This window comes from Grampus griseus (genome assembly GCF_964374135.1).
Source record: "Grampus griseus genome assembly, chromosome: 10".
Taxonomy (NCBI): domain Eukaryota; kingdom Metazoa; phylum Chordata; class Mammalia; order Artiodactyla; family Delphinidae; genus Grampus; species Grampus griseus.
In genome coordinates, this window is record NC_139004.1 from 32,886,732 (window position 1) to 32,956,321 (window position 69,590).

At 56.3% G+C, this 69,590-nt stretch overlaps 1 protein-coding gene across 1 annotated transcript; it reads right to left on the bottom strand.

The window, feature by feature from the left end:
* Positions 1-5,665: 5,665 nt before the first annotated feature.
* On the bottom strand, positions 5,666-54,486 carry FOXP4 (forkhead box P4). The gene is made up of 17 exons (XM_082664043.1): positions 54,410-54,486; positions 36,026-36,254; positions 24,340-24,435; positions 18,204-18,326; positions 17,620-17,706; positions 15,937-16,054; positions 15,596-15,806; positions 15,216-15,320; positions 14,367-14,454; positions 13,228-13,311; positions 12,918-13,125; positions 12,761-12,837; positions 11,851-11,952; positions 8,303-8,424; positions 6,830-6,896; positions 6,265-6,434; positions 5,666-5,826 (listed from the first exon to the last, which is right to left on the bottom strand). The coding sequence occupies exons 2-17, from the start codon at positions 36,236-36,238 to the stop codon at positions 5,679-5,681; spliced, it is 2,019 nt and encodes a 672-aa protein (XP_082520169.1). The 5' UTR covers positions 36,239-36,254; positions 54,410-54,486; the 3' UTR covers positions 5,666-5,678.
* Positions 54,487-69,590: the final 15,104 nt, after the last annotated feature.

The following is a 69,590-nucleotide window of genomic DNA, read 5'->3' on the forward strand; positions in this document are numbered from 1 at the left end:
AGCCAGTGATGATCGCCCCACACCAGTCTACAGACGAGGAAACTGAAGCCCAGAGAGGTCAAGACGTTTTCCCAAGGCCACAGAGTCAGCAAGTAGCAGAGGCAGGATCTGAACCCCTGTAGGCCCTGAGTTTTCTCCCCTGCCGTCCTCGGCACTTGGCTGACCACCGTCAGTTTCCCAGCCAGAGAACCAGCCCTCTGAGAGCCGAGTCCCGTGCGCCTCTGGTGTCTGCCCACCCGTGTTCCTGCGTTTGGCCTGCTCCTGAGCCCAGGCGGTGCCCTATGGAGACAGTCTGAGTTCCAGGTCTGAGAGCAGGAAGGGCCCTGACCCCTAGCAGGGGTAGAAGCCTTCTACTCAGGGCCAGGAGCTCCAGAATGCCCGCCCCACCCTGCACCCATCTTGCTAATTTGACCCATCTCCCAAAGGTGGCCAGTGCCCCCTCCCCACACCCCCTCCCCGGCCCCTCTTGGGTAGGACAGAGGGCCTTTCAGCCGTGGCTGCCACCGTGACCCCCTTCTTGGGAGGGGCTGTTTTTCTAAACTTTTGAACCTGAGGTGGAGGCAGACCGCAGGCGTGGAGGGGACCTGGGCCTGTGTGATGGGATGTCACTGTGACTACCGTGTGGTATGTGTCCCTGCCCTGGCTGGCCACAGGATAATTGCAGGCTTTCAAGATGGAAGGGACCTCTTGGTGTAAACGTAGCTAGCTAATTAGCAGCGTGTGTGTGTGTGTGTGTGTGTGTGTGCGTGTGTGCGTGTGCGTGTGTGTGTGCGCGCACGCGCGCACCTTGTGACTCTGCACCCACTCCCACCCCTGCCCAGGGGTCTCTTTGCCTTCACTGCTCAGACTCACTCCGTTTTCCAGCAGAAGGCCCCCCAGTACCCCCCTACCAGCCTGATTAGTTTTATAGAGCGTTTCAGCCTTCTTTCTCTGGTTCCCTCTGTCCCTTAGTGACATTCCAAGCCCCAACTTACCTCATTCTGCCTAGAGAAGAACAGCATCTGGGGAGCTCTGAATTCAGGGCCTGATTCCTGGCTCTGAGGCACTCTGTACCTCAGTTTCCCCTTTGGGAGCCTCCAACAAGGGGTGGGAGGCACGCCAAAGTGTACAGCGTCGCTAGAAAGCTGAGACTAAGGCACGGAGCCGCTGTCTTCCCTTCCTCCACTGCAAACCAGATTCCTCACTCATCATGCTTCATCTGTTAGCCTCTGAGTCCCTGAGTCTCAGTTTCCTCATCTGTCAAATGGGGATAATAACAACATCTAACTCAGAGCTGTTGTTAGGATTACACAGAATATAGGGCTTCTAGAATAGTGTGTGGTATGCGATAAGCACATTGTTAGTCATTATTGTTACCATTAAAAATCTTTACTGAGTCCACTGTGGCGCGCAGTGTACTAGGCTCCAGAGGCGTCATCTCTCCAGATCCCGCTCATCTTTCTTCTCCTATTTCTGCTCAGGGTGCTTCATACGTCACAAGTTGGAGGGGGTCTGGAAGCTCCCAAACAGCAGGAGGAACCCTTTTCTGCCCTAGGTTAGAGACTGCTCTCGGGGACATGAGGTGGTAGGGCCGTGGTTGTCACAGGAAGTTGAGCGCCCTCTCCCCACACCCCCACCTCCCATCCTCCCCTGGACGGCAAGTTTGCCCAAAGAGGAGCAGAAGCTCGGCTTTGTCTGAAGCGCCCTCTGCTGGCCATCGGCGAAGGTCTTGGTCAAGGGCAACGAGTTAAATAGAAGGTTGGGAGAGAGCAGAGCCTTCTGAATGCGAAGGGAAGGGGACTTCTGTCCGATGCACAGCCCACAGTGCCACCTTCTCACCCTCAAAATGCCTGGCTTGGAGTTTTTTTTTTTTTTTTAACCAGCCTGAGAACAGTTTCCAAAAACAGCTTCCCTCTCCCCTGGTAAATGCTGAAATAGACCAGGGCAAGCAGCCAGCCAGAGCTAACCACCTGCCCCCCAACAGCTGCACAGAACAGGAGGAAGGAGAGCAGCTAGACAGCATGCAGAACTTCCTGACAGCAAAACATGATCGGGGTCGGGATGTGGGAGGTGGTGCTTATTTAGAAGAAGGTAACGAGGTAATGATGGGGAGGAGTGTCCCGCGTGGGATCTGTCAGATCAGAAAGGAAATAATTATGGAGTCTGTACTCAGAAGACGGAGGCCCACAGCAGCCTCCTGTTTCTCAGATCGTAAGACCTTCTTCTCTGCCAACACCTGGGTTAGATCTTCACCCCATGTCCAAATGTACTGACCAGACATTTGCCGGATCCCTGTGGGACGGAATCAAAACAATGGACTCAAGTTTGAAGCAGGAGTTAGATCACTGGAAGGACTGTCCTGGAAGTGAGGCTGGGTGTATCCTTGTCCCTCTAGAGTCTCCCATGTGGGAAGGATGCTCCCAGGGCCAGCCTAGAAAACAAATCTTCTTCCGTGGGTGGAGTAGGGAGTTTGGCAGCCAACACCTTTGGATTTTCTAGAAGGCTGGTGGGTTCCAAGGGGAAGGGGGGGAGGGGAAGCGGCGGCTGCAGTGAAGCTGAGGGTGACTGCTTTATGGCGTTGTAGAGAATGCCGTCGTCCACACCAATTATAGTTCTACCGTACAGAGCCCTGGCGGCCTCCACGGAGGGCAAGGTGGGGCAGATTATTATCAGTGCCACTTGCTCATAGCGTCTGGTGGGCGAGCTGGTGGGTGGACGGTGGGGATTCTGAGCCCCCAGGCTGAGCTCCCCTGGCCTGACCCAGCCGGGCCCCTCCTGAGATGCCCTCTGAAAGGAGGGACAGGGGATTCACCCTGGGCTCTCCAACAATGTCCAGAGGATTAGAGCAGGGGGAGGAGGCAGGGTGGACAGAAAGTGGGGAGAGTGAGACAGGACACAGATGATGGCTGAAAGGAGTAGGAAAGGCCTGAGACCCATAAGTCAGCGGAGACTCCATCTCCAGCTCCTGCTGGCTCTTTTCTGCTCTACTTCCCTCAAGCTTGGCTTTCGGAAAGTTCCAGCAGTTTGGTGATGTGTGGGGTTACTGATTCCAGTTCTGCTACTTTCTCAACGTCTTCCCCCCTCTCTCCGCACTTCCGCCAAGTACACACACTCCTTCCTGCGCCCTGCTCTGGACGAGGGAGTGTCTGGAAGGTGAACACAGTGCGGGGAGTAGGGGACTGGCCGATAACCCAGTAATGGCACTGGGGTCTGAGGAAGGCGGAGGGGGCTCCCTTGTTGGGGTGGGGCAGCAGATGGGGAGCCAGGACTTAATGTGGGCTGGTGTGGTGATGCCCCCCACCCTACCCCTTTAACAGCCTGCCCCTTTTCCTCCCCCAGCTGTCGGGGTCCAGACTGCATGGGCTAGAATAACCTTTTTCGACCTGAGCCCACCAGTGCTATGACGCTGCACACAAGGGTGGGCGAGCATTTCAATGCCCCACACACACACCTATCCAGGTAGCCCCCAGGAAGACACTGGTGATGGGCCCAGAGGACACCTGGGCATGCGGTCCTGCAGCAGGAACTCTCTCCATCCCCAGAGGAAATCTACTCCCTGATGAAAACATCCAGGCCAGGAACCTGGATTTCAAACCCACGAAGGAACCGGGGCAAGGAGCTGTGACTTTGAGAGAAAACAGGAGAAAGATGGAGAGACCTGGTTTGAAATTTCCGAGAATGCTAAGATGACGGATGGAAAAGGGGGCCAGGCGGAGCAGAGAGGAGCCAGAGCCCTGGCTGGGATGAATGTGGAGGTGTCGGTGCCCGGGGCTCAAGCCCACTCCCGTACTTGCAGGAAGTGCCCTTTCAAGAGCCCCCAGCTGTCCAGAGCCATCCTTGTGCTTTCACGCCCCTGCCCTCCCTCCCCTTGCTGACACACGCAGGGCCCTGTGAATAGAGGACGTTTAATATTTCTGTGCTGGTCAAACAGAACACAGGTGGGGAGTACACAGGGGAGGGGGCGGAGGGCCCCCTGCCTCTTGGGAGGGGTGCCTTGTGAAGGGGTGTATGTGGGGGATTCTTGGGAAATAGTCCAAGGAGTCTTCTCAGCAAAGGGGCCTGGCCTGGGGTGTCATAAGCATCAAATACACCCAGTCCTTGGCCTTAAGTTGGGGTCCCCCATAGGGGGTCTGTGGAGAGTCTCACTTTTCTTCCAGCTCCTTCGCTGGAATCCACACTCCCAGTGTGATGGGGGACTTGGTCCTGGAGAGAGGGGTCTGGAGAGCCCCCAGTAAGCAGCCCAGGGTTGGGAAGAGGGCTCCCGTGCCCACCGCCCAAGGGGCCAAGAACCCCGCGGGGTGCCAAGGGCTGCCCACCTCCTCCCCTCTGCCTGCTTTTCTTCCCCCGGGCCGGGCAAGAGCAGAGGGGAGGTGAGCAGGGCCGCCAACCTCTACTGAGTCCCAGGGTCCTCAGGGTGGGGTGGAGGGAGGCTGGAGAGAGAGGGTCTTGGCCACCAACAGACACTGTAAACTTTGGTTTAAAACAATAACTTAAGTTGGGGAGGGCTTCCAGCCTGGGGCCGGGATGGGAAGCGGGATGAGCAGGGGGTACGGGAGGCGACAAAGGAAAAAGCCAACAAAAAGTTTTGGTTTTTGCTTCCGGCATAAGAAAGGTCTTTGGTCATCTGTGTAACTGGGGGGTGGGGGCGCAGGGAAGGGGTGCTGAGGGCGGGTGAGGGAAGACTGCGACGGGGCACCTGAAGGCTGGGGTGGGAGTCCTGTCGGGTCACAGCAGCCGCCGTGTTCATCCCACCCGCCCCTCAAGCCTGCTTTCAGCCTGGCCTTTCCCCGGACACAGGCAGGTGCTTCCCGCAGTCCTGGCGCCACCTGGGGCCCCAACTCCAGCCTCAAGGGCAGCTCGGCCGCCTTCAGCGGGTCCACCTCTACGAGTGCACCGGGCACAGGCCTCTGTGGAGGAGGTGGGCACCGGGCCACTTTCCTATGCTCCCTGGCCTGGGGGGGCAGCACCCAGCAAACGGGAGTGGAGGCCCAGTTCGGCCTGGGGGGGACCTGGAACCAGGCAGCCCTGCTCCCACGGAGCCCCCAGGGCACTCCACTTGCCCCCCCTCGCCAGCTGTGCCTCTTGATCGGGCACAGCTGAGGGGCAGGTTTTTTCTGGGGTTGCTCTGAGACTTTAGCTGCCCCCAACCCAGGCCAGGGCAGGGGTAGGAGCGGGGGGTGAGCTACTTCTTCACAGTAAGGACAAGAAGGTGGAAGGGAGCACAAATTAGGGAAACGGGGGCCTCTGGCCAGAGAGTACTGCCAGAGCAAGATGGGGGGGCCCTGGGTGTGAGAGGGTGGCTCAGCCCCGCCTGCGGGTCTCCACGGCACTGAGGGGCCCTGCGGGGGCGAGCTGGTGGGGGAGGAGGGCCCTGCTGCTGCTGCTGGTGGTTGGGGGGCGGCGGAGGCGGGATTCGGATGTGGGCGGGGGAGTCTGAGGAGGGGTCTGGGCCCTCCGTGTCCTCTGCCAGTCCCAGACCAGGGGTTCTGTGTCCCCTCGGGGGCGGCCGGTCCCTGCCCCCCCCACTCCGAGCGAGCGTCGTCGTAGGTCAGGTCACCTTGGGAGTTGCTGGCCCAGCCCCCCCATCTGAGTCCTGGAAGTGCCTTGAGGTTGGGCGGGGCGAGGAGTCGGGGTAGGTGGGGCCTGGCTTCCGGGGGAGGGAGGGGTCTCACCCCTGCCCTGCCTGCCCCTAGAGGCCCTTAGGACAGTTCCTCTCCCGGCAGCTCCTCCTCCAGGTCCCTGTCTTCTGGAGGCCCCGAGGTGCTGGGGTTAGGGGGCCCCAGGGGGGGTCCCGGCCGCCTGTCTTCCTCCGCCTCAGCTGGCTCCTCTTTCACCTGCACCTGGTGGCTGTGACAGAAGGGATAATGTGGACACCCTGGAGGTCCTCTCCTGCCGGCCCAGCCCAAAATGCATCCAGGATCTGGGGGCGCAGGGATGTGTCCAGAGTTTGCCTCCCCAGGACCCCCTCATCTCTGAGCCGCTGAGGCCTGACGTTTCAGGTCTGGTCTCCCTTCAAAGGAAAGGAGGTCTTGGGATGAACAGAGATTGCCTTTGGTTGGGAAGGAGAGAGGAAGGGAGATGACAGAGGATGGAGAAGGGAGGGAAATAAAGAGTGTAGGGCGGGGAGGGGAGCAATGAGAAGGAAGAGAGGGGCCACCTGCCCTGGGAAGAGAGCTGTGCTGAAGGCGACAAGATGGGGATCCCAGCTGCAGGGGGAGAAGATTCTGCCTTCCTGATGCTTGCGGGGGGCACGGCTGTGGGCTGGGGTCCATGCCATGGGCTCACCTGTACTGGGGTGGGGAGAGGCGAGGGGGGCTGCTGCTGCCGTTGCTGGGCAGCGGCTCCATGGGGGCGCCCATGTCGTCATGGCTGAGAGGCAGGAGGCTGCTGGCGGAGCCAGGGTTCAGCATGCCAGGGCTGTTGAGGAGGGGGAAGCTGCTCTCGGCCAGGGCAGCCTGGAGGGCACAGAGTTGGGGCCTGTCAGCGGGCTCCACCCAGTCAAGTACTGTCCCTTCCCCAGCCCTAGAGAGCCTCCCGTGTGTCCACGGGCTGGCAGATCTCTGGCACCCCCTCCCAAGGCCAGCGCTCCGAAGCTGAGCTGCCTCCCAGCTTTCCTGAGAACCTGGGCCTGACTTCTTCCCTTCCTGGGAGACAGAGGACCCCCACCCCCTGCCCCCGCTGCCACCCCAGATCTGTAAGCCAGGGAAGGGATCACCACTGGCTATGCCAACCTACCCGCTCTGTGCCCCGTCTCTGCCAGGGAGGGTGGGGGAATGTCTCTTCTGAAGACCAGTGTGCTGGAGGGAACGTGAGGGGGTGGGAGGACACTGGGCGGGGACCAGTCCACTACCTGGTAGCTGGCGTTAAGTGCTCCATAACTGAGGCCCGAAATCATGTTCTTCACCAGCGTGGGGCTCCTGGAGGAGAAAGAAGGCAGCGTCTGCTTCATTCATTCGCTTGTTCCTCACTCAGGTCTGGACCCTAACTGAGGGCGTGCTCTATGCCAGGGACTGTCCCATTCATGAATCCTGGGAGGCCAGAGTCGGCTGTGCCCCATCTTATTCAATCCTCCCACTGACCTGGCACATCTGGGACTGAAAGCCCCCTTCACAGGTGAGCTGCCGGGGCTCCTAGGGGCCCTGGAATGTGCCCAGGGTCTCAGGGCTGAGAAGTAGGACCCAGACCCCTCCCAGTGTCTGTCTCCACGTCAGGTGGCCCAGTATTTTCGCTCCAGTCTAGATTTCCCGATGTCTGGCAAGGTCCGAGTGATAAACTCCATAGTCCCCTACTATAAAACCCACTTTCTTGCCATCCTGAATTTTGGGACATCCAATAAGCTGTGTGCTCAGCCTGTCCCCACATGCTCCACACCAAAGGCTTTTCTGCACAAAAAAGTGATTAGGAGTTGGGTCAGGAAAAGCAATGGCTTAAGGCCGTCCTTCCACAGTGACTATCCCCAGTTTAGAGGGTGTCTCAGAGAGGTTAAGGAACTGGCCCGAGGTCACACAGCTGGTGAGAAGCAGAGGTGTAATTCGAACCCAGGTCTTCTGATTCCAAGCTGATAAGGGGACAGGAAGATTCCAACCATTGTGCCTGGCACGTGGGGACACTCAGAAGGGAATGGCTTTCCTTTTCGGGTCCCAGCCCTGCCCCAGCACCCACAGCTATCTGAGGGTAGAGAGGCTCTTGTCTGGGGTGAAGGAATCTTTGAGGGGCACAGGCGCCCACAGAGAGCCATCTAACTTGCTTCAGAGGCCCAAGATGCGCAGGCAAGCCCATGTGGGGTGCTCGGTGCGGGGAGGTGGTGGTGCTGGAAGGGAGGCTCAAAGAGGAAACCTCCCCCAGGTTCCTCAGTTTCCACTGGAAGTGCTACATGGTAGAGGTCAGAGACCCAGCTCTGCCAGGAATCTGCTGTGTGACCACCCTCCAGCCCCTTGTCCTCTCTGGGCCTTCTCTCCCTGTAAAATGAAGAGGGGGGGGGCCTGGAGATCTCACAGACTGGCTCATCCTGCAATAAGATGGGGGAGAGTGGCCCTGGGGATGGCAGCCCCCTCCCCAACGGCCACACTGGCTGCCACCTGCCCACGCCTCGGCTCCGGCCGGGGCTACTTTGGGCTTCTGTCTCTCTCTGGTGCCAGGTTCCCCTCAGCTCCTTCCCTCAGTCAGAAGCAAAAAACAGAAATGCCCTCTTCCTAATCATCTGAGATCCCAGGCTCTCCTGGGCTCCTTCACCCCTTTCCTCCCCCGACCCCCGACCCCACAGTGGGAAGGATCCGGGGCAGAGAGGTACCCTGGAGAGGTCTGGGGGGGTGGGCCCACGTACCCCGTCATCTTTGGTGGTCTCCGCTTCTGGTACTCCCGCTCGTCCACAGTCCACACGGCGCCCTTGACGTTCTCCACGCGCACGAAGCACTTGTGCAGGCTGAGGTTGTGTCGCACTGCATTCTGGGGGCGCAGTGACAAGAAGCAGACGCTCAGAGGTGGCCCCTCCTCCACTCGGGGGAGCACAGACAGGAGGGTCCTCAAGTCCCACCTTCCCCAGCAACAAGCCAGGGGAGGGCTGGGCAGGAGAAGATGCCGCTGGAGCCGAGGGAAGACCCCTCTGGGCCCTTAGAGCCAGGGGCTCCGGCATCCTCACCACCGCCAGCCCGTTGTATTGTCTGCTCCCTTCTCCCTGCCACGTGTTGGAAAACTCTTGTCTACCAAGTGAATGATACCTCGTTAGCGATAATCTGTTTTCTCAACATCGTTAGTCCGATGCACGTAGCTGTTAGGGCTTCTGAGCGGCACGAGACCACACTCAGGTCCTGGCACCTCAGTGAGCCTGGGACACCTTACCTCAGGTGCACACAGAGTTCCCATTAAGCCTTTGAAAGTTTTGGGAATAACTCAGGAAGCCTCACTGCAACCTTCCTTGACCTTGGAGCGTGGGAGCCTTGACTTTGGGCCGTGGCTCAGAACAGACGGCTTACTGAGAGCATGAGGTATACAGCAGAGGCCTAATACATACTTGTTAACATAAGGAAGCTGAGAGGAAGGAGAGCCTGGGTTTAGTGACTGTACAGCAAGAAGAGGAGGGACAAGTCACCTTGTCGGTCCCGCCTCCTCCCAGCAGGATAACTTCAGGAATTGAGGTCATCCGGTTTGTAGGACACTTGGGTGGGGGCAGGGGTGCTTGGCCCAATTCCCCCCGCACCCCGGGAACCTGGGCTAGGGCCCTAATCCACCCCACCACCGCCCACCATGTGCCTCGCTCTGTCCCCACGCTCTCCTCTCTCAACTTCACAGCCCCAGCCGTCCCTGTCCCTGTTACCTGTCCCCCCTCAGCCTCCCGCACCTCATCTCCATCCTTGTCTCCTCTTTACATTTCTAAACGGGGAGGAAAGCAGGCTGGGCAGGCAGCCCATGCCCCTGGAGATCGATCCCCTCTCCCTTTCTCCCTTCCAACTCTTGCCACTTGCAACTGGCCCGATTTCATTACCAATTTTAATTTGCCTCTAATTAAATCCTGTGTATTTTTCCGACTCGCTTGCTAATCCACGAGGGAGGCGGGCGGCTGGAGTGGAATCTCTTGGAGCGATAATTACAAAGGGCCTAATCACGCCGGGGCTCCTGCCTTGGAATAAATTTGCCCGCATTACGGGGCTCCGATCCTCTGCTTTGCAAATGAGAATGACCCCAATTTCCGAGGATGGCCTCACTGGGGCTTTTTTCCCTCATTTCGAAGCCTGATTCGTGATGAGAGACTAATTCGTTACGCTGAAACATTAACGGCAATTTAAGGGGTCTGGCAGGGGCTGCGTAAACAAAAGGACAGGCCCACAACATGGGCCCTGGGAGGGGACAGACACGGGGGGAGGGCTGGCGAGTACCATCAGCTTGGCAGATGGCAGCTCTGTCCCCGGATGAACGGCAGCTGGCCCGGCCCACGCCAGCTCCCAACCCTTCTGCCCTGGTCTGGAGTGGACAGCATCCCAGGGTGGGGGCCCAAGAGAGTAAAGGAGGAGGAAGGAAAGGAAGCTGAAATAGTTGAGGAGAAGAGGAGGGACCTCAAGGGGCAGATAAACGGGTCGGAAGTGGGGGTGGAAAAGAAAATAGAATTGGGAGTACACAGGGTGCATTTCCCAAGTGACGTGAATGGAAGCTTGGCGGCAAAAAATCCTGAAGGTCAGAGTGGACCGCAAGCTGAGGTGGATTCTACTGGGCCACAGGGAGGGCGCAGGCAGTGCCCCCAGTGACAGAAGCAACAGCAGAGCACAGTTAAATGGGAAGGTCACTCAATGAGCTGGCTGCTTGCTGGGACCTAGACTAGGGGAGGGGAGATGGAGGTGAAGACCTGGGAGGGAGACACGCCGCTGAGATGACCAAGGCTGGGCCACCAGTCGAAGGTGGTATGAAGGCCCAAGGGGGCTGGGCTACAGGAGAGGTGGCTTCATGATGGTCATCGAGGGGTTTAAGAAAGTCACCTAAACTAGCTCCTCCCGACCTCAAGAAAGGAGAGAAGTAGAGATTGCAGAGGGTGATGCAGTTAAGAGAGAACTAGAAAGGAGGGTAGGTGGATGAGAGGCACTCTGCCCCCAAGGAGGAGGTTGTCTAGGGCAGTGAGGCTCCACATTGACTCCCCTAAAGGTAGAGGATTAATATACAATATTAAAGTAAACATTACATAACAATTGTAATGATCCCTAAAGTTTGTACAGGACTCTATCATTTACGAAACGTGGTATCCAAACTGGCCTGCAGGTTGGAGACTGAACCAGCTGGCTCCAAGAAGGCCCTGAGGGCTCAGAGAGAGGGCAGGACTGTGGTTGGCAGGAAATGACATCACTCGCAGCCAATCACAGCAGCTGTCCCAGCCTTGCAGCCTCTTTGCCAAGCTTTGGGAATTGGGCACGGGGATACAGAAGGCCACGGAGCAGTCTCTCCTGCTGCACTTAGCACAGAGAAGGCAGAGAAGGCTGGGCCCTGTACAGACCCCGCCTTGTCCTGGTCACTGGTAGGGAGGGGGCCCTAGTGACACTTGTTGAAACCTGGTGGGATCGGGGAGGTAGGCTGTTTAACTGCAGCTTCTGCACTGGCCAGCAGAGGGACTCAAGAGCCAGGGATCCAACTCAGGTCCTGAGATGTGGGGGACTCCTTCCCGGGTGTCCGTCCTTTCCCACAGGGCACCCACACTCCCTTCTCCTTCCCCTCACCCCCTCCCACCCTGCTGCACAGAACCTAATATTCTCACCCATCAGACAGCCAGACTCGTACCCCCCATGCTGGCTCTAGAAAAACAAAATGGCTTAGCGTCCCAGCCCACAACTCTTGTGTCCCATTTTCCTAGGTTCCCTCCCTTGTCTGTTTCTGATCCCCCAGGAAAACTCTTATGGCTGAAGGTGTTAAAATGACTAATTGGATGAAGACAATTATCTTCCTGGTACTGATGGCAGAGCTGGGGAGAGTGTGAGCGTTTGTGTTTGTGCCCCAGTGTATTACAGTCCAGGATCTCGGTCCACCCACGTGTCCAGGCCTGCGAGCCCCCTCCGTCCACCCATCCTGGGCTTCAGAGCATGCGCCTTTAGCCGAGGACTCTGAACCCTGAGGGTCTCCTGTGAATGTAACCCAGGCCTCCCTACCAGGCTCAGGCACTACCGACTCCCGCAGGCCCTACTTCAGGGGGCTGGGGTTTTTGGGCCCATGGGGGGAGCGCTCCAGAGAGGTGGAGGTGGAGGGGCCCAGGGCCCAGGGCCCAGCCTGGGGCCTGGTGGGGCCACGTCTATAGAACTGCCACCCTGAGGGGACTGTTAGGCAGCCTTGGTCTCAAAGGGATCTGGAGATGTCCAAGGCCGCCTGGGGCCCTGGCAAGGAGGAACGGGCATGCCTCACCTTCCAGGTGGCCGTGTTTCTCCGGAAATAGGCGAACATCCTGGTGAACCAGTTATAGATCTCATTCAGGGTCAGCTGCCTGTCGGGGGTTTCCAGGATGGCCTGTGGACAAGGAAGAAGTACAGAGACCCTCAGTCTGGGCCTGCAAGGGCCACAGGCCTGTGTGCTCTGCCCCAGCTCCCCTCAGCCTGGCCCCTAACTCATCTGAGAGCAGAGAAGACCCGCTGCGGAAGCATGTGGACAAGACTGGGGGTGCTTTATGGTCCCGAGAGGGGCAGGCTGGTTACAGCCCAGCCAGAGGCCAAAGGGAACACGAGCCTCGAGGGCCGTGCACTTGTGCGAGGAGCACGTGAACTTCTGCTGCAGGGAAAATGGCTCCAAGGGCCCCTGCCCTAGACTGGGAAGGAAAGCAGTATTCTTGGGAGAAAGAGGTCCGGGGGTGGGGACTGTTTGGAATTTATCCTGGTTTTTGTAAAGGGCACCCTAAACATGAGATGGCATGTGGATGTGTGTGTGTGTGTGTGTGTGTGTGTGTGTGTGTGTGTGCGCGCATCTGAGAGAGACAGACAAAAGGAGACAGACTACAAGTGACCATAAGTCTATCAGAAAATTGTCTCATGGGAGTGTGTGTACGTGGAAATGAGGGTATGGATGACACGGGGGGTGTAAGTGGCATCAACAGTGTGTGTGCTCCCACAGACAGGCCTGCGTGACCAGCAGGATGGCTCAGCTGAAGCCCATGTGAGGGGCCGTCTGGCTGAGAAGGAAAACGCAGGTGTGAGTGGGAGAGGACAAGTGTGAGATGGAAAGTTACGTTCTCTGGTCCCGGGATCCTGAGGGAAGGGTGCAGACTGTGTGCCTCCCACCCCCACCCCCTCCCCCCGGACTCCGTCTACCTTCCCACGCTCACCTGGCGGATGAGAGAGGCGTAGGTGAAGGGGGGCCGGACGTCGGCGTTCTTGTAGAACTCATGATTCTGGGCCAGCTCTGGGGGAGACAGGCAGAGGCTGAGGTAGCCAGAAGTGGGGTCCAGCTTGGGGAAAGACACCCCTCCCCACGGCCCTTACCTGAGGAGATGGGGGAGCAGAACTTGTCGCTGGTCCTCCGCCGGGCGGGTCCCCCACTGTGCAGGGAGGCAGAGCCGAGGCCAGGGGGCCGTAGGGGGGTGACAGGGGCAGCGGCCGAGGTGGGGGGGTGTACGAGACCATCTGGGAACGAGTCCGCTGCGGAGACGGTCACCTTGGAGAATGAGGAGGAGCCGGGGACTGGGTTCAGCTGTGAGCAACGGGGAGGATGCTGAGACCAGTGCCGACAGGATGAGGGGTCCCGTGGTGGGGCGGGTTCTTGGAGGGCCGCAGGGAGGGGAGAGTCACTCACTGGCTGACTGAAGGGCTTGGGCTCCGAGGGCCGCATGTGCAGATGGGCCATCATGGCCTGCAGCCGCTCGCTCTCCTTGGCGAGCTGTGGAGAGGCGGGAGGTGAGCAGGGGTTGTGCCTGGTGGCGGGGAGGGGGCGGGGGGGGGCAGTCGGGCCCTCCTCCTCCACATACCAAGCCCGTCACCACCATGCGCCCCCGCCCTTGGTACCCCAGCTCCCTCCGTCCCTTGCTCCTGGAAGACCTCGGCTTCTCCCTGCCCCTCTGGCCCCTCACACCCGCAAAGCCAGGACTGGGGGCTGCCTGCTCCATGAAGCCCTCCCCGCTTCTCCAGACTGTGTGTCCCCAGCCTAGACCCCCGCACAGCCGCTGCACTCTGGGGGCCCTTCTTCCCAACAGCACACGCCTTGCCTCCCGATCAAGAGCAGAGGCTGTGGCTGAACAACGCCCAAGTTCAGTGGCACCTGTGTGTGAGGGTGCCCTCACGCACTGAATGGAGAGGCAGGAATGGATGAATGATTCATTCACCCCCATTCATAAATTCAAAAGATCTTTTACAACCACCCTCTCACGCAGGGAGCTCTGCGAGGTGCCAGAGGGACAGGGGTAAACATCGATCGGCTGCCTGATGGCCTGTCCTGAGCAGCCTCCTGAGTATCCCGTGCTGCAGAGTGTAGACTCCGGGGCCAGACTGCCCTGGTTCCAATCCCAGCTCTGCCACCCACTGGCTGAGTGATCAGAGGCAAGTTACTTCACCTCTCTATGCCTCTGTGTTCTGTATCTGTAAATTGGGCATAATAATAGCAGCTACCAACCATATAAGGTTGTTCAGAGGATCCCTTGAGTCACATAGGTATTTAGTAGAGCACAAGGTAAGGGCTCAGTATGTTAGCTATGCACACCATTTTTGTTGTTTGTGTTAGTATGAGTCTCTTCAGGACCTCGCATCAGAGAGGCCCCCAGCCCTGGTTTCCCCCTCAGAATCTGGCTGCCCTCACCTTACAACCATGGTAACGAGGACCTAGAAAGCATTCGATGACCCTTCCATGAGACCCCCTAAATCCCTCCTGGAAAGTCAGTGCTGTGGGTGAGGCAGGGGTGGGAGCCCCCCACGCCCCTCTCCCGCAGCCGGAGGCCACACCTGGATCTCCAGCTGCTGCACCACCTGCATCTGCACGCGGCACTGGGCTGTGCTCCGGTCGTCCAGGGCGTGCTCTGTGTTGAGGTGTCTTCCGGGGGAGGAGGGGGTGGAGAAGAGAAAGTTGGCCCTGGTTCTGCTGTCACCACCCACCCCAACCCACCCTCTAATCCCGCCCACAGCCTGGAAAGCAGACAGACCAAGAGATACAAAGAAGGGAAAGGGATGGGGGAAAAAACAAAAACAAAAACAAAAACGGGGCATCGGAGGAAGCCGCCTTCTCGTCAGCCTCCTTTGATGTCTTTGCTAAAACCCCAGCTACAGAGAGATCTAACTGCAAATGAACTAATTAAGTAAACCTCTGACGAAGCGTGAAAACAATTTGTTTGACCCTGATGCTGCGAGGGTCTGGGAGACAGTGGAGTTAATCAGTCAGTGACAGAGCCTGGCACGGCTACGGCAGCTGGCTGCCTGCTGCCAGCCGCCTGTCCGCCAGGCCCGAAGGCCGTCACTAGGCCGTCGCTCTCCGGGGCTGGGGCTGGGGGAAGCCGGGGAGGGCAGTGGGGGAAGTCTTCTCCTTCTCCTCACACCCCCAACCTGCTGGGCTCAGCAGCCTGGGGTTGGGGTGGGGAGGCTGCTGGCCCAGGAAATACAGACCGCAGACGGGGTAGGAGTGACCGGGGAGTTGATGGGGGGCAGAGAAGGAACGAGGCCCCCCCCCGGGGTGAGGATGGCAGGACAGCTGGTGGCTGAAGGCGCAAGAAGTGACAAGCTGGGTGGCAGGCTGGGGGATGAGGGGCCCTGTTAGGGGAGGCAGGCTGGGGGGCAAAGGAGAGTGGGGCTGACACCTACTTGATAAACTGGCCCAGGTCTTCACACAGGGTCTCACAGCCTGGCCACTTGCACTCTCCGTGTCCGTAGAGGGGGTGGGAGCCGGGCGTCTCCTCGTGGGAGGAGCTGGGAGGGCAGGAGGGAGATGGTGGTCAGGGACCCTGAAGACCCTGGTAGCCCTGGGTCCCGCCCAGTCCCAGCTCTCCTACTGATGACGTTTCTGTCCCTAATACAGGTTCCCCAGAGGCCAGGCACAGTTGTGCGTGCCCCGGGAGAGGCAAACCTGCCCATCCCTGAGCTCCACAACCCCACCCCAGCCTCTACCACAGGTGCTAGCCCTCAGGGTCAAGGCCAGTCCCCGGGCAGGTCTGCAGCACCTCCTCCCAGCCGGAGCCCCATACCTGTCTCTCCGAGGTGTGAGCACAGTGGGCTGTCCGTTGGGCAGGGTGTGGTGGGAGAGGGGGGGTGAGACTTTGGGGGGGGCGGCGAACGAGGTAGCGGTGGTGGCCGTGCCGGTGAGGTCCAGCCCCTCCTGCTTAACGCTGTCCTCGGCGGGCTGCCCGGGGGCACCCTCGCCCTTCCACAGCTGGGGCAGGTCCGTCGGGCACACGGCTGCGATGGGAGGGAGAGAGAGGGGAGGCTGGCCGGGCCCCAGGAACGCACGGGGCCCCCACCTCACTCGCGGGGGGAGCGGGGACAGCGAGGGTGTGGGGCTGGGGCTGGCTGAGGGGCGGGCACTCACCTTGGCCGGGCTGCAGGCTGACCAGCCCCTGTCTCTGCAGGTTGAGCAGGTGCTGTTGCTGCAGCTGTTGCATTTGCAGGAGCTGCTGCTGGAAGGCCAGCTGCTTGTTCCCCAGGGCCTGGTGGGGGGCCCGAGGGGGCGGGCAGAGAGGGGTACCATCAGCCTCAGGCGTGCCATCTGGCCCCCACCCTGCGGCCGCCCCCTCCCAGGGCCTGTCGGCCCCCGGAGCTGTCGTTGTGGTGTCCGCAGCTGCAGCCTCCCTGCTCCCGGCCCAGCTTCCATAGGGCTGCATGCCTCCTTGCAGGAAACACGCACGCACACACACACACACACGCACGCACGCACGCACGCGCGCAGACACACACGGCCAGACCCAGACACGCAGCACGACGCCCTCCCCGCTCCCGCCTCCCTCCTTCCGCTGCTTCGGCTCCCGCACCACAGCTGTGCTCGCCTGGGGGTAGCGGGGGGGCTCTCATCACAATGATGGATGAGCCTGTCAGACTCCAGGGGCCACTCCCGCCTGGCGGGCACCCTTCCCACATGCCCGGGGTGCCCCCCTTCCGCTCTGAGGAGGGGGCCTTCTCCCCTCCAGCTCCTCTCCTCTCTTGCTTCTTAGATACAGAGAATCAAAGCGTCTGACGGGACTTTCAAAGATCAGCATCGACAGGTCATCAGGACCCAGGCTAGGGAACAGTCACATCACTGCTGCCCAGGTGCCCGCCGCCTGCCCGCACTTGCTCACTCTGCTCTTAGTGGCTCCCTCTCTCCTGCTCTGGCCCTGCTCCCCCCGCCCCCCCACCCCCAGATTCAGTACTTCACACAAGCACTGGCAGTCAGTCTGTCAGCAAGCCTTTTCTGAGCCCCAGGAGCTGAGCCTGTCCCGGGCTCTGGAGGCAGGGATGGCTCAGCCCACCTGCCCTGGAGGTGGGGTGGTGGGCTGGCTATTCAGCCTAGAGACAATGCAGAGAAGGAAGCAAAGAGGAGACCTTTGAGGGGGAGGCTGAGGGCGGGAGGGAATGACTGGGGGTCAGCAGGGCAGCCTCCTGGGAAGAGGCAACTCGAACTTGGCTGTGGTTTGGCCAGCAGGAGGGAAGTGCGTGTCTGGGACACGGGGTGGGGGGCACTGCAGGGCCTGGTATGGAAGCTCAGAAGGCACTGTGGCCCAGATGGGGCAGGGGGTGCAGGCTGGGGAGTTCTCTGGAGATGCAGGGCAGGATGTTACAAGAAGCAACAGAAGTTGGGGCAGGGCTGAGGGGAGGGACTGAAAGATTTTCAGAACCAGGCTAGAGGGCTGAGGTGCTGGGTCACTAACAGACAAGCAGGCAGGAAGAGGGCATGACCACGAGGCAGCCGGTCATGAGTGCGGACCATCCAACACTCACATACCCGTCTACGCGTATGTGCTCAGGTAACACAGGGCTCAGCCCTTCTGCTCTCCTAATCCAACAACACAGAGCGAGGAGAGGAGGTCTGAATGGGGTTGAGGGGAGGTGGTGGAATGTGGGCCTCCATCCCCCCACCCGGTCCCCCAGCCTTTCCTGGTTTTTCTACTATCCCCACAAGACCATTCTGTCCTGACCACTTTGGGACTCCCAGCCCCTGGCTAGGAGAGGGCTGGCGCTGCAGGCGAGGGGCGGGGGTCCTTTGAGGGGCACATCCAGCCCTGCCCGAGCCCCTTACCTCTTTGGGTTGCTGCTTCCCAGCCTGCTGCTGCGTGAGGAGTTGTAAGTGGAGCTGCTCTTGCTGCTTCTTGTAATATTCCTGCAGCTGGGAGTCGACAGCAGGGTGGGAGTGGGTTAGCACAGGCGGGGGACTGCTGACCCCAAAGCAACGGCCAACCCTCTCGTGACTGGGCTGCTGTGAAACAGATGGTCCAGCAGGGAGATGTCTGCTCCGAGAGAGGCTCTCCCAGAGCAGAGCCTGGACGGAGAGGGAGCGGAGAGGGGAGAGGGGAGCCTCCCCCTCCCTTGGTGGGTGAGGATGAAGTACCAGCATGTTCTCTGTCCTCCCCTGGGGTTTGGAGATACAGGTGGGGCGCTGTGAGGCCGTATGGGGGTGTGTGGGCGAGGCCTGACCTCTGACCCCTCCCCAGCTGTCCTGGAGGAATGCAGGTCAGTCCGGCCGGAGCGGTCTCTCTGGTTTCTGCCACTGCTTTGGCCTTTGGTGATGTTGGTAGTAAACAGGGTGGGAGTGGGGAGGCCAGTGCCTGGAACACCTCACCCTCCTCTCCCTTATCTCCTGGGCGGCCCCGGGGCCAGACTCACCTGCTGCAGCATGAGCGCCTGCTGCTGCTGGAGCAAGGCCTGCAGCTGTGGGGGCGACAGGATCTGCTGCATCTGCTGGGGGGTGAGCATCTGCGGCGACATCATGGCCACCGACACGGGCACCTGTGAGATTCGGCCGCGTCAGCCCCTCACCTCTGCCCCACCCCGGGGAGGGTCCGCGCCCAAGCCCCTGCCCACAGCAGGGCAGAGCAGCTCCGCAGTGAGCTGCCTGGGCTCACATTCTGGCTCTGCCACCTGCTAGCTGTGCGTCTCTGGACAAGTGACTCACCTCCCTTGTTCTTGGTTTTCTCGTCTCTGAAATGGAAGTAGCGATAGTGCCTGCCTCTTAAGGTCATCACGAGGGCTAATGAGTTAGTACTTAGAACAGAGCCTGCAAGCGGTTGGACATTATTGCAGGATGTGCTGTCTTTGGTGCACAAAGATTAGACCCCAGCGACACTGGTTAGTAGAACCCATGCTTTGCAGGGTTTCTCCCCCAGTGATGGGGAGGGGCAGCACCTAGCCACTGCTCACTCCAGCTCAGTCTGTTCTGAGAACACGACCCACAAGGTGGGCCTGGCCAGGAGGGCAGCCTGCAGCCATGGATGGGAAGGTTTCAAACTGTAGCCCACATGGCATGAGGACCTGGACTTTGGCCCCTCTCACATGCGTGTCACGTGCTCCAGCACACCTGTCTAGACGGCACACACAGTGACCGGGAGCTGACGCCCAGGGAGCACCGTGAGGGCCACCCTGTGTGAGTGTGTACGTGTCATCACCTAACTAGGTCCCAGTGGGGTGGAAAGAACGCCATGCAGAGATGCGGGGAGAGGCGGGCTGCTCCTCCTCGCTCTGCAATGAACTTGCCAAGTGACCTCCAGCCATTCACTGGCTGTCTCTGAGGTGTCAGTTTCCTCCACCATAAAACAGAGATGGCTCCTTCCAGCAGGAACTTGCAGGATTCTCATAGTAGGGCAGCTGTCTGCCCCCTGCCCTGGGTGAGGCCTCTGTAGGAGGCCCAGAGAATCTAGCTACAGGCAAAAGGTTCAGGGAAAAGCAGTATCATCATTCTTTTCCCAGTTCCCACCTCCCCTGAAACCCCTAGCCTGTGCAGTCATAGCCTGGGTGGTCCAAGCTGCAGCACTGTCTTGATGCCCTGTTTTAGCAGGACAGGTGTCCTGACAGGGCGATCGGCCACCCCCATCGCGCTTCAAGCTCCGTGTGCACAAGTCTGTAATCTCCCGTCTCACTCCCCAGCCCTAGCAGAGCTGGCACATGGCAGGCACTCACCAAGTGTGTGCTCCCCTGAGTTGAGTTACCTTCTTGGCAGATCAACCCTGGGGCAGGGAGGGAGGGGTGCCGGTGGGCCAGTCCAGGGGGAGTGTCTTGCAGAGACTTGTCCTGGTCAGGACAGCACAGGTTATGTCCCCAGTGGATTCCTGGGCCCTTTCACCTTCCCCCAGCCCCACAGGCGGGGCAGAAGAGGAGGAGTTGGTTCCATTCAGGATCCCTGGCAGGGGCAAGGCTCAGCCTCAAGCCACCACTGAGGGCATCCCCAGGCAGAGGAGCAACGGGGGGAAGTGCAGTGGCTCCAGGGACATCGGTAAGTCTCACTGCCCCCACCTCTTCTTGCCCCCCCTTCACTAGTGGCTGAGCCCCAGCCCTGGGCTCCCCTCCTTTACTGCAGCCATCTCTGTGCAAACATCCCTGGAAGGGGCACCTAGCTTTTTAGCCACGGCCACACCGTGTGAATGAAGGCTCTGAGGGGCCTCTAACGACGAGCCTTAAGCGGCAGCGTTGGGACTCACGTGCAGGTCTGTGTGCTCTGCAGTTCCCTATGTTCCCACATCCCACACCGCCTGTCCCCTCGCCGCTCAGAGCAGGTCTTGAGAAGGGTTAGGAGAGTGTGTGGAAATGGAACCATCCAGGGAGCTCAAGGGTTCGATGAGGCTAGAGATCCCAAGGGCCAACCTCTCTTTACAACTGTCTCCTGGGGAGGCTCGGGAAAGCCAGGCTGCAGGGCTCTTCTGGTTCCCACTCTCGGAGGGGCAGGCTGTGGCACACATCCAGCCCCCCCTTGCAGAGCCAGCCTGTATCCTTTGCTGGGTGCCCCCGAGGCAGCTGCCTGTCCTTTGACACGGGGGCCCCCAACATGGTGGAGCTCAGAGCCCTGGATTTCTGAGTCAGATGACCCAGGTTCTTGTCCCTGACACTGACTATCTTTTGAAATTGCCTCACTTTCTGCATCTGCTAACTGGGCTTTGGCACAGCTGCCCTCCCCGCTCCACAGGACTACTCAAGATGATGTTGGTGGCGGCTGACTACATGCCAGGCGTGCCAGGTGCCTGGCTAAGCCTTTTATGTGTATTATCTCCCCGAATCCTCACCGCAGCCCTGGGAGGAGGGTACCATCATCGTCACCATTTTAGAGGTGAGAAAACCGAGGCCTAGAGGGACAGTGGGGGAAGAAGTAAGTGAAAGTGATTTGTATGGCCATGAAATTCTACACAAATGTAAAGAAAATTACTTTTTAAAACATTCTGGATTTTCCTTTCCCCTTCTTTCCCTCCCCTCCTCCACGAGTGCACCTTAGGCGCGCCAGGGCCCCAACGTTCCGGCCCCAGGGCCGTTACGTGGCAAGGGTCACTTTGGGCAAAAGCTCTGGGCCTCCCATGCTCACGGCTGTGAGAACTGAACTAGAGGAGATGGACAGGGCCCCCAGCCGAGGAGACTGAGCCTAGACACCCAGGAGGTCTTTCCAGGCACCAGGGGTGTGAGTCACCGCGAGTGGCCTGCAGGAAAGGATGTGGTATTTCCTTCCTTGGGGCTTTCCTACTTGGAGGCAGGGGAATGGAAGAGATGACCTTGGAAGGCCTCCCTGGCCCCTGCTGCTCCTGCCAGTTGGCTGAGCTGCAGGCTGGAGAGGCGGCTGCGGTAATCTGGATGGATTACCTTGTGTGTACTTGTCTTGAAGGTGGCCCAGCAGGGTCAAGAAAGGTCAGTGAGGTGGCGGCTGCCTGCTATCTCCCGAGCTGGCTGAGCCCATCCCTTCCCCTCACATCCCTGGGGGTTCTGAGGAGTGAGCTGGAGCTCCCCTGGTGTCCCCACTGACCCCTCACCAGGCTGGGATGTGTCAGGATGGGCACCGTCAGCTAGTCAGCCCAGCGAGGCCCGTGAGTCACCATCTGGAGGGCGGCCAGGGCAGCTAAATGCTTACAAAAGCCCTGGCAGTGTGAGCCCCGGGCAAAATGCCGACAGCTGCCTCCAGCCCCTCCCTCGGGGACCCTGCTCAGGCCTGGAGCCCTCCAACCACCATGTAAATCATCACCGTGGGGCAGACACTAGGTCATTTACAAAATCATCTCGTTTTATCCTCACCATCCTAGGGGATAGATGCTGTTATTAGCCCCATTTTGCAGATGAGGCAACTCAGGCCCAGAAAGGTTAAGAAACTTGTCCAAAGTCACACAGCTGACAAGGGGCAGAGCCAGGATTTTAACCCAAACAACCAGCTCCAGAACTCACACCTTCCTGCATACACTGTGATGCTGCCGCGTGCTTAGCATAGTAGTGAACTGCAGTCCCCAGTACAGAGCCCTGGCCCGATGGTTCTCCGGGCTTGGGGAGATGGGGGTTCTTGGGGCCATGTCTGAACTTCTCCAGGAGCCTGGAGCCCCAACCCTGGATACCTTCCTTGCCTCTCATCCCCACCCTCAGGTTCATAATCTCCAAGGAAGTGGGGCTTCTGACCCCGTATGGGGTCCCAGGCCTAGAAATAGCTTTTCTAAGAACTCAAGGCTGGTGGTGGGAGAGGGGAGAGCATATTTTGTTGATCTGGGGCCTGAATCAAGTGGGTAATGCAGATCGATGGCAGCCTCTTTCCCAGTGGTCCCCAACTCAAGGCAGGATTGCCTGCCCACTCACCTCCCAGCCATGTTCACCACCCCTCTCTTAGAGCCAGCTTCAGAAGAGTTTCTAAAACCATATTAGCTCTCCAGCTCCAGCCTGGAGACTGCCTGGTTTGTCCCTGGCGCCTGGGCCCCGGGCAGGGAGAGCTCAGTCACAGAAGGCAGCACAGGTAGCTGGGAGTTTGGGCAGAAGGTTGGCTAGGGCAGGCCCCTTAGCTGTGCCCAGTCTTCGTCTCATCTTCTCAGCCCCCTTGCCATTTCTAGAAGTTCTTCTTGGTGTCTCACCACGATCTTTCTTGCTGCAGCTCCAGCCAGGACTGAGGACTACCTTCTGGTCATTTGCAAGGGAGTTGAACCTAAACTAAGCTCTGGCCTAGTCTCCCCACACACCCAGGGACCCCAATCCCCATACTTAAGAGGTTGAGTTTGGGTCCTTGATGCTGGCACCAAATTGTATCCATCCCAACCCTCAGCCTCGAAATAAGCTTCCTCCGTGTCAGGTACCATCCCTGCTCCTCCCAGCCCATCATACATGGTAAGCACTCTGCAAACGTTGTCAGTTTAGGAAGTACTGAGTAAGTGTTTGTTGAGCGACCCCTCTCGTTTTTTGGGGGTGGGGGTGATCTCCGAAGGAAGATTCCACAGCCTCCTTTCCTTTCTTAATTATTTCAGATCCTACCCTTCTTACCCTGCTGCAAAGTCCTTCTTGATGTCTGACCTCAGTCCCTCCAACCACCATCCAGCTCCCTCCCTCTTACTTGGGTCTGGAGATCCTCTCTGGGCTGGGGAACATTCCTACTGTTCCCCAGCCTACCCTTCCCTGTTCTTAGAAGCAGGTACTAGGCTGGGCCCAGGGTAGAAAATTCAGAACAGATTCAGAACAGTAGCCCGAGGGCCACTTCAGACCCAGGGAGTATATGGGGGGCTCCCGAATTCAAAGAGACCCAGTCCTGACACTACGGGGGCATGAGAACCTACTACCTCATTCCCGTTAGTGGCTTATCCGAACTGTCCTCCCCTTCCCCGCCCAGGCCACTACCCCTCTTTGCCCAACTCCTCCCCCTGAGGGCTGTCTCATTAGGTTGGAGACTTTTAAAAGAGGGTCACTGCTCAGGCCCCACAACTGTCCTGTCCAGCACCTTCAACTTCTGGAAAGTACCTTCGGAATGTAAGCTTGTTTCACAGAAAACCCAGATGTGCCCGTGGAGCCACAGAGCACTGGAATCTGCCCCAGGACAAACCCAGTCCCGGGTCCTTCTCCGGCCACCCTGTACCCCCTCCCTGCCCTGCTCCTCTCGTCGCCCCGCTCCCTCAGCACCCCACCCTTCAGGTTTCAGCGCTTTGCGGATCGGATCGTGCTCACCCTTCCTCCCTTAGATAAACTTCCTTCCAAAGCCCCGCTTAGTCCCCTCCCCAATTTGGAGTCACCACCCCTCTCCCCCCGCCCCCCCCCCAAGAGGGGTGGGGAGAGCGAGGAAGCCCGGCTGTGGGGGGGGGAGGGGGAGGGGAGCCAGGGAGGGAGGGGAGCTAGGGGGAGGGGAGCGGGCTGCCGGCGGAGCTGTGACCCACCCCGACTCAGACGGCAATTCTCCCAAGTTCTTTGTGACACAAAAGGTAAACAGAAGGCCTGGCTTACCCCCCCGCCCCCAACCCCATCTCCCCTCCCCTCCCCCAGCCAGCCAGATGGGCCGGCACGCTGCGGGGAAGGGAGAGGGGGACAAAAAGGGCAGACTGTGCAAAGGAAAACAAAAGAGACACAGAGACACCAAGAGACAGGAAACGTGGGGAGACAGAGAGAGCTGGTGGGTGAGAGACGAGGAGGTGGGGGGAGGGCGTGGTGGTCTCAGCAAGTGAGACAGCCTGGAGGGGAGCAGAGAGGGACGGGCCCAGTGACCCGGAAGTGCCAGGGAGAGGCCCTGGGCGCAGAGCCAGGGAAGAGGAGGCAGGCAGACAGGTACAGAGACAGAGGGCTCAAGCAGACTCAAACTCTGAGCGACAGACGTGAGGCTTGGTAGAGGAAGGGCTGGGCGGTCAGGTGCAGATGAGAAGGTGGTGTTTCTTCTCCTGCCCCTGCAGTGACTGCAATCCCCTCTGGAGAGCCGCCCCCTCCCTGGCACTGGGGATGGGGCCAGAGCAATTCCCCAGCCGGTCCTTCCCCTCCCTCGGTGCCAAGCCCACCCTCCGACCCGGCCCCAGCCCAGCCCAGTACAGCAGGGCATCCTCCTCACCTGCACGGCAGAGGCCGACTGCTTGCTGTCATTGTTCCCTGGGGAGCTCAGGCCCGAGGCCTGCTGCAGCAGGAACTGCCGGGCCACTTGGAGAGCCTGCAAGACAGGGAGGAATCAGTGCTCCGTGGGAGGGCAAGGGTCAGTGCAGGATCCTGGATTCAGGGAGCGTTTGGAGAGAATAAAGGGGAGGAGGTCAGGGTCATGTAGAAGGTCTTGGGGATGAGTGAGAGGGTCACAGGGTCCACCTGGGCTAGGGGATAAGGATAGAGGTAGGAGTCACTGAGAGAAGCTGCCAGGCTTTGGGGATCAGAACCTGTAGGGACTCACTCTGGGACCTGGTGAGGTTTTGTTGGGACTCAATGGGGTCAGCTAATGGGTCAGTGGTCAAAACAAGGACCCAGGAGAAAGTACAGCGGTGGACTCAGCCTATTAATAGTAGGTCCAGTTTGTCGAGCATCTACATGTGTCAGGCACTTTACAGGCAAGATGTCATTTAATCCTCTCCTGGGAGGGTGTGAGGTAGGGATTATCAGTCCCATTTTGCAGATGAGGAAACGGAAGCTAAGTAAGACGCCCAAGGTCACACAGCTAGGAAGCGCCAGAGCCAGGATTTGAGGCCAAGAAGCCTGGCTCCAAGGCCATCTGCCTTACTAGGTGGTCGGTCTGGGGGCTATGGGAGTAGCGTTCACTTGGAGTCAGAGCACACGGTTGGAGGGATGAGGGTGGAGTCTCAGGGTCTGAGCGCTACGTGGCTTTATGAGTCAGGGCAGGAGGTCTGGGAGCAGGGCCTTGTGGCACTGGGGGAATTGGATCAAGTCCTGAAGGGAGTGTGTGAGCTATCAGTGAGTTACACTGACTGTAGTGGTCGGGGCTTGGAGGCCACGGTGGCTCAGACTGGGCTCTCAGCTGGTGGGATCATGAGAATGGGAGATGCATGGAGTCTGCAGGAGCAGCCTCTCCGGCCAGGCAGTGGGCCCAGGAGGTGGGCGGACGAGCAGTGAGAGGTTGAGCAGGAGAGGTCAGGTAGGAGACAGAGGCCAGGAAGTTCTCTGTAAGGTCAGCCAAGCAAGCCCTCCATCCCCGGCCACTCCAGGTCAGTAAGGGGCTCAGAGGCAGGGGATGTGGGGACCTGTCCTGAATCCACATTTCAGGAGCACAAAATATACCCAGGTTCCTCAAAGATTTCCTTGGGGGCCAGAGCAGTTGTGCCCAAGCTTTTGACAGGGGGGCCTGGCATCAGGCAGACCTGGGTTTGAAGCCCAGTTGTGCCGCCTACCGGTAGTGTGACCTTGGGCAAGTTATCCCCTATCTTTGTGTTCCAGTCTGCTCTGCAAAACTGGGCCACTACCTAACTCTGAAATACGTGCGGGTGGGGGTGGGGTGTTAAAGGACCAATGCTTGGCACTTGGTCGGCATTCGAGGAGCAACGGCTTCCTTCCCTCCCGTATCCTGAATCTCTCACCTCCTCCAGCCTCTCCCCAGCGCACCTATTAAAAGCAACAGGCCACCTGCGGCTTCCTCGCACATCAATCCACACACACTTGTCTGTCCTCACGTGGACTTCCACTCTCCTACCCACCGCGAGCACCACCAAGGCAGACCTATAAGGTGGGACACGGATGCACTCATAGCCCCCCACCCCGCCCCTCAGCAAACACTTAGGGGGCGCCCACTGTACACCAAGCTTATATACACACCCCCTTCGCAGCCCTTTCAGTGAATAGCTGAGCCTCCCTGAGGCCTAAACCTAGTTTACCTTAGGACAGTACCTAAGTACACCCTGGTGTATCTATGGGAGCGTGTCCCGGGCAGACCTGGCGTCCAGATTGGCGTGCCCCTCACCAGCGCCCCAGATCCTAGGCCTCTTCCACACCCCTCCTCCCCGGGACCTCACACTGGGAGGAGTGGCCCGGGGTTGCTTCTCTTCAAGATTCACATCAGAAAGTAGAAATCTGACCTGAGTCAAGGGCTCTGAGAGGCTGTGGGAGGAGGTGCAGGGTGAAGAAGGGGAAGGAGGTGGCCAGCTGCTCATCCGGAAGGGGCCCTGCCTCTATGTGCCTCGTTTTTAGGGACCCCCCCCCACCCAGGTCTAATGACACGGGCTGGACAGATGCTCTCTGTCCTCCAAAGGTAGAGATGGGGTAGAGGGGTCAGAGATCAGGGGGCAAGGTGGGTGAAGAGGATGGCTCAGAGGGGCGGGCAGCTCAGGTGACCCAGAGGGGATGCTGGTCAGGGTGGGGGGAGGAAGCCCCCCCCACCCAATCCCTGGTGGGAAGAGGGGAGCCACAGGGGAGGGTTTTCCAGGGGAAGTTGGAGGGAGTCCCGAGCAGTCTCCTGGTGGGGGGAGTGGCCTGGGGGGCTGGATTCTCTCCCCACTGACTCACTTACTTGGTGGTCCCCTGGAGCATGAAATTACAAGATTTACAGGAAAAAAATGACAGGGCCTTGCAATCTCATTCCTGTGAGACCTCCCTGCGACAGGCCCCACCCCTCCCATCACTCTGAGCCTTTCCTCCCCCGTTAGGCCAGGTGACGGGATCAGGTGCGACTCTAGGCCTGGCCAGGTTGTCACCTCCTCTGACCTCCCACCCTTCCCCCCACACTCCTTCCTTCCGCTTCCTACGTGCCAGGGACGGTGCTAGGTGCTGGGGACACAGAGAAACAGAACTTGGCCCTGCCCCAGGGCTCAGGGCCTGTGCTGTGATGAGATGCCCGTCACAGACTGAGGTGGATGGAGATGGACACCAGCACCAGGGCCCAGACGAGGTGGCAACACTGACTGGAGGCTGGAAGGGCAGGCTCACCAAGTGGACAGAAGGGTGAAGGGTTCAGGGCGTTCCAGGCGCAGCGACCCTCATACCACAGACGACTGAAATAGCCGGTGAGTCTGGGGGCCTGGAAACCACTTGCAGGGACAGAAAATTGAGCTGTGTTGGAGGTCAGTAGCCAGAGAGGCTGGAGGAGCCCAAGGGGTCTGCTCCTCTAGGCACTTCATTCATTCATCCTTCACTCATTCCTTCATTCACTTTCATGGCCACCCACCTCAAACTGGCTTGGAGAAGAAGGGGAGGTGACAGTGGGCAGCACACGCTCATTTCATGGACTTTGCTTACAGCCCAGCCTTGACCCAATTAGGGACTTGGTACCACCTAAAGATCACCCTATAGGTGCCCAGGGGTGAGGGTGATGGGCAGACCCTGGGTTTGGGGCCCAATCTCCCCTCCCCAGATGGCCTGGACATGTCACTGACTGCTCAGTGCCCTGTAATGCTACGCCATCCCCCACCCCCATCTGGACCCCTAGCCAGGGATGGTGCTCTGGGAGGAGGGGCGGGGGAGGCCCTCTGGCCTAGGATGTCCTCCTCCAGGGTGGTCACCCAAGGGATCAGGTAGGTCTAAGACTTTCTAAAGCCCCGAGTCACAGTCGCCGCTCTGGCACACCAGGCATGTGTCTGCACTGCCTGCCGTGGCTGGGGCCTGATACACGGGGTTCAGTTTCTCTTCCTTGTGGGCCAGATACAGCTTTGAGTAGGAAGAGGCATTGAGAATCCCACCGGGGAGAAGGCATGGGGGTGCTCAGGGCAGAATGGGAAATTGGGAGCCATTTGGCCTTTTATACCATATTTTCCTGCTCCCTCCACCCCTCAGACTGAAAACCAAATGCCCAGCTCTGTGGTTTGGGGAATGAAGTCTAGTTTTCCTCTAAAGGAAGCAGTACTGGTCCATTCAGGGCCTGGACCCTGGCCAAAGGGATCTGGGTCCAAATCCTGGCTCCACCAAATACTGAGTGCCCTTGGGTAAGTCACATCACTGCTCTGAGCCCAGCTTCTTCCTGTGTAAAATGGGAGTAACGCTGTAGTCCGCTCACAGGTTTGCTGTGAAGAACACACGTGACGGTGTACACGGAGTACTCAGCACAGTGCTGGCAGTGGGTCCTGGATGGACATTAACTCTTGTGATTGTGATTACTGATCTTTCACCTGCCCAGGCAGCTCCTGATCATTTGTCCAGTGCCACCCAGAAGGACTTGTTAACCAAGCCCTTTTCCATCTACACCCACCCCCATTCCCCCTCAAGCCTAAGAACTCAGTCTCGCTAATGAAGCCGAACTCTCCTCCCCCAACCGCCCATTCAGAAGTCATTAGCAGGAGCTTCACAATTAGGAACAAATGGCTTATAACGGATGGCATCCAGGGAGGGCGGCAGGGTTGGAGGGGAATGAAGCTAGTGCTTTGAGGGCAACAGGGAGCTGCTACGAAAAGAAAAACAAGTCTTGGGGCAGATGCATCTCTCATCTGCAGGATGAGACTACACCCTCATTTCTGTCTTGGAGAATTTGGGGAAGGACCAGCATCCTCTCTGTGGAGGCCAGGTGCAGGGCTGTTTACTGGTTCTTTCTCCAGGCTGGAGGATTCCAGGTCTGTGTCGGGGTCCCAGCCTTACTCTGTGCGTCTGGGAGGGCGGGGACGTGGTGCTCAGGGAGAGACAAGACGAAGGGCTGAACTTTGAAAACAGAGAAGCAGAGTCACGCAGGTCACAGACCTGGTGAGCTGGAGTGTTAGAGGGTATCTAGTCTAGTGTTTTCCCAATTGCTGGTCGTGAGCTAATGGTGGGTCATACAATATCAATTTAGAAGGTCAAAAAAAATAGGAAAAAATACACACACACAAACACACACACACACACGAAAACATCAGAGTTACTAGGTAAGCATAGCATTGTTTCGTGAAACTCTTGTGTGCTGCCACTCCAAATAAAAGGCATTGCTTACGGCAGATCTCCAGCAAAAAGGTCTGTGAAACACTTATCTAGTTCACTTTATCGATAAGGAAACGGAGATCCGAAGAGGGGCAGTAAAGCGCCCCAAAGTCACACAGCCGCAGAAGCAGAACCTGAGTCCCCCTGGGCCTGACACGGGGCTCTGCACAGGGACGAGGAGCCAGGAGCTGGGCAGACAGGATGGAGGAACCCCCGCCCCAGCAAACTCTGGTCTAATCCCGATGGTGGTGAAGAGGAACCAAAATAAACAAAACCCAAACTTCTTTTGTCTGCATCTCGCTAATTTTGGCAAAACTGGGATCTCAACTGTCTTGATAATTTCAACTGGGAGCTGGCTCCATTTAGGGGAAGGGGCCCTAGAAGGGTGTGTGGTGGGCCGGCCCACCCCAAACCTGAAAAGCCCTCCCAGGAAGGCCCATCACCTGCCCCCCACCCCCCCGGAATAGGACTTTTGATTCATTTATCTATAATTCAGCGAGTATTTGTGAAGCCCCACAGGGCACTCACACGGTCCTAGACACTGGGGACATGGCGTATTTGCATTAATGGAGCTCACGTTCTAATGGGATGAGACAGACCCTACAACGAAGCGAAGCGAGCTGTGAGATGGTGGCCAGCGTTACGCAGAGGACGGCTGGCTGGTTACTTAGGTTGTGTGGCCAGGGAAGGCCTCTCCGAGGACGCATTTCGGATGAGGGGGCTACTCTTTCAGGGGAGGGTAGTCACAGTTGGAAGGAGCTGGTGCCAGAGCCCGGAGGTGGGCATATAAGGTTGGAGCATCACAAACCAAAAAGGCCAGTGTGGCCAAGCTGAGCGGCCTGAGAAGAAGTCCCAGGGGTCAGCAGCGGCCACATCACTGGGACGATGGCTTTTTATTGCCTTCTACACTCAAGGAAAAATTGCTGGAGGATTTTAAGCAGGAATGGATACAATCTCTTGAGAGGAGATACCTAACCCACTGCTAGTAAACAGTAGGTACCTAATAAGTATTTGTTGACTTGAATTAAACAGGAAATGTCTCTCCATCTACCCCTTGAAATACAAGTCCTCTGGGACCAGAGTGTGGAGGGAAGGGGTGCAGGGAGAAGGGTCAGGGGTCAGGGGCCCCCACCACTAAGGGTGCTGACCTGGGGAGATCCAGGTTCTCCACCAGCCAGGCTCTATCCTCCAGCAAAGAGACATAAAAATGAAATTACACAGAGAAGGGGGGCCAGGAGGATGGGGGAGAGGAGATCATAAACCCCCCGAAGTGATTCTACACCTTCTTCCCTTGGAAAAAAAAAAAAAGCTTTTTGGAAAAGGCTGTAAATTTTTTTTACACCAACCTCGTAAAAATGACATCGGCGCATTCTCAAATTAGAACCATTAAAATGAAAACCAGCAACGCGCAGATACAGACAGGCCCACGTGGGTGGGAGATGCACAGACCGGTTTTAGGACCCCTTCACCGCCAAGCGAGCGTCTTGAGAATGCCTCCTCTCCACAGAACAGAATTAACAAATGAACCCAACAGTGCCCCAAAGGGCAAGGCCCTCCCCAGAGGCTCCTTCCTTCCCTCCCTTCGGGCCCCCAGTGGGGAGCAGCCCCAGGCCCATCCAGCCCCTCTGGGCCCAAACCGGCTCCACCAGAAAGGTCCAGCAGTGGCATCCGGGAAGGAGCTGAAATAGTGCGGGGCAGTCGTGGGATGGTGGTGCTTCCCCTCAGAGAGACTCCTCCCAGATGCGTCCCAGTAACTGGAGTTCTCCAGAAGGAGTTCTATTCCCAGGCCTGCGTTCAGCGCCACCCTCACGCTAGCTGTTCCGCAGGGGCTGTAAGTGTGGGGTTTAGAGTGGGGACTGTGGGGGCATGCAGTTCCCTCCCCACTGACTCCCACAGGGGCTCCTCAGAATGAAGGGGCTCCAGTAGGAGAAAACCTAGCTCACCTGCGGAAACACTCACCCCCTTTCCCCAATTCTCCCCAGTCCCCAAACTCCTATCAGTAAGTACAAGAACTCTGGTAATAAAAAGGGGGTGAGAGGGGGAAAAAAGAGGGGGTGTCAGAATTCCACAGCATAAGGGAAACCTGGGAGCACAGTGGACTTGCTCTTCCCTAGTCCCAAGGAAACAGGGGCCTGAGCAGCCCTTTCCCAGGCCCCAGGCCCTCTCCTTGACCTTTCTCTCCCCTCTTAGGGAAACTTCCTTTTTTGTTGGACTAGGGGGCAGACACACAAAACAGGGTGGCCTTTGGTTTAGTAACCCAGGAAGGGTAAGAGAAGGGGGGTTACGGTTGAGAGTGGTTGGGGCGCAGTGGTTGAGAGTCCGTCTGCCGATGCAGGGGACGCAGGTTCGTGCCCCGATCTGGGAGGATCCCACATGCCGCGGAGCGGCTGGGCCCGTGGGCCATGGCCGCTGGGCCTGCGCATCCGGAGCCTGTGCTCTGCAGCGGGAGAGGCCACAGCAGTGAGAGTCCCACGTACCACAAAAAAAAAAAAAAGAGAGAGAAGGGGGGTTAGGTCCTCTCCCCTGAGGCATCCTCTCAGGACCCTGCCTGTCACCTTACTACCCGGGCCCACCTCTCACCTGCTCTGTTCCCAAGCAGGAGGGAGAGGTCGGTCGTTTCTAACACTACCCCACAACTGTCCCGGGTCAGGGACCTCACCCACGGGAACTTTCTAAGTCTCGCCTCTGAGGAGTTCGGGTCCCAGCTCTCCCTCCAGGCCCCCAGTACTTCCTGGGAAGGGGCTCATTCTACGGAAAGAAGAGGGGAGTTTGGAGGGTGTAGGACTAGAGATGAAGGAGCAGAATCTGGGGCAGCAGGGTGGGAGTCCCAAAGACTGAAGAAATGGGCCCCAGACCCGAAGACGAAACGCGTGTGTGAGGTGTCTGGGCTAATTCACCTCTGAAGCCTCCCCTTTCCACCCCATCCCCCTAGAGGAGAGCCAGATGGGGGAGGAGAACAAAAATCTCTTCCATTCTTCTTTCCCCAGCTCCCTGACACTCCCCTCGCTCCATCTCTATGGAGGGGGGTGAGTTAAAAGCCCATGAATGTGCAGAGCCCCCAAACCATTTTGAATCTCCTCACAGGATGTGAACAGGGTGGGATTTGGCCCCAGTTGCCAAGGCAACTGCGGTGGGAGTTCCCAGACGCTAGGCAACCCTCCTGTGACCCCCGCTGACCTGTCACCCCCGCAACCAGAAGACAATAGGAGTGCAGGCTCCGGAGGCCCAGGACGCCTTTCAGCTCAGCCGCAGAGCCGGCAGCCCTGCCCGCCCTCACTGTCTGGCCCAGTCCTCCTGGCCCCAAGTCCGGCGAGCATCCAGCCTGGTCCCCAAAACCTCCCCAGGCCCTCACCTCCCCCGAGCTGGCACACACTTCTCCCAGCCCTGGCTGCCCCCCATTACGGATATTTGTGGAGTCTATGGGGAAAGCCCTACACACTGGGAACATTTTCATACAGGTGAAATTAGATTAGGAGAAAATGCAGGGCCGCCCTTCAAAGAAAAAAGCCATCCTAGAGGGGAAATGTGCGGTCGGGGGCCACTGAGGAAGGAGACTTTGTCTTGGTGAAGGAAGGGAGGGGGTTGGCGGGCAGCTGGCACGCCTGTTCGGTTCAAGGCATTCTTTAACAGCAGCTGGGGATCACCAACTCCAGTGGGCCAGCAGGGTGCCAGGTGCAAAATAAGGTTCGATGCGTGTTTGCTGAGTGAATGCACGCTCCAGGGCCCACAGCGCTCTCCTCTCCACGCTTCCTTCTCAGGGGTGAGTCTCCAGGAGACTGGAGACCAGATGAAAGCCCCAAGGACAGAGTGGAGGCGGTGTGGCTCTGTCACTCACCAAAAAGAGGGCTGGGAGGAGGGAGCGGGAAGCTGGGGCCTTGACTGCTGAAATGGGGCAGCCAGAGGGGGACCCTCTCTCCAGTCAGACAGAGCCTGGCAGCTGAGCCCTGTCTCCCCTACCCCGCCTCTGTTTAAACAAGCTCCCGGCCTGCTGTTGCATGGAAACAGGCGCCTGCTCTTGTTCCAAAGTGACGTGGCTGCCCTCTTCAGCACTGTTTGTTTCAGCCTAAAGTCCTGTCACCAGCCTGACTTCTGACTCGCCCTGTTTATCTCTCTCTCTCCTTTGTCAACTCATTACTCCCAAAGGCCAAGACTGCATTTCCAGGGCTTGTTTATCCAGAGCAGAGGGGCAGGGACTAACAGACCAACCGACAGACGGACAAAGAGGAGCCGCGGAGGCACGAGGAGGGGGGACCCGGGCGCTGCCCGAAGACCCACTCTCACCCTCTGCCTCTGGAGTGGCCACTTAGAGCCAGGGGCCATTGCTGCTTTTGTTGGTTTGTTTTAAGAGCGCTTTTAGATTGGGAGTGGAGTGCTCTCACTCACTCACCAGCAGTGGTTAATTTAGCACCTACTAGGCGCCAGGCCTTGCTGCCTCCATTTGCCTCAGGGGACTGTGAGTGTGGTGGGAGCTGAGCCCTGCACTAAGAACCGGGAGACCTGAGATCTAGCCTTTCCCGTGTCACCTGGACAAGTCAGTGCTACCTCTGGCTGCCCCCTCATTGTGATATGGGAATAATAACACCCATCTCCCCAGGATGGTGAAGCAAGTAAAGACCCAAAGCATCAAACAGAGGTAAGGTGTTTGTTTGTCCTCAAAGGACTTCCTGGTGGGGGTCGAGGAGGAGGGGGCACTCGCTGGGCCACGGCCCTCTTTCCTACATTCACTCTACCCCACAAACAGTCAGAGACACTTGTTGGGGGGGGGACCAGAAAGTGTTACCCTCAAGCTCCCCCCAAAGCCTCGCTCATATGTTGGAGGGAGAAGGACAGCCCACAGGCTATTTCCTTTTAATTGAAAATTTTGTAATTTTAATTTTGCAGGGTTCTTTTCATAGTTTGGAGCCAAGAAAACCTTTTTTAAGTCTCAAATATTTTCCTTGGCCCCAGGCACTACGCCCATAGTGAGCCCAAATGGATAAAACAGCCCTCCCTCCGCCCGCCTCCAAATCTCCACCCCAGTTTATTTGTGAAACAGATATAGGATTTTCCAGGACTTTGGGATATTCACCAAAACAAACAGGGATAACTGGAACGTGGAATATAGATGGTAGAACGTGGCCTGAGCGCAACGCAGAACAGAGAAACCTGATCGGTACAGACAGTTCTGTCCCTCCCCACCCCACACCTCTCCCCACTTATCCTGATATCTGTGTTCAGTCTTCTCTTTAAATAATTTTTTTCAAGAAACTTTCCAGTTTCAGTATTCCTCCCAGCCCTCCCCCGACAGTCAAAATTTTTCACAGCTCTGTCTGCATAGAGGTGCAGGAGGGGAAGAGTTTTCACCCATACAAAATGGGTGGCCTTAGAGATTTCTGGTGGGGTGTGTTCTGTTATTATTTTGATGCAGGGCAGGGTTCTGCCCTTTGACCCTCTGTCCCCCACAGGTGGTACAGATTCTGTGGGTCTCTTCCCCAGAGAACCTGTTTAGGAGGGCTTGGGAGATACCAGCAAACTCCCAAAGACCATCTCCCTAGAGAAAGGAGACAGGCCCTTACTGCTCAAGTTTCCACTGTTTGCAAGAGGAAGGAATTTTTTAAAGTCCTCAATTCTGTTCACATCCGTACTGACCAGGGATTTTACACCCAAACTGCATCTGATCCTAACAACCCCTGTACTTTAGGTGCCAAGAGGTAAGGGAAGCCCAGGACTGGCCAAGGTTGACAGCTGGGAAGGGGCAGGCTGGGGCTTAACCTGGGTTTGTTCAGTTCCTGCATCAGTGCTGGCTGACCAGCCCAGCGCAGAGCGCGGGGCTGGGCTTCTGACGGTGCTGCTTCCAGTCTGACCTCTAGCTTCAAGAAGTGTGGTGGTAAAGGGCCCCTTAGGGGCTATGGAGTTGGGGAAGGAGCCCCAGGGCAAACCTGGGAGAGAGCATGAGGGCGATGTGGGTACACACACCTGTGTGCACGAGGCGGGGGTGAGGTATGGGCAGGGAGGAACATGCAGTACCCGAATTTTCCACATTCCCAGCAGAGCCCCCAAGGGGCAATGCCACCAGCAGTGATTCAAGGAGCAAAGTCAAATAAGAGGAGCATCCCAAGGCCAGGGCTGGCTGGGCCGGTTCTCCTGAACTTGTCAAGCACGATTCTCCCTTTTTCCCCGGGGTGGGGCCAGGACCTGGGGCCCCTGCTCTGTCATAAGCCAGCTAGGCTTCCCCACCCCCTAAGGCCTCTGGATCCTCAGAGAGGCTGGTCTTGGACTCCTGAACTCTGCAGTTTAGGGTGGGAATGATGAAGGAGAAGAGGGCGGGGGACGCAGACAGGGCTTCCAGTCTGAGCACTGAAAATGGAGGCCTGCCTCTGCCTACTGCTCTGGACCTTTTCCCAGCTGCCTTGACCCTTGGTGCCTGGAAGTTTAATCTCACAGCTAGCCTGCATCAGGGGCCCAGGCAGAGGTGGAGGTGGGGAACATTTCATAATACAAATAAAATGAAGATACCACTGTGCACAGCCCCCCTCCCCCAAAGAGCACACACCTAGAGCAGGGTCTCCCTACCCCAACCCTGTTTGTTAACTTGGCAGGGGTGCGGGAGGAGAGCCCAGGCGCCCACCCACGCAAGACGCACACCCTCAAGCCTGCTGCCCAGGCGTCTGTCTGCCCTTGTGGGCATTTCTGAGGCTGTTCTAAGGTCCATGATCTCAGGGCGCCCAGCCCCACTTCTCTTTCTGGGAGGGCTGCTCTCCCCCTGCCTTAGTGACCACTCGAATGGGAGCGCACACAGGGGGTCCCTGCAGGCTGGACCTTCTCAAGAATGTTAAAGTGAGGCTGCGTGGCAGGGAGCGGTGGCCCCCAGGTGGCCAGGGTGTAGTGGGAAGAGGCCTGGCGCCCCTCTCCCCTCTCCTGGGTTGCTGGGAAGAGGCACCAGCGCCTACCTGTTGCTGCTGGAAGTGGAGCAGCTCCGCAGGGCTCATCTCGCCGTTGCTGTCTGGGCCCGCGGCCGCATCCCTGCCTGCGCTGCCTCCGGCGGGGGCCCCGCCACCACTGCCGCCGCCGCCGCCGCCATCCGCCTGCCCGGAGAGGCTGCCCACGCCGTTCTGACCAGACGGAGCCGACCTGATTGTCTCCGAGGCGGATTCCACCATCATGTCGCTCTAGCGGGACCTGGAGGGGGAGGAGAGACACGGGGGAGGGGCTGAGGCTGGACAGGCAGGGCGGGTTCCACCCGGGGAAGCAGGCGGTGCCCCTCAACACCCCATCCCCAAACGACACAACCCCCACCAAGTCCTGGGGCGGCTTCTCCCTCTCAGCTTCCTGGAGGCTGATCCTGGGACCCCTGTTGCGGTGCAGACCCTCCCTCCTAAGGTCACCCTCCGCCCCAGGCAAGGGCAGCTCCAGACTGAATTGGAGGCCACCCCGTTGCCCCCCTCCCCCACATTTCCTCGAGGAGGCGCTACCCCCCCCAACCCCCCCCCACACCCAAACCGGTTCAGGCCTCTCCCTCCAGGCTAGTGTGTAGGGCAGAGCGGGGGTGGGGGTGGGGGTCCTGCAAGGACTTGAAAGCAGGTGAGCTAGTCCCCAGAACCACAATATTGCCCCCCTCCCCGACCCGCCCCCACCCACATGCACCTGTGATGGCCTTTGTGTTTGTTCCCCCCCTAGATGGGGAGTTCCCCCGCTAGATGGGGAGTTCCCCAAGAGCAGGGCCTCCTTCCCGCACGCCCCCCCCCCAACACACACAGCAAAAGCCGCTGCCATTTTCCCAGCAACTATTGGGTGCCAGACCCTCTGCTGGGCCTGGAGCTGTGCAGCGAAGGCAGCTGGTGGTCCGACTTCTCTGACCTTCCATTCTAAGGCCTTCAGACCAGCACCTGGCCCAAAGCAGACACTCAATATTTACTGTCTCTACAGGCAGCAAGATCCCTTCTCACAAGAATTGTGGGAGAATAGTTTTTTGGGGGTTTTAAAAAATGTATTTATTTTTGGCTGCGTTGGGTCTTCGTTACTGCACAACGGCTTTCTCTAGTTGCGGAGAGTTGGGGCTACTCTTTGTTGCGGTGCACAGGCTTCTCATTGCAGTGGCTTCTTGCTGCGGAGCACGGGCTCTAAGTGTGCGGGCTTCAGTAGTTGTGGCACGTGGGCTCAGTAGTTGTGGTGCACAGGCTTAGTTGCTCCACAGCGTGTGGGATCTTCCTGGACCAGGGCTCAAACCTGTGTCCCCTGCATTGGCAGGTGGATTCTTAGCCACTGCGCCACCAGGGAAGTCCCGGGAGATGGTTATTATCATCTTGATTTTACAGATGGGAAACTGAGGGTCCAGACAGAGGATTTACCCAAGGCAAAGTCAAGGCCTGAATCCTGTATCTTCCCCCATCTCCCCCAACTGCCTCTCAAGAGTGGCTGAAACATGCTCAGAAAGAGGGAGGGTATGACTGGGATGGTTATGCTTAGCGAGGAGGAGGCTTGGGTTTCCTTCTACAACTCACGGAGGCTGTACTATCTCAGGGGCTCGTACACAGACTACGAAGCAGATGGGGGACTTCAGCATGCAGAGCTGTTCTCAAAGTCTGGGGTCTCCAGCTATCGTCAGATTCACAGCCCCCTGAGAGGAACAAAAGTTTCAGCCAAACAGGACACAGTTGGTACTCCCCACGGAGCTTTGACAGAAGTCTTAAACTCCCTAAACCTCAGTTTCTTTGTTTGTATAAGTAATTACTCCAAGCCTCTCAGATCCTGTGAGGAGTAAATAAAATAGCACATGCAAACCACCTGGCAGAGTAAGCGCCAATAATGATGTGTCCCTTCTTCACCTGCCCTATTTGTAAGGGTGAACACCCTGGGCTCAGAGAGGTCAAAGACTTGGCCCAGATCACACAGCGATCGGGCTAGAAGCCAGCCAGCGTTCTTTCCTCCCTTCTTGATTACCTTTCGGCCTTGGCAGACCCCACAACCACACGGTGTCCCTGACCCAATAAATAGGTGCAGGAGGGCCTTAATAGAGAAACTGCTGGAAGGATTATTTCCCGAGTTCCTTCTCCGAGGTGGCAGCTCCCCAATTCTCCTTCACTCTTGAAGAACTCTTTCTCCTCACTCTGTTGGGTCACTTGCTGTTTTTGTCCCTGCTGTCAGCAGAGTGGGGAAGATAGCGAGAGTATCTAGGTGTGCGTGAGGGGTTGGGGGGACAGAGCGCTGTGAAAGGCCCGTGGGGAGGCCACTAGTTCACGTGTATGCCATATTGCCCTGCTCTTGTGACTCTAGGTGTCTGTCCCAGTGGACCTGTGTGGCCTCCTGGGTGACCCTGTGCTGCTGGAGTTTGTGCATTTCTCTGTGTTCCCAAGGGCTTGTTGCTCCCCCACCCGCCAGTTGCTGTTCCCAATCCTGGGTTCTGCGAGGAGCTGGGCTAGGGGCAAGGGCAAGGTTGGGGGCAACGGTTCAGAAGAGACTGAGCACTTGGTCTCTGGCCTTAATGGTCGTGTCAGCCCCAGGGCCAGTAGCTACCAAATGATGGATGGGGTGGGCACCGTCCTCCATCCGCCAGAGCACAGGGCTCCAGCCCCTCCCCACAACCGCCCACCCGGACCCCTCCCAGCAGCCCACAGAGCACCTTCCCTCACTCAGGCCTGGGCCCCAGCTACACGAGGGGGATGGGGAGACAGCAGGGGCCGCTCTGCTCTCCCTCTGCCTGACCCTGGCCCTGCTGGGGGTGGAGAGCAGCTGCCTGCCCCGATTCCAAGTCTACTTCCCTGAGATCTGAAAACTCCTGGGCCCCAGGGGACAAAGACCAGAGCCTCAGGGGTGTGTGTGCACAGGAGAAAGGAGAGAGAATACAGCAGTTTCTTCTTGGGGTAAAGGAGAGTGCCCCCTTCTAACATTCACACACACCATAAAGTTGCTCAGACAGCAAGTTTGGAAAAGGGAGAAAAAAGGAAGGAGGACGCAAACAGAGGTGCCCTTTTCTTTTCTTTTTATTGGGGGGGGGGGCGACAGAGCGACACCCAGTGAACAACGTAATTGCTGCAATGTGGCTGTAATAACAGCTATTCAAGGGCCGGATCATTCATATTAAACAGGGTGAAGCCAGCCTCTCATCTGCATGCTCGGGATTATATGCATTTGAAAAGTCATTTCCGCAGGCTGTACAAACGGCATTAATTCCCACGTGGCGCGCTGCTCTGCCCCCTCCCGGGGCCTTCACCTCCTTCCAGGCTCGCGCCTGCCTGTCCACCAATACCAATCCAAATCTGCAGGTGGGTGCTCCCAGGACTCTCCTCACCTCTGTCCTGAGACACCTGTCCTCCTGAGGAGGAGCACAGCGGCAGCCTCAAGCCTCCTTGCCTGTCTCTCTGCAGGTGTTGCAACAGCACCGCGGTGCTCCCTGCACTGTGGGTGAGCAGGCTCTGCGTGCCTGGCGCCCGGCCACGTAGGGATGGGGTGGGGTGGAGTGGGGTACTGGAGGCAGGCCTTGATATCCGTGCCCTGCACCCACCACAAGGGTGCGGGCTGGAGGGGGGAAAGGCAGAGTCCGTGGGAGCCTGGACTCTGGCTAGAGAAGGCAGGGGACTGGGTGTCAGGGGGCCTGAGCTCAGTCACAACCAGCTGTGACTTCTCTGTCCTCCTCCTCCTCTGGGCCTCCATTTCCCCATCCCTACATGGAGAAGTGGTCTTGAAGGTCTCTTCTGACTTGGAAGCTCGAGGAGGAAAAACCCCTAGTCAGTATGTACACAAGAAGCCCCCGTGTTCTAGCGGCTGGTGAGAGCCACCGAGGTTCCACTTGAATCACAGCTGTCCCTTTCCCAAAGGGAAATGTATGCCTCAAATTTCCCAATGGGGACCGGGGCTGCCTGCTCTGGTACCGAGGGGGACCCTCCAAGAGCCCCCTCCTCCATTCACTCCCACCCTTCCGCCTCTCTCCACACACTCCTATCCTGCCAATCCGCGCTCCCGCCCCAGGCACCCATTTATTCAGCAAAGAGCTGCTGACTACCTGCAGAAGTGGAGAGGCGCTCTGGGAATGAGACCATCAGGTTTCAAGGGCCAGCTGTGTGACCTTGGGCAAGTCACTGGGCTCATACCAGCAAGTAAGGAGAGGAAATTAGAAGGCCTTTCTAGGATTTGCTAAAATTGAGGCCCACCCCAGCCTTCCCTGCACCCTCTCCTACGCTGTGCTGGGGGCAGAGGCCGAGTCATTTCCTGTGCTCTAGGATTTTTTGTCTGGGGCGCTTGGTCCTGTCCTTGGGTAGGTCCTGGTCTTCCGTCTATCAGGATTCCCTTGGGGAGCCAGGGCACCTCGGAGCCTTTGGCCAGTACCCCGACGCTCCCGCAGACGACGCCGTCGAAAGGAAGGAAGGAAGGGAGGGAGGAAGGGAGGGAGGGAGGGAGGGAGGAAGAAAGGAAGCAAGCAAGCAAGCAGGGTCAAAGCCACAGCCGCCTCTTCCGCTCCGGGGGAGTCTGCGGGCCGCCGGGGGGGAGGGTGTGTGTGGGGGTCCCACTTCCCGAGGCTCCTGGCCCTTCGAAGAACGCGGGCTCGCAACGAGGGCCGCCTCAGAACGCGCCCGGGTCCGCCTCTGTCCCCTCCCTGGCCGGAAGTGACGAGTTCCACCTACCTTGGGGCCAAAGGGAGGACCCAAGGGCTAGGGTGCTTTCGGGGGAGGGGAAAAGGACGGGGGAGCCCCACACGCGTAGAAACTTTTTGTGCCTTTTCCGCGGGCCCATATGGTGTACGGAGTATTAATTACCGTAGCTTTTTAATTAACAATCGCTTAATCTGAGCCGTAACATTTGCCACGACACCCTACGCCTCGTTGCGAACCCGCGCCGCCCGCCCTGCCAACTCATCAATTAATTTTTATTGACGTTTTCTTCCCCAAACAGGCACAATACCAGGGTTTTCCAATTAACACCTCCGCGATCTCTAATTAGTGCAATTAACAGACTGATGGATGCCCGGAGTTTACCCGCGAGGGAGGGAGGAAGGGAAGGAGGGAAGGGGCGGGGCAGTCCCCAGCGCGCTCTCTCTCCCGGCGCGCGTCCCGCAGGGCGCACACGTGCATGCGCTCGGCCTGAGATGGGGCGCACCCCCAGCTCTTAGGGGAGCACGGCGGGTGGGGGCGTGACCACAGGTAACCTGTACCCAGAGCAATAGTGGTGATTTGAGTTGAAATAGCAGGCACAGCCCTTTTGGAAACCTAGAACCTAGTTGGAGAGACAGCTGAAAGCCTGAGACTAGAAGTTGGGAAACTGGCTTCTAGCCCCAGCTCTATCACCAACTTGCTGTGTGACTTGGGCCAAGTTAGTTCTCCCCTTTTCTTCTCTGTATGATGGGGGAAACTAGACTAGATGTAACTACCAATTTATAATGCACACCCCTATCAACTTCCAAGAAAGACCGGGAAGCAGACTGCAACAAAAGACAGATAAAGCTACTTAAAATATAGTATCATGGGGTAGTAGGAAGGGAGAATAAATACGCCAAGATCTTAAGCCAGAGGATCTCACACTTGAGTGCATCAGAATCACCTTGGAGGGCTTGTTAAAATACAGATTCCTGGGCCCCAGGCCTGGAGCTTCTGATTTTAGGTCTCTGGAATGAGCCTGAGAATTCATTTCTAAAAAGTTCCCAGGTGATGCTGATGCTGTCTGTCCAATACAACAGGGCTTCAACGATGAGCACTGGCTTTCGGTTATGAGCTTCCTGGTGGCCAAAACGAGATGATCTACCTCCAAGACCATTAATTCATTCAACATGGATTTAGTGCCCCATTAAGCTAAGCACTGAAGACCTATCTGCAGGAAACTGAAATTCGGTCCTGGACCCCTACAGGCTTACAAAACACAAACAAGCCAGTACAGGTGTCCTGGCTGCTTTGAGGGCAACTGGTAATAATGGAGGTCCTATTCCCCCTCCCTTTTTTTCCTGGGTAAATCTGGCATTTGCCTTTTCGAAAGTTTAGCCACTAGTGGAGTTATGGTCATGAACAAAGTCATTCTTCTCTCTCCTCTGACGCTGGCCAGGAGAATATTTCACCGGCAATGATCCTTCATCCATTCATTGGTTCAACGAATATTTAAGCACTTACCCATGTGCCAGGCTGTGTGTGTGCAGACCTGAAGAGAACAGGGCACAGGCCCTGCTCTCCTGGAGCTAATGTTCCCAGGAGGTGAGGCAGATGATAAATAAGGACACAAACAGATAAGCTCAAATAAAATAAATTCTATCAAATATGAGTGCAGGGAATAAACAGGGGGATCTAATTTACACGGGGACAGGGAAGGCTTCCTTTTAAAATGGCATCTATACTTAGAAAAGAATGAGCAGGTATGGGTCAGGTAAAGTGTACACTGAATGCAGGGGACCAGCATATGCAAACGCCCTTATTTTACAAGAGAAGTCACTGGTTTCAGACTTTCTTCGGAGCAAAACGTCTTTGAAATGGACACATTTCTAGATTATATAAAAAGACACCTAAGTGGGTACCACACAGAACAGAGCATGAGGATGCTCTTTATTTCCTTCTTTCTCTTTCTTTTCCTTTCTTTCTAGCTGTCCTGCTATCAGCTCTTACTTGTGTCAAGGGACGTAAAGCAGAGGGCTTTTCAGAGCAATGAGCACTGGCATTTCAAGTAACTTGGGATACTTCCCAATCTGTCATCCCAAGACCCAGGGATCCCCTTCCCCATTCAGCTCAGGCCCCAAAGGCCCACTGGCTTCAGGCCACCAGGTGAGGGAGGGCTCAGGCAGGAGCCACTTTGGGCCTCAGCCTTTCTTATCAGCCCCTCATTTGGCATCCTACCTGCTGACCCTGCTCTGATCTCTTATTACCTCTGTAATTAGAACATGAGCAGTGAGGTCACCATTCTGAGCCTTGGTTTCCCTGTTTACCATACGAAGCTAATACCAATAACCCTTCCTTTCAGGGTTGCTGTGGTATCAAATAAAATACACTGCCAGAGAAGGTGTTCAGAGAAGGGTATTAACTACAGTTATGGGGACCCAGCAAGTCCAGATCCCATCCCCTCATCCTAGCCTTATGGTTTGGCATTTGAGGAAAGTGAGACAGAATCCAAGGGTTAGAATGTCTCTGTAGCTCCAAAATGGGTCCCCACACCAGAGCAGGGTGATGTGAGTCACATGACCACTTGGTTCTCTGATCAGCCCGGCAGTGTCTCTCCTCAAGCAGATGGGGCTGTCAGAGTTCCAGAACAAGCTCAAACCCTCTCCAGGCCCATGCCCTCCCTGTACTCGGGGACTCTCCCTTGTGTGGGTCAGAGGCTGGCACCCTCAGTTTTCTCCCTAAGACTCCCACTTCAGCCTGAGAGTCTCCCTAAATGACACACTAGGAGCTATCTGGTCCAACTTTAGGGACCATTCAAGGCCACTTCTTGGCACAAAACTTCCAAGCCCAAGGAGCTAGTGCACGTGGCAGGGTGAGGACACATCTCTAAAAGGCTGCAGCAACCTCTGATGTGGAAGGGGACCCACCATCCTGGGCTGTCTGTTCCAGGTTCGCCCCCAAGTTTGTTTGTTTATTTATTTATGGCTGCGTTGGGTCTTCGTTGCGGTGCGCGGGTTTCTCATGGCAGTGGCTTCTCTTGCTGCGGAGCAAGGGCTCTAGGTGCGTGGGCTTCAGTAGTTGTGGCTTGTGGGCTCTAGAGCACAGGTTCAGTAGTTGTGGCACACAGGCTTAGTTGCTCTGCGGCATGTGGGATCTTCCTGGACCAGGGATCGAACCCGTGTCCCCTGCGTTGGCAGGCGGATTCTTAGCCACTGTGCCACCAGGGAAGTCCTCTCCCCCAAATTTCAATAACTTTATTTTCTAATCATAAAAGTAAGACGTCCTGGTAGAAAAGTATGAAGAAAAAGTAAGGAGACTTATAAGTACCTTATAAGATCCTTTTGGGATCCACCCCTTCCAGTCTCATCCATTTTCGCCCTCTTTGGGCATATAAACATGTAAAACGTGAGCTTGGGCTCATAATCTGTACATGGTTTGAATTCTTCTGTTTTCCCACTCACCACTTATGCTCATAACCATTTCCACATGACATCAAATATTTTAATTAACAGTTTTCAGTGGTCGCAGAGTCGTTTGAATGGGCTGTGTGTTCCAGAATTTATTTAGCAAATCCCCTAAAGCTGGATATCCAGGCTGCTGCCTATGTTTTCACTATGACACTAATAAACACCCTCATGTGAACAGAATATTCTCCATTTCTAGTTGCTTAGGATACAGGTTTAGGTGGAATTGCATGTTTTTAAGGCTCTTGACACATCTATTCCTTGATGTCCATACAATGTGTGCTGACTTTGCCCTACCTTCAGCGATGCACCCCTGTCCCAGAGGACTCACAAGCCTTTTTTTTTTTAAGCTATCTTCCTCCATTCTCCTCAGCTCCTTCTTCAGAGGATCCTCAGATTCTGCTTATGGTATTGAGAACCCATCACTACCGACCCTGTCAAATCTGGGCACATAGCTGGGTGATGGGCCTCTGCCTGCAACTGACACTGGGCACAGTGGGTACTGGCATTTGGACACACAGAGGGGGATAAAACACAGCCCTTGCTTTGGAGGGGGTGGGTTATAGTTTGGTGGAGAAAGGAAGACATACAGACAAACACAAGCATTTAAAAATACCCATACTGGGACTTCCCTGGCGGTTCAGTGGTTAAGACTCCGAGTTTCCACTGCAGGGGGCGTGGGCTCAATCCCCTGACAGGGAGCTAAGATCCCACATGCCATGCAGTGGGGCCAAAAATTAAAAAAAAACATACCTAGGTTCCACCCCAGATCAATTTAATTGGATTATCTGGGATCCAGGCATGGATAATTTAAAAAGTTCTTCCAAGTATTCTAAACTTCAAGTACAGCCAGGGTTGAGAACCTCTGCCCTACAAAACACACACAACTTTACAAATGTTAAGTAGATACTGGGGGGTGGCGTGGTTGCCAGCTATGGGTGCCTAGAGGGAGTGGGGGTGCTCCGGGAAGGCTTCCTGTAGGAGGTGACTTCTGAGCTGAGTTTTATGGAAGTGAAGCCTGGGCACACAATTTGTGAATATATTTTAATAACAACCATTCCACTCAGAGTCCTTGAAAGTTCTTTCCCATACCCTGTCACACACAACCTGCACTCTGACAGATGAAGGAACCCATACTTCAAAGATGTTTAGTGATGTGTCAAGGTCACTTGGCTGCTAGGAGGTTGAGCCAAACTGAAACCCTATAGCTCTTCTGACTCCCAAACCAGTGCTCTTCCCCAGAATTCCACCTCAGACGTGGCTAGGCCCAGAGGGCGGTCACTCTGGAATTTCCCTGGAATCTGAACCTTTCCCCACCACCATCACCACACCCCAGCGCACTTTCACTGGCTCTGGCCCCAAAATGCTCCCAGCAGGCCCTTGCAAGGTGGCCTCCCTCTACACGCCTTCCAAGTACCATGACCAAAAGGAAGAACTAACAAAAAGAAAAAAGAAAAAAAAGAAAAAAAGAGAACCAAAGATCCCACTCCATCTCATTAAGAAAGTAAACATAAGAGCCATCTAAGTGTCTAATTAAGCTTCTAATTAGTCCCTGCTTGTTACTAATGCAAATTAGATTACTCCGCTTAACTACAGCATGTCCACAACACCCTTGTTAATTGCGGCCTTTTGAAATTAAATTACTCCCTAATTAGCATATCAAAGCCATTGATTCGGAGCTGGGAAAGATGAGGGCAAAAGGAGCCGAATGCCAAGTTTGGTTAATCAGAGACGGCTAATTAAATAGTGCCGTCTTTCGTGGGGGGCCCGCTGGTTAAGAAGTGGGGTACTCATCCCGGGCCCAAGTGGCCATCTGGAGCCTGGTTCTGGTAGTGCCCTTGGCACCAGGGGGCTCCAGCTGGGCTGGGACAGACCAGTAGTCTGGCCTTCTCTGGGGCCCTGGCTGTTCTGCCCAGCCCGCCTCTGACATGCCCTGGCCCCTTCCTTTGTCTCAGGGATCTTGGGTACCAACTCAGGGGCATCCAAAAAACACACCCATATTCGAATTGCAAGATTCAGCATCCTTCCACATCCCTCTCCCTGTTCCAAGATAAATTCTGGAAAGGTGATTGCTCCCAGTGCTTCTCTAATCCCCACCTGTGGTGCCATTCTCGGAAGAAAGTCTCCCCATCCCCAACAAAAAGTACATACATTTCGGCGGGGGGGGGCAGGTAAGAGCGTGATGACTTTCACAAAGGGGCTCACCTGGGCAGGGATGGGCTGATTTCAGCTTGGAACAGACCCCTCAAAACACAAGACCCTGTAATTCCCTCCGTGGTAGAAGGAAGGGGAAAAGAAATCACCCACCACCATCAGTTCTTAAGCAGCTATGCAAGAATTAGATTTGGGTCAGGGTGTCCTAAAGGTCTTCTCTGAGCTCTCGTACAGACCCTGCAAAGTCCTTCAGACACCTGCCCACCCCCCCAGCTCTTCCTAGAATACTGAGGATGGGCAAAATCTCCATGAAAAAGTTGCCAACTGAGGGCTTCCCTGGTGGCGCAGTGGCTGAAGGTCCGCCTGCCGATGCAGGGGACACGGGTTCGTGCCCCGGTCTGGGAGGATCCCACATGCCGCGGAGCGACTGGGCCCGTGAGCCATGGCCGCTGAGCCTGTGCGTCCGGAGCCTGTGCTCCGCCGCGGGAGAGGCCACAGCCCGCACCGCTAAAAAAAAAAAAAAAAAAAGTTGCTAACTGAAACGCCCTCAGGGGCTAGGCGGGTCCCCAAGCGGGCCAAGTGGGAAGTGGAGGGTACTCAATCCCTGTCTATCTTTACCCCACAGAAATGCAGGCTCCGTGTTTGATAGGGTTTGGGTTTTTCAAAAGCAGCCAAGTGGGGATATTTATGTGAAATTTACCACCGTAATAAACTTTGTGTGAGCCAACAAAACACATAAGGGGGGAAGTCAGTCCATTTGTGACCTCAGCCCTTATGGTCAGCATTCTAGACAGGCAGGTTCCAGTCAGCTGTGTGACCCTGGACAAGTTACATCACCTCTCTGGGCCTGGGGACCTCACCTGTCAAACAAGAACAAGGAGGTATGTGAAATGGCAAAGCACAGTTCCTCAGTCAGGGTCTGGTGACCACCTAGTTCTACTCTGTACCTGCCATAATCCCTTCCCAGACTTCGGATGTCTTCTAGAACCTTCTTCCTCCATCTTCCATGCAGAAGGCAGAGTCTGGGCTTCCAGGTGTCCTTGGCAATGCTGAGGGCTTGTTCCTACAAATGCCTGACGTGGCAGCTGGGCAGCTAGGAGGTACACACCTATGCTCTCTGCCCTACATTTAACGGATTAGCCCTGGTGGGTGCAACAGATCTTAAATGCCTCTTCTAAAAAAGACAGAACTTTCACAAGAACAAAATCTTGATGACTGACAGGTCCCTAGCCTGGTCCTTCAGTGTCCCCCTCCCCCAACTAGGGTGTGTATATGTGTGTGTCTGTGTATGTGGCTCTGTCCACAGCTCTCCTTCCCCCAGTTCTCCTCTCCAAGTTTCTCACCAGCAGCCCCCGCAGCACAGAGTCAGGGTCATGGCCAAATTTCCAAAGGGTTTGGTTCTGCTGATTTACCGAGGGATCAACCAGTGCCCAGGGGAAAGGAAACCCCCGCCCCCACCCCCCAGTGCCCAGCTCAAAAGGGTGAATCTCAGGCAGTGCCCAGTCCATGGGTATCCATCCAAACCAAATTGGTCTAAAGGGCCCATAGCAGTGGTTTTATTTTAGAAAACAAGTGAAATTTAAAGCAAAGCAGAAAAAGATAAATGGGGAAGGGGTGAGGCTGTCCTGGTGCGAGGGGGAGGGCGGAATGGTGGTACAAGCGGGCCAAGCTGCAGCCCGCCTCGCTGAGCTCTCTCTCCCAACGAGATTCAATTAATTGATAACAAGAGGCATCAAATTAATTTCTGGAGGATGTGAGATTCTGATGAAGGGAAATCTCGTAGATGGGGATCGGGTGGGAGGCGGCGGGCAGCGCCCCCTCTAATCAGGCTCCGCTGCCTAATTGGGGAGAAGGAGATTTGCCTGGGCCGCTTGGTCGTCTGCCCCACGCTCCACAGCGCCCCTTTCGGGCAGGACACGCGGAGGCAGTGAGCTCTGGATGCGTGGAACAAAGCGGGCCAGTCTCCTCTCACCCAACGCCCAACTCCCTCCTCCCCGCCACCAGCCCACAGCTGCAGGGAAGGGCGGGGGCAGGGAGAGTTGAGTGTGGGTGCTCCCTCACCAACTGCACAGTTATGAAAACCAGAGCCCAGAGAGAAGACTGTCATGCCTAAGGTCACAGAGGGAATGAGGAAGCTGGTAGCAGTGCGCTTACTGGTGCCCCTCAAGGGTGAGTCCCAGACCCACGCGACCCAGATGGGCGAAGTCATCCCCAAGCTCAAGGAGGTCAGCACACAGCGTGGGAGACCCTCCCTGTAGCTAAAAGATAGAGGCCACCCGCTCCCTCTTCCAGAGTTCCCTGGACCCCCAAACCCCAGCATCTTAGGACCGAAGACATCCGGCATGTGCGCTTCCCCGCACCTCACAAAGATGTGCTCGCGGAGGCTCAGGGTAACACTGGCCGGGCTAGTAACCCAGAGTGAGTGCCCGCAGCTGGGGGGCAAGGACCGGGAGCCCTGGCTCTCCTGAGAACCCCGGAGGCTTCCTAAAGGAAGGATTCTCCCAAGTGGACCAACTGTGCACCCTCAGCATCTGACCTTCACAAGTGCCTCTGTGCCTCCGGCTCCAACCCAGAGATGTGGACGCCTCCAGAGAGCACTGCGCCCAACCACTTACAGTAGCCGCCGCTCCCTCCGTCTCCTGCAAATCCTGAGCTCCCATCTCTCCCCCAAATTCTCCTCAGCTGCGCCCGCCCTTTTCTTTCAGGGTGTGATACACATCTGCCCAAAGAACCCCCTGAAGGAGTGAAAGGAGGAAGTATATGCTACCCTCTTTTGGACCAAGTTCTTTCGGCCTGGGTCTCCTGGAAGCCTGAGCTCCAGAGCTGGGAAAATGAATCCCAGGGAGCCCGCCCTCCAGCACGCCCGGTTGAAGAAACAAGAACAGAAGCCCCTTCACCAGCCCACGAGCCAGTTTCCCTTCACACAGCTCAGCCCTCCTGGAGGCTCTCAGGGCCAGCACCTGCATCCTGTGCCGGCTGTGGAGTGTGAGGACCGGAGCCTGCCTCCAGTCACCAGAACCTGTGGGAAAGATCCTCCCTGGGGCACTTGCTCCATTTCTGATTTTCCAAGTTGTAAGCGAGCCCCCTCTTATTAAACCTCTTCACCTAGACTCCTGCGGGCCACTGCACACAGCGATGGCTCCACCATGTTTGTGGAATGGAGAGCAGGAGTCCCGGTCTCCATGCCCGGATCCACCCTGCCCTCCTGTCACCACCATTTGTCCCTCCCTCGTTGCCGGGGGGAATTCTGGGTAATTTCCACCCGCTGACCCTGCCTACCTTGAACACATGCAGAGGGTCACTGGTCTACACACCTCACTTTGTTACTGTCTGAGGAAAAACCATCTCCCCTCCCCTCCCTCCCATTTGCACCGTAGCCCAGGTCAGGTGCCATGAGAAAACTCCAAGTAGGAGAGAGGACGTTCCCCATGCCCTGCACCACCAACGACTCCACGCACCCTCAGGTCCCCCCAGCTTGGGAGGCTTCAGCTGGGCAGAGGATGGGGCCTGGGGAGGTGGGCAGAGCTGCTGGGATTTGGGGAACAGGCTGCATGGCTATGACCAGGGCTAGGGAGAAGAAAGGCACCGGGCTGCACTGGAGCAAGGGACAGCCAGGTAAAGATCCTGGGAGGAGTCATCCTGGGACAAGGCACAAAGGAAGGAAGGGCATCAGCCCGGCCCAGGCTTGAGTGGCTCACTCCTTTGACGGACCAGATGCTCTGGGCACCTTTTGTGCTAGGAGCTCTTCATTTCCAGCTCAGGCAGGCATGCCCCGAGTCCAGGCTCTGCACAGGGCCCACGAAACGCCGTCTCACAAGACCACTGCGTCTGCAAGCCTCAGGGTTTGGAGTAGAGGGTTCCTGCTGTAACCCCAGCAGGGCAGAACTGGCCGTGGGTGAAGGTGTGCATTTCCATGGAGAATCCAGGGAGGCAATGTTGAAAGAGGCGGAAACTTCACACTCAAGGGAAGTTTCTTTTTGCTTCTTTAAGATGATCCATCCAGGAGTAGGTCCCAGATTGATCTGAGACTGCCTGCCAAGCTTGTCTTCCATAACGCTGCATAAGCCAGGGTTCCAAACCATAAACAGTCTCCCTTTTTGGAGAAAGGTGGTGCTGGCCATGTTTCCTCCTCTGTGTTCTAGGGAACCATCCCTCCCATTTTTGCTTCCATGAGCACCTTAGGATGTTGTGGGGAGGGGGGATGACTGCACCTTCCAGGGTCACGTGCAGGTGGGAAATGTCAAGTTCTGAGCCCAGACCTTCCCTTGAAGGGAAGACAGGAGGAGGAAACCCAGCCCTCTCGTCAGAGGGCTGAGGGGGACGCAGGCCTGAGCTTTTGAAGAAGGGATGGGGCGTGGCAGGCCCTCCCATCCCCTCCTTTCTCCCTTCCCCACAGCAGAGGCTCAAGCCCTACCGTTTACACTGGGAGTCCTAGGAGCCCCACATGTTAGTCCCAGCCCTACCACTAACTAACTGTGTGACCTCAGACAAGTTGCTTCTTCTCTCTGGGCTTCATTTTCCAAACCCCTAAAATGGAGATTAATTTCCAGTATTCAGTCCAGCATGTGGCCTGGCGGTGCTGGGAATCTAATAATAAAAGCCACCCCTTGGTCAGTACTACCCTGCGCCAGGCACTATGCTAGGTACTTTACGTCTGCTCTTCCGTCCTGCTCCCAACCAGGCTGTAAACGGTTATCATTGACCTACCTTACACATAAGAAAACTGAGGTTCCAATAGCTTAACTAAGTTCTCCAGAGACCCACCACCACTGGCAAGTTCCAAAGGCTTTTCCCCTGTGACCCATGTTCTGCCCTGGGGAGGCCTGAGTTCCTTGCCCTGGGTTCCAGGGTTCTGGAACCAAGTCATAGGAAGTCATTTCAGCCATCGGAGCCTCAGAATCCTGTCAGAAACAGTGCCTGCCCTGCCTTGGTCTGGGAAGCTGGGAGATTTTGAAAGGAAACTGTGCGGAGCTCCTTGGATGGAAGAAATTATTACTTTGCACAGTTTGGGTTATTAGAAAAGTAAAGACATTGTGCCTGCTTGGGATGGGCACGGAGGGGTCTGTATTTCAGCTGGAGAGACAGGAAAGCCACCAAGGCAGTGGGGCAGCAAAGGATTAGGATGCAGGGAAGGAGGGTGCAGCTACTCCAGGTGTGGAAGATCAGGGAAGCTTTCTTGGGGAGATGGCCCTTCCCCCCTTGCACCTCATACCTTTCCTCTGAAACAGACACGCTGCTCCCACCCTCCTCTCTCTAATGTGATATCTTATCTGCCTCTCCTACCCTGACAATGTGCAGACCCTAGCCTTCACTGCTTGGGCACACCAGTGCCCAGCCTGGGACCTGCCCAGACAGAATAGGGGCTCAGCAAACCTTTGGGGAATTAATGGATTAAAGGATTCCCCCCTCCTTTCCTGCCCCTAAGGAAGAGGTGTGTTTGGAGTAGGGGCCCAGCAGGATATGCACATTCCTGGCAAGAAGGGATCTACCTGCCAGCAGCCAGAAAGGAAGTTTCTGGCTAAAGGCACAGGGAAGGAGGTTGGGGTAGGGATGTCTAGGTGTGAGAAGTGTACCTACACAGAAAGGGACAGGGACAGGTCCTTTTTCAAGTTAGGCCCAACCTGCCCTCCCCCCACCCCCCAGCACTGGTGTCAGGCCTTTCTCCCCGCAGGGCTCACGGGTTCACCAACTCCATAACTCCTGCAAAACCTGCCCAGGACTGGGAGAAGGACAGAAAACCCCACCCAGGGGCCCAGCACTTAGTGCCAGGAGAGAAGGTTCCCATGGTTCCCCCCAGTTTAGTGTCAAGACTGCGATGGGGCTAAGGTAGTGGGGGGGGGATCCAGGAGAGATTCACATCTTACAGCGGTCCTGAGGTGGCGGGGAACACTCTCTAGAGCCACCTCCTCCCCTGCCACGTTGCCCCACTGATGAGAGGGGGGAGTGACGCCAAATGGGGAGCCCCACGAGACATAGCCCTGCTTCTGAGAGCCTCAGATCTAAGGGTGCCAGAGTGAGCAAGCTGGCCAGGTGCCCGCAGCACAGTCTCAGGGCCCTCCCTCCCTCCTGCCAGGTGACAAAGAGCCCCAGAACCCAGGCAAGACAAAGTTAAAACAAAAATGAAAACAAAATAAGCCTGTGGATCTCCCATCCCCTGCAGCGGTTTTCTGCCAGGTTGGGCAGGGGTTGTCTGGGGCAAGGCTGTCTGAGGTGGGGGGGGTCTCCTTAGGGCAGCTGGGGCCTGGCCCGCTTGTTGGGCCTTCGGCCCCTGCACCCACCCGCTAGCTCACCAGGAGGGTCATCGGCTTGAAATGCCCAGCGCCAGCAGCGCTCCGTCCCAGAAGTGAGCTATTGGGTTCAAATTCTTGGTGTCGAGGTCTCCATTACCCACTGTGCTCCACAATGGGACCGGTCAGACCCTCCCATGGCTACTGGCGGTACAGATGATCCCACAGCTCCTTCCTTCTGGGTGGGAGAAGGGGGCACCCAGGTGAGCCTCCAGCTCCGACCCTAGCTGCCTCTCAAACTGCGCTCCCAAGGCCCTCAATCCCAGACCCAGCACAGTTCGCCCTGGGACAATCCAGGCGTCCGCACATGCTGAAGTTCAAGTGAAAACCCGCGTTGGCCAAAATGCTCCTGGGCTTTCTCAGCCACCACGGGGATGACAGCTTCAGACTTGGGTTTTCTCCTCCGGGTACCCCACCTCCAACCCCTGCTCCAGGCTCCGAGGTCAATCAGCAGGGAGACCCGGCGCTGGGGTGCGAGACACGCGGTCATCTCCAGACGCCTGTTTTAAACCCCAGGCACGGAGTGAGCGAGGAAATCAGTCAGGCGGGGGATGGCAAGAGAGGCCCGCGGTGCAAAGGGACGAGCCGGGTGTTCTACGGGCTCAGGGTCTCTGCGCTCCCGTATCCTCTTCCCCTAACCTAGACAGTCCGGGTGAGACGCCGATGTGTTCACGAGGTCGCCCCAGTTGGAAAGAAGGAATCCGCAGCCGTCAGGGCCTCTGACTCAGAATCCGCCTCCCGCGAAATCGCAGAGTCCTTTGCCGGGGACGCCGGGACCCCAGGTCGCTCAGGGCGCCCCGCATTCTAGCGCCTCGAGCTGTAGCTGGGCTCAGCTCAAGTTAGTTAGTTTGGCGTTGATGGGGAGCGCAAGACTCGAGAGCTGCCGAGATGACCGCCTCTCAAAGAGAGGTGTCTGCCAGGAGGCTGTCCAGGGGAGAGGCCACAGTCCTGGATCTGAGGGGGGTCTTGCTTGGTTATCCCGGGGCACTCGTCCCTGGCGGCCTCCGAACCCTGCTGCCGCCTTCTCTCCCCACTACATGGTGAGGCGGGGCTCTCCCCAAATGGGGTGAATGAAGATATCGGCCGGGTCAACCCCCCACCCGCCAGCACCGGCGCACAAAATCACAAGGGGCCGTTTCCAGACGCTCTCAAGTCCCCAAGAAGTTTTCCGCTCTATCTCCCAGCCGACCCAGGTATGGCGGAAAGGCGCTGACTGGCCCCGGAACCTCCGAGGTGCGACCCCAGGCAAACCAAGTCCCCTCCTCACCTAAGGCGACGCGTTGGATAGGACCGCGGTGCCCCCCCATCTATCTGCCTCCGGCGCGTCTTGGGGAGTCCTGGACAGACTGGGGTTGGGGGAGCCCACTTCACCACTTCCCTCCCCGGCTCAGGAAAGTCCGGGCTGGGAAGTACTCTTTGTCTGACTCGGGGCGGGGGGGTGGTCGCGCCCCCAGACACCCCATTCCTCGCGGCCAGGCCAGGAGGAGGCCGGTCCTAGCTTCTTGGGGGGAGGGCGGGCCTTAGTAGCCTTTCCAGCCCCCCCAACCCCTGCCGACCTCCTCTGCCCGCCCCCCCGGCGCCGCGCCGTAGCCCCCACCTGTTCCCCAGGCAGCTCCGGCCCACGGGGGCCTGAGCCGGGGCGGGGTGGGTGTCGCGGCTGCGCTGGGTCAGGGCGCCGCAGCCAGCCCCGGCTGGAACAAAGTGCGCCGGCCTGGGCCCGGCTCCTCCCGGCGCGTCTCCCGCGGGCAGTTTGCAAACACAAAGTGAGCCAGTGAGCGGGCGAGAGAGTGCGCGAGCGAGGGAGTTGGTCTGGTCGCCGGCCCAGCCCCCACCCGCGTCCCCGAGCTCGGCCAGCCACCTACCTGTCCGGCCCGGCCGCTCCGTGCGGGCTCCGGCCCGTCAACCCGCGCGGGGCATGGGGCTCGCTCCGGTCGCCGCCCGGGCCCGCCGCCGCCCGCTGGGACTGCCCCTCCGCGCCGCTCGGCGCCGCGCAGCTCCCGGGCGTCCTCCCTCCGCGCCGCGCCGGCCGGCCGCCGCGCGCCCTACCCTCGCCGGGGCATCGCACTTTGGGGGCAGCTCGGCTTGCTCCGGCTGTGCTCCTCCTTCCCGATCCTCCCGCGACGCTTGTTCGCTCGCTCGGGCGCCGGGGCTCCGGGACCCCGGCGTCCCCGCCCCCGGCCCAGCCCTGGTTCCGGCCCGGGCTCCTCCCCGCTGCGCCGCCGCCGCCTGCGCCGCGCCCTCCTCGCGGGCTGGGGGCTACGTCCCGGCCGCCGGCCGCACAGTCCGGTCCGCAGGGGCGGCCGGCTCCGGACTCCGAGGGGCTGCGACTGAGCCCGGGCAGCGAGTGGCTGCGAGCGGGCGGCGCGCGGGCGGGGCGGGAGGGGGCGGGGAGGAGGGGGACGGAGGGAGCGCGCGGAGAGCGAAGGAGGAGGGAGCGAGCGAGCGAGCAGCGGAGGGAGGGAGACCAACTTCTAGCGCTACCATAATTCACCTAAAGCAGGTGCAGCAACTTTCACCCTGCCCGGCAGCCAAGTCGTGAGCGAGAGGAGACCACGTGGACCAAACTTTAGGGGAAGAAAAGATGGGAATCTGGGGAGAAGACGTAGGGCTGCGATCCTGTAAAAAGGGGGGGGGGGAGGTGGAGAGACCCCAGGGATTCACACTGGCCTTGCGAATCCCTTGGCGCGCTTTGCAAACTCCAGCTTTTCCCTGGAGTCTGGAGGTACGGCCAAGCCCTGCTCCCACACGGTTCATTGGTTCCCGGCGGGCTGCGCCCTATGCAGGGAGTGGCCGGGGGGCCCAGAGCCCGGAGCCGGTGTCCTTCCTCCTCTCCCTTCTGCGCCCCACTGCGTGGGGCTGGGGGTGGGCTCTTGAACCGGGGGGTGGGGGAGGTGGGAAGGCTCCTTCTGGGCTTTGTGAACGGTCACCCCGGGCGCGCGCCGCCTCCCTCTCCGGAAGGGGAATTTCCCATAAAGTGCTCTGCGAACCGATGAAGAAAGGGCCCAAAGCTGGACCCACGCGGGCAGAGCGGAGTGCAAAGTAGAAGCAATTATCCGGACAAATTAGATTGTAAACAAAACTCAACGTCTTTTGCCTGAGGGCGGGGTAGGGTGCGGGGAGGAATCGGAGGGATTGTGGCGGTAGCCAAGGTGTGTATTTGGGTCGGGAGGGGGAAGTCTGATGAGGAAAGGCCCCAGATCCAAGGGGGGAGGGCTGTGCTGGTAGCAGGCGCCCCACTCAGAGACCCGTGGAAGCCTGAATAAATCCTTCCCCCGCCTTCCACCCCCCAAAACATCTCCGGTCTGTTGCAGTGGGGAGGGGTGAGGGACACCTCAGGGGTTGTCAAGGAGTGCCCATGACCAAGGGAGGACCCAGCTGTGGGGGGAGGGCAGGAAGGCCGTGGCTCTAGAAGGCTCTCCTGCCCCAAATCACCCGAGGCAGGTGGAGACGGGCAGACACAGGATGATCCTGTGGAATGTGGGCTGGGGGTGCTTTAGGGATCGGAGCTTAGGGTATGCCAGGGCTGTGGCCTGGGGAGAGAGGATTTCTTGGAGGAGAAGCCTCTCCAATGGGGCTTGGAAGAAAAAGAGAGGAGGCTCCCCCTCGGGTTCTCCATCCCTTATTCCATCCCTTTTCTGTGGGTACAAATAGCCAGAAGGAGCTGTAATGTCAGTGCTATCTGTCCAGGTCTAGATCCTATGTATTGCCCTACACAGGGCAGGTGTGACGGGCATATTCAGCTTCTGCTGGAGTATTTCAAATAGCTAGTGTCAAATTGTTGGGAAGAGGACCCTAAGCACCATTTATGTGGATACCACAGGGTCCTTTCCAGTGTAGCCAGAGCAGAAGCAATAAGAATAAAATAACCACAGCTAACCTTTGAGTCGTACCACATGCCAGGCATAGGACTCATTTCATCTTCACAGTAACCCTATAAGTAGATAGTACTATTACCTCCATTTTCCAAAAAGGTTAAGTCACTGTCCAGGCTTACCCGGCTGGTAAGTGATGAAGCAGGATTTCAACCAGAGCTACTTCTGTGAGGCCTTTAAAGCAGTACTGCCTGCTTGTGGGTGACCTGAGGAGTATAGTTTGGGAGAAAGGAAGCCTTTGGTGGTGTGACTCTATTTATTTTCTATGGAGAGTCAGCGCTGGTGGGAGTCAGGGTGTGTGGACAGGCCTGGGCATGGCCTGGAGTTGGCAGGTTCTTGTGTAAGCCCGGCTGGATTATGACCACGCCATGCCCCTCAGGTCTCCTTTCCATCCATCCTACAGAGGCTTCAGGTCAGGTGAGAACTAGGGACTTTCAATACAAAGGAAGGAATGAGGTGACCTCCAGTGGGCTTCTCTGGCTGGCTGTCATGCCCACTGCATCCTTTACCATCACCTTCCTGCGGCAGCCCTCCATACCTCACACGTGGATTCACGTGCCCAAAGGGATTTCCCTAGGAAATGCTTTGGCTTTCATTTCAGCTTACCCTCGTCTCCAGGCCAGTTCAGTTCCCAGCACCCTGTGAGTCACAGTGGGGGGCCCAAGGGAGGCAAAGGATCCTGTCTGGGCCTCACCTAAAGGGCATTTTAATGAGGAAGCAAAGCCTCAACGGGGAGAAGTCTCACAAACAGAATGTTGAGCATAAAACCAAAGAAAGATACAGAGCACACACCCCAAAATTAAAGCAGCCAGTCCAAAGCCCTTCCTTCTGATGCAGGACCTCTAGGAAAAGGTTCAAAAAAGTGGCCCTTGGCTCCTGAACCAGAGTGCCTGGGAACAGGCAGGAGGGTCCTCTTTCTGTCCTTGTTCCTTCAAAAGGTCTAGGCTGTGGTGTGGCAAGAACCGGGACCCATGGCCTGTCCTACTATGGAGGCCATGGTTGAGAGCACAGAGACTGGAGTGAGACAGCCTAGGGTTGAACTTCAGTGTCTGTCACTTACCAACTGTGTGATCCGGGCAAGTTACAGGATGGAGCCAGTCTCCTCATCCACGACATTGGGAGAATGCCTCCTGGGGGGTTGGGAGGGTGACATGAAAAAGCCTGGGCAAAGCATCTAGCTCTGTGACCTGTTCATCAGACACTTTCCATAAACACTCATTTTCCGTTTTGTGAGCTCCAGTTTCCTCACCTAAAAGTGAGAATACCGACTTCACAAAACTGCAAAGCATACATACATCTGCAGCTGATACTTAGTAAGCGCCTGCGGTGTGTCAGGTACTTGATTCACGTGCTATTTGGCTGCATCGCCCCTGGCATAGAGGCTTTTCTCATTTTACAGTGAGGTACTCAAGCTCAGAGAGGTGAGGCAACTTGCCCCAGGTCACACAGCTAGAAGATGGTACAGCAAGGACTAACTCACAGGTCTTCCTGCTCTGAAGAGTTGCCCTTTCCCAGGGTCAGCTGCCTCCCTGTTGTGGGGATGCAGTGGGTTAGTGGGTGAGCTTGTTCTTAGTACCAGGCCTGGCATGGGGTGTGTGTGTATGTCCAGAAACATTCGTCAGTCCTTTTATTCTCACAGTCCCAACACATCTAGACCCAGGTATTTTATGTTTCCAGTCATCCGATTGCTTGAATTTTACTTCTTTTCCCTCTTCAAAACCGTTTTTTAAGGGAATTCCCTGGTGGTCCAGTGGTTAAGACTCAGTGCTTTCACTGCCATGGGCCTGGTTCCATCCCTGGTCGGGAAACTAAGATTCCACAAGCCCCGTGGCGTGGCCAAAAAAAAAAAAAAAAAGTCAAAAAAACCAAACCGTTTTTTAGTTAATTAAGGAATAAAACTTTTCCAGCATGATGTAGTGTCTCAACACCTAAGTATATACTAACAGAAATGCATAATGTGTTCACCAAAAGACAGACACTAGAATGGTCTTAGCGGCCATTCCACAAATAACCATCAACAGTGGAATGGGTGAATAAATGCTGGTATTCTCATGCATGGGCTAGTGCTTGGTAATGAGAATGAACAGGCCATTGCCACACAGCAACAGAGAGAAGTCGCACAAACAGAATGTTGAGCATAAAAGCCAGTCGTGAGAGAGAAATTCCACCTATCTGAAATTCAAAAATCGGTCGAATAAAATCGAGGTGTTAGAACTCCGGAGAGTGGCTACTCTAGGCAGGCGAGTAAGTAGGGGTTGTTGGGGGACTGGGAATGTTCTGTAGTTTTTGAATTGGGGATTTGGTTACGTGGGTGTGTTCACTTTGTGACAATTGAGCTGGCGTACCCTTATGATCTGTGCACCTTTCTTTATGCTTTCAAAAAAAAAAAGCCTACAAATTGTTGCTGATAAAGTCAAGAACCTTCCATATCCTTCCCTCCCTTTCTCCATCCTTCCTTTGCCAGAGGTAGCCAGTTTCCAGAAGCTGGGAGGTAGCCTTCCCAAGTAAGTTTTACGCTCTTAAACATTTAGTGTGGCTCGGGGGTCTCGAAATTTTAAATAAAAACTATCCTTCTGCTCCTTGCTTTCACGATTTATTGGTGGTATCATTTACTAAATTTCATGTTGCTGACATTAATCAGGTTTGCTATGTGCATCTCTAGGTCATTCATTGAAAAGGCTTGCGTTCTGTCACATCAGTTCACTGCCATTTCTTGACCCAGCCTCCCAGTGATGGACGGTTGGGTTGTTTCCAATGTTTGGCTATTGTGGTCACACGGCAGTGGGCTTCCTTCTGAGCAGCGTCTCTCCACCCAGCCACCCAGGGCCTTCTGCTTCTCTCTCCTCCTTTGCCTCCTGACCAGTCAAGCTGACCCCCTTTCCTTTTGTGGTTCCTCCACTCTGGCATCTTCTCTCCTCCCCATCTCCCAGCTGCCCCTCCCCACCCTGCTTCCCAACCTTTCTGACTCAGAAAGACCGAGGATCTGTGCTGGGTGGAGGTGGGGGAGGGATGGAAGGGGGTAGCCTCTTTCTTTGCCACAAAGGCCCCTGTTCTCCAAGATAAATGACGATTTTAACAAAGAAATATTTCATTAAGGGTTGGTATCTTAATGAACTGTGCCAGGAACCTCTAAGGCACTCTCCAGACTCTCCCCCTTTTTAAGGGGGGCTCCTACTCTTGAGGGGAGGCTTATCAGTTTACCATATTGCCCTGAGTAGAGGACCATGCAGTGTGGAGAGCTGTCCCTGGGGGCTGTGGAGGAGGGGAGGGCACCCAGGCCTGGGGGTGGGGCCTGGTTACCCCTCTTGGTGGCAGGGGCTGGGCCCTGGGAGATGTTTACAGACCTCACTTTTAGGGCCTCAGAGACTCAGGCCTTGTCCACGGGGTGGTGGGCATGGGACTCCAGGCTGATTGGTGGAAAATCATTCATTAAGGATCGGGAAATGAACACTAACCTGACAAGCAGTGAACAATTTTCCATCCATTAGAACACAGTGTCTTTGGGTAAAATGAGACCCCCTCCGTGGAGGGATTTCCGAGCAAGGAGAGAGCAGGACACAGGCTGGGATAGGCCAAGAGAGCAGACTCGGCACCCTTTCCCTACCCCATGCATCACACCCAGCCATTCACCGAGGGGGCAGGGGGAGGCCGTGCCCAGGGACAAGGAAAGGCCAAGCAGGGGCACAGAGAGGAGAGCCCCTTCTCCCTTCATGCGGTTCAGCCTTCAAGAGCTACCCGAAGTCATCCTTCCTCAGAAACACGCTTGGATTTAAATCCCAGTTCTGTCGCTTTCTAGCTTGAAACCCTGAAGCAGGAGGGCTTAATCTCAGTTTCTTCAATGGCAGAAGAGGGAGAAAGATGAGGGTCCAGCAGAGGTGGTGAGTGAGTGAGTGTAACACCTGTAGGGTTCTTCCCCTGGCGAGGCATCTCCTAGCTCAGAGCCATGATCATTATCTCTTGATGCTCCAGCCCACTTCCACCTCTTTCCGGCTCCTTCTTAGCTGGCTGGTGTTGATTTTACAATGTGTTGTTGGCTAACTTTTATTTCATAAGCGCCAAGTCACTTTTAATACATTGTATTGTTTGTTCACTGTTTAACCACGTATGCCTCATCTCTCTAACTAGATAATAAACTGAAGTCGGGGCCCATGATTTTAGTCATTTTGGAATTTCCTCTTGCAGCCCAGTGTGCTTTGCACAGTAAATGCATGTTGAATCGGTTTGATTGTAATTTGATGCTTAGTTAAAAAAAATAGCCTGACACCTCAGGGCAAGTTGGTGCCCTGCAGGTAACAGTGAGGGGGGCTGGGGGGGCGGAGTGCGGAGTTTTAGGAGCTATGCAGTAAAACTGTGTCTTCAGTGATTGGAGGGAAAGAGCTGGGGGTCAAGGTGGGGACTTGGATGGAAAATGGGACAAGGCAGCACCCTCACTCCCTCTGGGCTGCCGCCTCCTGCCAGAGGGCTGTGCCCCCCATTCTTCTCATGACTGCTCCCTGCACGTTTTCTGCTTGTCCACGGGGGATACCTTCAGAGCTCTGCGCTCAACAAGGGAAGCGTTCCTTCCTCAGGGAACCTGGAAGGCCTGCGTTTTGGGGTCTCGGCCAGTGGCACTGGAGGGTGAGGTAGGATGTGAAGGAGGAAAGTCAAAGCCAAGGTGGCCTCACACTGGAAATAGCTACCACCTATTGAGCACCTGCTGTATACCAGGCACTTCTCATATGTATCTCTGATCTCCACAGTAGTCCTAATGTTTGATTCTTTTGTTTGTTTATTTTTAAAGAGAAGGCAGTGCCCGAAATGGCAGAGGCAATCGAGGTAGGGTGGATATAAGGGGAGAGAAGAGAGAGTCTTTATGTGTCTCTGATTGTGTGTGGTGTCTGGCAAGGCCTGTGGAGTGGGGCTCACACATTTCCTGGGCTCCTTCACACTGGTTTGAGTCCGTTCCGTGCTGGGCCTGGACTCCAGCGCCCACCTCCTTCCCAGTTCTCCTGCACCCTCTCTTCTTTCTGGCCTTCTCTCTTCCAGATCCCTCTGCCCTTGACCCCTGGCCCTCCAGCCCCAAAGACCTCTCTCATGGTTGCTGGGTAGCAGGAAGTCCCTGGAACCAGGCATCTGAAGGCTGGATCTTGATTAGAGAAGAACCAACTGTTAAGCACTCTTCATTCATGACGTCATTTCATGACGTCATTTCACCTCCCACCAGCCCTCTGAGATGATATAGCAGATGCTGTGAGTGCCCTGTCTGTGTGCCCTCAACCTGACCACTTATACCCCTAAGGCTTCCAATCACCTACCTGCCTATCTTTGCCTGGGGGCTTCCTCTGGGCATTGGACTCTGCTTTGTCACTATTGGGAGACCAGAAGTGCTGGGGAATTAACACCATCCAGGAGAGCCCCGCACCCATGACTGATGAGCATTGGTGTGTAAATAATTGAGGTGTGTGCTCTCCATGCGCTCACAGGGTTTCCCCAGCAGGACTGAGCCACCCAAGGGCCAGCTTGATAACCAACTCGATCGCTTTCCTTCCTTCCCTTATCTTATTTCCCCACTTCTCTCCTGGTGTTTCCTTTACCTCCTCCATCAACCATGTGTACTGGAATCGTTGTCTCAGGGCCTGCTTCTGGAGGAACCCAGCCTAAGTCAGGTGGGTACCGTTCTCATCCTCATTTTACAGATGACAAGACCAAAGCTCCGGGACGTTGAAACGCACACACAGTTCCACAATTATGTAAGCGAAGTACCTGCATTCACACCCTGGCTTGTTAGACAGCAGAATGTCCACTTCATCGCTCTCCCGGACGCCTTCTCGAAGGCCCTTCCCCCTCTGCCCCCAGAGTCTTGTTCAAGGCCATTGCCCCTGGTTTCCTGCCTTGAGAGGTGAGAGATGAAGAGCAGGGTGGGTCGGGCGTACACTGGCCGGAAGTGGGGAGTGTTTACAGGTCACCCAGCTCTCCCCGCCTCCCCGTGGGTCCCAGGCCAGGAGTCAGAGCCAGTTCTTGGATCTCAGACAGAAAGAGAAGCAATGACCACCCACAGGACTGGACATAGGATGAACAGAAAAAAGTGAATGCTACTCGGAGTGCTGGAGAAGGAGAGGACAGAGTCAGGGGTACCCGGAGGGATGGACTTGGGGCTGAGGAAGCTCTCCAAGCCTTTGCGTTATACGAGGGCCTGTGATCAGACTTCCCCGCGTGCAGCCAGGGCGAGAGCTAGGAGAGGATTTCTTGATAGTGGAGTTTGCTCAGACTTGGGCTCTGGAAAGTCCCCTTCTGGCAACCTCAGGCCCAGGGGAGAAATCGGCCAGCATCTTCTATGAGTGTGGAGGTGGGCACAGCGTGGGGATGACCTGACCCCCTCAAAGACAAAAGTTACACGGAGAGAACATCTTGCCATTTTCTACTTGGTTGGTTTTCACGACATCTTTGACTTAGTTTATGTTCTCTCAGAAGCAGACTCTGACGCAAGGATTCAAGCATGAGTTGGGAGTGGGAAAGTGGGGGGCTGGGCGGGGGTGTGGGTGGGCGGGAGGCCCACATAGGGAGTGTTAGCATGTACTGTGAGTGAGAGGGGCGCAGGCCTGCTGGCGAACCCCGGAATATGTTTGAGGCATGCCTCAAGTTGTCCATATGATGGGGGCAAGGAAGCTGGGGTATTTATCCACCAACTCCCTCTTTGCCATTGGTGGAGGGCTGCTTCCAGGCACATTAACTCTCCAGCGCTTCCAGCTTGTCCTGAGTCTAGCCAAGGGCATCTCCATGGCCAGAGGAAAAAAAAAAAAAGAAAAAGAAAAAAAAAGAACCCTCAGGCAAAGGGTAGGTGTTGGCAGTAAGCAGCCTTCTCCGTTTGGAGGTAAGTGCCGAGAGGCATAGGCAGAACGCCAGCACCTGCCACACTCTGCCGTCCTCCTTGACTTCTCCTTTCCACGTGCCCTTGTGAGCTTGTGTCATCTCCCTCTTAAACGCTTCGGGTTCCCAAGCCTTCAGCCTTGACCCATGGCTCTCCTCAAGCTACATGTCCTCTTGGACAATCCCATGTACTCTCATGGGTTTAACTAGCATCTGTGAGTTGGTCCAAGTACCATCACTTTCTTGGACCTCGCTCCCACCCCCATGTCTGTGACCCTCCAGTGATGGCATAGCTAACATGTCCCAGACCCAAGTCATTCAATATCATCTGTATCCAAAGACGTGCCCCAGCTCTGCCCTTTCTCCTCAGTGTGGCATCACGGTCCACCCAGTCATGTAGAAACTATTGGAAGTCGCCCTTGACTCTCCCTAGCCCTTTCTTTCACATCCAATCAGTCACCAAGTCCCGTGGATGTGGTTTCTAAAATATTTCTCAGTTATTCCCTCCTCTCCATCCCCATTCCTACTGCCGTTGGCTGGACCCGCATCATCTTCTACCCGGGTTATTCCAGTAGCCTCCTAACTGACTCCTATTTCCAACCTGATCCCCTCCCCGTACCTCCTTCCAGTCCATCCTCCACAGTGGTCAAAGAGTTCCACCTACAGTGCCAACTTGAACTTGTCATGCTTTGTTCAAGACCCATTCCCACAGGGCCAATTTCAAGTATGCCGGTCTGGTACACAGAGCACAAGGTATCCTTTCTTGAACCTTCGATTCCATCCCTGGCCACTCCCAGCTCTGCCGCTTCCGTCTTTTGGTGTGTGCTGTGCTTTTTCCTCTCATGCGGTGTCCTCTGCTTGGAATACCTGTTCTTCTACTTGCTTTCACAGTTGACTCGAAGACCCAGCTTAGATGACACCTCTCCTCAGAAGTTTTCCTTGAATGTTCCGAGCTGGGTTAGGCACTCTTCTTTTGTGCTCTTGTATTGGTGCAAGCATCAAAAAATTCACTGCAAATGGACTTAAATAACAATAGTAATAGATTGACTTGTGTAACTGAAACATCAAGGGGTAGGGCTTGCTACAGGTGATGTGTGATCTAGGGGCTTAAAAAAATGATGCCGTTGCGGTCTGTGCATTGCTAACTCTGCCTTACCCTGGGTGGACTTCAGAGTCCTTGGAGGCAGTCCTATAGCTTCAGACTCACATTCTGCCCAGTTCAGTCCAATGAACTGTTCAAGCAAATGCTGGCTTGTTGGGACCTGTCTAGGGATTTGCTTGCCCCTCTCCAGACCAATCAGAATGTCCAAGGGCTTAGGACGTTTTACTTCAGCAGTTGGCAAACTCTGGCCAACTTATTTCTGTAATGGCAGAGTTCAGTAGTGGAGGCAAAAGACCAGCAAACTTGTTTTGTAAAGGGATAGATAGTACATGTTTTAGGCTTTGTGGGCTGAGGCAAGATCAAGGATATTATGTAGCGACAAGAGATATTATGCATAACAAGACAGAAAACAAATTTCCACAAAATTTTTATTGATGGAATTACAATAATAATTGAGTACATTTTTTTTTGGTAATAAAAGGTCTACTAATGAGAAGAATGGGATTTTTTTGGTAAGGGTGGGAGGGATAACATTTTGCTTAATTGGAGTTCAAAGTTAATGCTCCTTGCCATCAGATCGATGACAAATGTTCATCTATAAAAATTATTCTTAAAAAAAATAAAATTATTCTTGGCACTTCCTGGTGGTCCAGTGGTTAAGACTCTGCGTTCCCAATGCAGGGGGCCTGGGTTTGATCCCTGGTCGGGGAACGAGATCCCTCACGCATGCTGCAGTTAAGAAGCCCAACTGAGAGTCCTCATGCTGCAACTCAGAAGTCCACATGCCGCAGCTAATGACCCCCATGCCGCAATGAAGATCCTGCGTCTTGGTACAGCCAAAATAAATAAATAAATATCTTTAAAAAATTATTCTTAGTTCACAGACCATACAATAACAGGCAGGATTTGGTCCGGGGGCCATAGTTTGCAGACTCCTCCCCTGAATTATATCAAACCATTATCAAGCTAAGAGAAGAGACTGTGGGAAGCTGGAGAAGGAGACGGCAAACCACCCTGATGGTGGAGATGATATCAGTTCCAGAGGGCCTTGGATGTGGAGCTGCCTTTGTGACACACCATTCAGAGTCAGGCTGTGGGGGCATTTTATCAGACATGTCTTTATAAGACAAACTCACGTCCATTAGGCCTCCTAATCCTGACGCCATCCCTGTAACATAGGCAGGGCAGGGGTGGTTGTACCCTTTTTACAGAGGGGAAAAGAGGCTCAGAGAAAAGTGACTTGTCTGAGGTTTCCCAGCAAGGCCTCTCTGGGATATGTTTGAGGATATTCTAAGGCATGGGCTTTGGGACGTGTGCTTTGCTGAGTGAGTAATTGAACAGTTTTGGCATCCCCTGGTTGGAGAGAGGCTGGGCCAGCAGGAGTAAAGGCTGGTCTGGACATGTCCTAGGAGGCTAGGTCTGTGGCAGGCTCTGTGATATCCAGTGGTCCACTGGGATGGGCGTGGTCAACACAGGTGCTCAGGAACCCAGCTCTGTTTCAAGAACATCTGGGCTTAGGTCTGTCTCCCAAGCAGGACAGGTGGTACCAGCTCAGTACCCCTGAGCTAGGCTTCAGGTAAGAATGCCCGGGACACAAACAACGAATTTGACCCCTCACCTTATGGCCTCCAGCCTCCAGGTCTGGCCTCATCTCAGTCCCTGATGAGCGCTCTCATCCTGCGGGCCAGGGTGGGGTTTATAGATTTTGGTTTTGGCCGTACTACAGAGGATGTGGGATCTTAGTTCCCTGACCAGGGATCGAACCTGCGCCCCCTGCATTGGAAGCACAGTCTTAACCACTGGACATCCCAGGAAATCCCTAGGGTGGAGTTTAAACTTTGATGTTGGGATGACCCCAGGGTGGGGGCAGGTTGTGGGCAGCCCTCAGCAGGACTGTCTCAGCCCTCCTCCAGGGCTGACCTGGCCTCAGGCAGGGCTGCCCAAGGTCACAGAAGGGTCTGGGGGTGGGCAGAGGCAGCCAGAGGTGAAGGATGGTTGCTGGGGTCTTTTCCAGGATGATGATATAGGGATACCAAGTGTGTGAGCGCAGGTACAAACACACACACACTGATCTCACAGACTTATTTACGCACTCCCATAGGCAGATGGTCACACCTACGCCTATCTTCACTACCAGGATCTCACATAGACACACACACTCCAATGGTTTCCTACACTTATTTACACACACCCAAGCTCACACCCCACGTTCATACACACCAGTATTAGTTTCCTAGGGCTGCTGTAACAAAGTGCCACACACTGGGTGGTTGAAAACAACAGAACTTGGTTATTGTCTCACTGTTTGGGAGTCTAGAGGCGCAAAACCAAGGTTCTGTCTGAGACCTGTAGGGTGGATCCTTCCTTGCTACCTGCCAACTTCTGACAGCCTCAGGCATTCCTTGGCTTGGAGGTGCCTCGCTCCAATCTCTGCCTCCATCTTCACGTGGACATGTGTTTCTGTGTTTCCACATGGACATCTTTTTTTTTCTTTTTTTTAAAACCTCTTTATTGGGGTATAATTGCTTTACAATGGTGTATTAGTTTCTGCCGTATAACAAAGTGAATCAGCCATACATATACATATATCCCCATGTCCCCTCCCTCTTGCGTCTCCCTCCCACCCTCGCTATCCCACCCCTCCAGGTGGACACAAAGCACCGAGCTGATCTCCCTGTGCTATGCGGCTGCTTCCCACTAGCTGTCTGTTTTACATTTGGTGGTGTATATATGTCCACGCCACTCTCTCACTTCATCCCAGCTTGGCCTTCCCCCTCCCCACGTCCTCAAGTCCATTCTCCACGTCTGTGTCTTCCATACGGACATCTTTTTATCAGGACACTAGTCATTGTGTGAGGGGCCAGCTTACTCCAGTACAGCCTCATCTGAACTGATTACACGTGCAATGACCCTATGTCCAAGTAAGGTCATATTCTGTGGTACTGGGAGTTAGGACTTCAGTGTATCTTTTTGGGCAGGGACACATTTGACCCTTGACAACACCTTATGGCCATAAAAATCTCACATGTGCCTATCATACTCCCACAGTGACACGCAGATGTATACACTCAAAGTCACACAGACACATGTTCACACATTCTTGTAGTCACAAAATCGCACATACTGACATATGCCACCAGGATCACACACCCACACCCACACGTACGCTCACAGACACTCCCTCTCCTTCAGTCTCCCCGTCTTACACACGGCACCGCACCCGTCACAGTGACTCCTTCACATGCCCGCGTGCCCCAGCCTGTCTCCCACACATCGTCCCCCTCACCCCTGCCACGCTCAGAGCCCACCCCGTGAGGGTCATGCTCGAGGCCCACACTTGGCTTGTACCTCTCACACCCTCTCCACCCACAGTCCCTCCCCTTCTGACTCCTTCTCCATCCAGCCCACCGGATGCCCAAGCTACCCTCAGGGCAGGGAGGCAGCAGCCAGCCTGGAGGGCACCCTGCCCCACCCCAGCCGGGGCACCAGGTGAAGAGCCCCTTGATGGCTGGGATGAGGCGCCTCCCACAAGCCTTCTCCATCGTAGACTCCCACTCTTCCTTCCCTGCGGCGGACAGACAGATGGACACATGCACACGCGCTCTCACGCTCACCCCCGCGCCCCTCTGGCAGCCCCACGGCAGCAGTCTGTTCCTCATTATGGGCCAATGCGCCTGTTTACTCACCCAGCTGGATATGGTTAGAGAGTGATAAATAATGAAAGAGAAAACAGGCTTTTCCCCTCTGTGGCTTCTATTTATGTAACATGTGTCACAGCTCACTCACAGACTTTGTTTCGGAGCTGGTTGCAGGAAACAGTTTATTTTTTCCGGACAGTGGCTTGGGAGGCGGGGTGGGGGGCCGGGGTTTGGGTTTCTGATCTCACGCCCATGGGAGTTTCGGGATCTGGTTCCCAGAGTCCTCTTCCTCTGGTGCCTCCCCTCCCTGGCTCCCCCCGACAGCGACAGCTCTGGGGCAGACATCACAGTTCAAGGCTGCCTTAGAACCGGGTTTTCTGACCCCACCGATCTCGAAGGAGTCGGGGTGGTTGGGGCCCCCTCCCAGCTGCCTGTGAAACCCCTCAAACAGAGGGGCTTGTTTTAAGAGCCTCACAGCTCGAGGCCAGGACTCCCTGAGAGGAGTAGGTGCAACAAGGGGCTTCCCAGGTAGCCTGCACCTGTAAGGCGGGAGGGAGCAAAGGGATTCCTTCTATAAAATATGAATAATAGATCCACGCCTTGTGTCCACGTAGCACTTTCGCGTCCGTGGTCTCAGCTGTTCCTTCCCAGGTGCGAGATTGAGGAACAGGGATCGGGGGGACTGGCTTTGGTCTGCTCAGCTGGTTGTGAAGAGCCAGGACTTCAAACTCACCCATCCCACTGTCCCTCCTCTCCCAGGGCGCCTCCCTCAGAGGAGTTCTGGTCAACTTAACATACACTAAGGCAGGTGGGAGTAGTTACAAGGGTGTGGGGACTTGGAATGCAGGGGATATGAGTTGTCAGAGAAGTGAGAGGGCCCCCCTCCTGTCCTTCCCCCAACACTAAGGTGGGCATCCTTTGAGGGACGCTCCATGGGGGGAAGAAGCAGCAGGAAGTGGTCCTGCTTCCCAACCCCCAGTGCAAAGAGGGCCTTGGGAAGTTTAAAGACAACCTGTCCCCTTGGAGCCTGTCTCTTGCCGGGGCAGGGAGCCCATGCCTTGTTTGACATGCAGCCTCAGTAGGGTCCCAGGTCACCTGCTGAGGAAACCCCCGAGGCACCTACCTCTAAGGAAGGCAGAGTCTACTGTGGAGGATGGACTGGGAAGCCCCCAACTCCAGCAGACTCTGCCTGTGTGTGTGTACAGGTGACATGGGATCAGTCCTGCCTGGTGGCCTCAGGGATTCTTTCGGGGACTGTCCCACAGGGATCTCCTGGCTGGTGGGAGAAGCGGACACATTCCTAAGACAAGGACTTTTGAACACTGTCTGACAAGCATAAGAAGACACAGTGAACAGTGGAGGATTACTGGACTGAATGTCAATATTATGACATAGTGTGAGTGTGTTTCATGTTTGGTAATTACAATCATTGCTGCTTTTGTCGTGGTCATCCATTTACAATGCCTGGTGTCAGTTTATCTCTTGCAAAAATAAAATACAGTGTGTGTGTGTGTGTGTGTGTGGAAAAAAAAAAAGAAGACACAGTGAAGACTCAGTGAAAAAGAGAAAAAGCACGAAGGAGGTG

What these genes read in the sequence shown, in the direction of transcription:
- FOXP4 (XM_082664043.1), bottom strand. Translation starts at nt 36,238, where the DNA reads ATGATGGTGGAATCCGCCTCGGAGACAATCAGGTCGGCTCCGTCTGGT. An exon ending in TGCAGCAGCTGGAGATCCAG is followed by an intron (nt 13,312 to 14,366) that starts GTGTGGCCTCCG and finishes GCCTCTCCACAG; the next exon opens with CTCGCCAAGGAGAGCGAGCG. An exon ending in CTGCTCCCCCATCTCCTCAG is followed by an intron (nt 12,838 to 12,917) that starts GTAAGGGCCGTG and finishes TGTCTCCCCCAG; the next exon opens with AGCTGGCCCAGAATCATGAG.